The 55,052-nt window shown below is 35.6% G+C and overlaps 4 protein-coding genes across 4 annotated transcripts; 3 read left to right on the forward strand and 1 right to left on the reverse strand.

Moving 5' to 3' along the window:
- The first annotated feature begins 3,716 nt into the window (after window positions 1-3,716).
- Window positions 3,717-4,133, forward strand: LOC118739334 (nuclear transcription factor Y subunit beta-like). Its single transcript, XM_036470595.1, has one exon. The coding sequence runs from the start codon at window positions 3,795-3,797 to the stop codon at window positions 4,086-4,088; it is 294 nt and encodes a 97-aa protein (XP_036326488.1). The 5' UTR covers window positions 3,717-3,794; the 3' UTR covers window positions 4,089-4,133.
- A 5,353-nt stretch (window positions 4,134-9,486) lies between these two features.
- Window positions 9,487-10,413, forward strand: LOC118739333. Its single transcript, XM_036470594.1, has 2 exons — window positions 9,487-9,844; window positions 9,991-10,413. The coding sequence occupies exons 1-2, from the start codon at window positions 9,751-9,753 to the stop codon at window positions 10,389-10,391; spliced, it is 495 nt and encodes a 164-aa protein (XP_036326487.1). The 5' UTR covers window positions 9,487-9,750; the 3' UTR covers window positions 10,392-10,413.
- An 8,787-nt stretch (window positions 10,414-19,200) lies between these two features.
- On the reverse strand, window positions 19,201-27,035 carry LOC118740170 (L-threonine 3-dehydrogenase, mitochondrial). The gene is made up of 6 exons (XM_036471666.1): window positions 26,897-27,035; window positions 22,935-23,184; window positions 22,347-22,473; window positions 22,025-22,172; window positions 21,102-21,207; window positions 19,201-19,670 (listed from the first exon to the last, which is right to left on the reverse strand). The coding sequence occupies exons 1-6, from the start codon at window positions 27,033-27,035 to the stop codon at window positions 19,349-19,351; spliced, it is 1,092 nt and encodes a 363-aa protein (XP_036327559.1). The 3' UTR covers window positions 19,201-19,348.
- A 20,882-nt stretch (window positions 27,036-47,917) lies between these two features.
- LOC118739335 (protein artichoke-like) lies at window positions 47,918-53,087 on the forward strand. The gene is made up of 3 exons (XM_036470597.1): window positions 47,918-50,477; window positions 50,608-50,731; window positions 50,792-53,087. Exons 1-3 carry the CDS (start codon window positions 47,952-47,954, stop codon window positions 53,017-53,019), a joined length of 4,878 nt encoding a protein of 1,625 aa, XP_036326490.1. The 5' UTR covers window positions 47,918-47,951; the 3' UTR covers window positions 53,020-53,087.
- Window positions 53,088-55,052: the final 1,965 nt, after the last annotated feature.

Raw genomic sequence — 55,052 nt, forward strand, 5'->3', positions numbered from 1 at the left:
TGCACTTTGTTAAACTAAAATTAGTTGAGCTATAAAACTGCATACTTCGAATTTTTCTAAAAAATCTGAATAGAAAGTTGCAAATAAGTATGCAAATTTATTGAATTTTCCTGAGTTTTGCACAAAATTTAGAGATTTAGTTTTTATGTTTTTTGGTGTAGGACGAACTATATATTTATAAAAAATTATCGAAAATAAATTAGAATAAAAAACTTTTCAGATATTGCGAAAAATTCTCTGTGCCAATACTTTTGTCCGGCACTGTATATATAAAAATGTTGTGTTCGTTTGTACCAGACCAGAAAACTCGAGATCGGCTGAACAGATATTAAAATTTTTTTTGTAATTGTTCGGTATAATACCAAGATTTATGGTACAAAAATTTGGAGGATTGCCACCTGTTAGATTGATAAAATTCATGAAATATAGCAATATAGCAATGCGGGCATTTAATTAAAGAAGTTTATTAAAGATAACCATTGGGGAACGTTCTACTGTTGTCACCTATTGAACATTTTAACTCAGTTAAATTGATAAAATATTGCAGTGTGGATGTTGAAACTAGAGTTTTAAGAAGGCTTACAGTCGAAAATATTTTCGAAGAGGGTTGCCACCTTTTTGCAAATTTAACTAAGCCAGTGCATTTTTATAGATACGCATGAATTCGTCCAAGAGAACAGCAGTGCCCGAGGCAGCAACAGTCCGGACTGTTCTTCACCGAAAGGCGAGCATGAAAGTATTCGGGCGAGTTATGCGCATTCGCGATACGATACGGAAGATTTAACGGTTACCCTATAAACTGAACAGCTACAGTTTAAGTTATTCAGCTTCAGGTTCAATTAGTAAACTACTTAGGTATAAGTTATTTATTCAAAGCAGTTAGCAACGAAGAAATTTAGCATAGTTATTGCACATCAACAGTAAAAAAAAATTGTAGATACTTTTTTCGATTGTTTTTTAAATTACTTTGAGGAATGGAATTGGAAAACAATTTTTTTTTATTCCTTTGAATTGGCTTAAAAAAAAATTAATTACATTTTCAATTCCTTTCAAAGGAATTACATTAATAGCACGTAATTTATTCCAGTTACAATATGAAATTCCTTGTAATGGAATTCAAAACAAAAAAAAGAAACAATTACATTTGAAATTACTTCTAGGGAATTGAGAACGTCATCAATTCATTTGCTGTGAACTGAAGGAATTGATTCCTTATTACAATTACTGAGCGATGTAATTGTAATGTAATTGAATTTACCCAGCACTGCCAATACACCATAGCGGCCGTCGAGTATGAAACTGCATATAAAGATTTTTAATTGAAACTTAAAATATTTTATATATAATATGTGAACAATCACACACAGATGCACGATAACACGTTGTCACTCAAAAACAATGCTTTAACTGATAGGGGAGGCACGACACTACACGCTATTGAAACAGATAAGAATGTTCTGTGACACAGTACGAGGGTCACTAAAAAGTCTATAGAATTCGCACCACATTTTTTGAGCATTGATCTGAACGTTTTACAGTACGAGCACTCTTTGTGTTGTTTAAAGGTACTTAAAAGTGTCAGGTACACAAAAAATGAATATTAAAGAAAAGGGTTTCGTTGGATGATTGTCAACCACTTTTAACCAAATACAAGAGCAATGCAACTTATTTCGCCTTTCAATAAAGGGCCAGTGTGTAATATTGGTATGGTGGATTCAAGTGTGGTCGTACTTCGCCCGCCAAGGAACATCGAGAAGCTTTTCCAATACGTAGAACAGTTAATTCTGAGTAGTGAACATTTATTTGTTTGGAAACAGTCTTGAAGAAAGAAATAATGAAACACAACAAACGGTCTTTCATCAAGCCAATGCGAGCTTTCACCCATCTAGTCAAACAAATGATTTCGTAAGCATTCGAAACATCAAATTTATTGATCATCCGCCGTACAATCATCCTGATTTGGTACCAAATGGTTCTCTTTGTTTACGTACATCGAGAATAAAGCTGCATTTACATGAGGCGGTTTTCTAGGCGTAATGATGACATCAAGACAGCGAAATGTGGTGTTGATTCAAACTGAACATTTGAAAGCACATTTACATGCATGGCTGTAGCAGAGTGTGCAAAGATGCTTCGTACAAGCGGCTGCTGTCAAGACTGTCCGGGTTCAATTCTCATCAGACGGACCACAAAATTTAATTGTTTTAATTTTTTATTTTTTTTTTAAGAACTTTTTCAGTGACCCTCGTAATAGTTATAAAGAACACTTTTTTGCTTTATTATATTTAGATATTTCAACTTATCAAGAAATACTTTTTTGAGTGTTTGAAGTTCTCTTACTTATCTTCATAACTTAATTTAGTCTCAATACCTTCCAGGAGGAGAAGACGTTTTTTTTTTTGCTTCGGCGTAGTCATAAAGTTATAAAAACGCACTAGGAATGCCTAACAAGCGCACGAAACTTTCTGAAAAGCAAAAAAAGAAAAGTATGAAGGCAAAACATATTTTGCTTTGATTAACTGATAAAGTTACCGCCAAGCTGTTGATTTATTATTACTCTGCAAACACATAAAAGACAAGTTGTAGAAGAGCGTAAAATGTTTTACTTTATTTGAATAGCATTTTTCTGCTTAGTTGTTTTATAAAATTTAAATTTTAATAATGATTGCAGCGCCCTTGATCTCACAATCAATAGCATTTACTGTAGTATTGTCATAATTAGAACTTGTCATAGCCACTTTACTCGCCTCGCTGGCAATTTATCCATCGCCTATCACATTGCAAATTGACAAAGCACACGCCATTTGGATACCCCCTTCTGCTGGCACTGATGTTTGATAAATTTGAATTTTATATATTTTTTTTCAAAGTTTTACTGCACTTTTCTGTATTTTTGTGCTCATGTCTGTGTTTGCCTACCTCATTTGGTCAGTCGTTAATTAAACATGTGACGCACATTCTTAATACAATCGGTATTTGGTAAAGTAAATGTGCGCTGCATTGCCGCAGCTAAACATTGGCGTCGACGTCGAAGTTGACGTAAACAAAGCCTGATAATTTTTATTTGCAAAAAAGCTGTTAAGCAGCTTTGTTTTCGATTTCTTTTTTTTTTTTGCTTTTGCTTTTGCTTTTACAGCACAATTATTTTTACACATTTAGGTCATGCAGCTAGCGATGATGTCGTTCACAGTGAGTCAACGCTAGACGGCAGCAGCGCAGCGTAAAGTGCAGTGCGCTGAGCGGTCGTAGAGGTGTATGAGCGATTTTATGTATTTTGTATTTGAATTGCACTAAAAATACTAAACAAAGTAATATCTCCAAGTTGTAGAAACTGGGAATCTTTACATCAGGTTGCTTTACTTAATTATCAGACTGTGAAGAGGAGCTTTAGATTTTCTTTAAAAAATAATTATATTTTTATCTCAAAAATTTTTTTTTACAAAACTGTTATCGCTGAGAATTCCATTAGATATGTTATGTAATGTTTTGGTATGTCTTGCTATGCTTTGTTATGTTATGTTATGTTTGATATGTTATGTTATGGTATCTTAGTTTTGGCTATGCTGTTATGTTATGTTATGTTATGTTGTGTTATGTTATGTTGTATTATGTTATGTTATGTTAAGCTATGTTGCGTAGATAAAATTTTTTTACTTAACACAAATTCGTACTTAGTAAGTAAATCAATTGTTTATACTGTTACATTAACTGTGTGTTTCATCACCTTGTATTCTATTCCTTTTTCAGATTTCTTCTCACTCCCCTCTACACAGATTGGCACACAATCGTGTCTTATGGACACCGAGGACACACAACAACTACAACAGCAACAGCAGCAACCACAGGTAGATGTCAATATGGACGCTGCAAATCTCACCAATCAAACAATCAACAATGCGACAAGTAATATACACTTTATCACACAACAACAACAACAACAGCACGCTGAGCAACAGCAACAACAGCAAGTAATAAATACTGCACAATCACCTCCAGTAGTTGTATATCAGCAACAACATAATTATCAAGGTCACTTGCATCGCGCCAATCGGGATGTTAGTCGCTGCTTGTTGTCGCACATGATTTAACTTAAAACAGAAGCTAGAGAAAAAAGCAAAAACCAAAAAAAAAAACAAAACAAGTTTCGCTAAGCGAAAGCGAAATTTAAATGCATTAGGTCACGGCCAGAAAAAAGTTTCATAAATTTAAGTTTCTAGCGAATTACGTACTGACTATTTTTTCGAATTTCGATGTTTTTTTTACGTTTAGAATTTGGCAGTTTACTTAAACTCGAAAAATTCGAAAATTTCGAAATTATTTTTCATAGATGTTTTCACGCTTCGATCAAAGTTTCGAGACTTTTCGCGTATTTTCGCAGTTGAAGCGAACTTCGCCAATGAATTATTTTTATATTTACGCGGAATTATTACATTTTTACTTAATGCATTTTGTATGCAATATTAAAGCAATTAAAGCAACTTTGAGTACCTTCGCTTAGCATAAATGTATTAAATTTTTTATATTATTTTTTTTTAATTCTTAATTTATAAATATTAAAAAAAAATATTGATAAAATATAACCATGTCACCTCAAATGCAATATTAACACAGTTACTTACATACATGCATACTTGGTAACAGAAACGAAAACATATGGCTTTTAGTGTGAAATTTATATATGCCTACAAATGTACATACTTAAATATGTATATTCGTTTATTTAATTTAATTGCACATTTAAATTTCTTGGTCGTATATCGCTTATACATACATACATATACAGTATTTAAGGCAAATTGAGTGCAGTGACTTGTGAAATTAAAACGCAAAATATTTACATGCATACATACATACATACATATGTATGTACATTAGGGCGGGCAAATTTTTTTCGACTATAGGCGTATAGCATAGCTTTACGTGTAATTCTAACCAAGAATTCTGCAAATTTTATCTGCACACTTGTTATTAAGATTTTCTAACAAATTTTGTGTATGCAGTCTTATAGCCCATTCAATTTTTATACAATAATCGGCAAATTTTAATTGTCTTAAAATTCGCACTGATTTTTACGGCTTTATGCATTTTCTCCAAATAAAAAAGCAAATGCTGAGCACAGTCGGCAAAAACAAAAAAAATTAAAATTAAAAATCAACGCGAATTTGAAAGCAACTACTCATTATTGTACTAAAATTGAATGAGCTATAAAACTGCATACTCGATTTTTTTTTTTAGTTCTTACTAAAAAGTTCGCAATTTTTGATGAAGTTTTGCAGAATTTTAATTTTCGTACAAAGTTTGAAACCAGCCATATTTGAATAAAACATTAACAAAAAATTTTTAACATTAAAACTATATGAATATTTAACAAAATCACCAGATACTCAATTTTGTGACTGACTGTAATTAATTTAAAAAAATATTTGAATTTAAATGGAAATGTGTAAAAGAATTGTATTTTTTCTTACGGCACTATTTACATCAAAATGCTAAGTAAAAGAAACATATTTTCACAATTTGGCAAACTCCAAATCGATTTTAGGCCCATGGGTTCTTCGGCAAATATTCTTAGAATTAAACGCAGAATTCTCCTATGCTATGCCTATAGTCGAAAAAATCTCCCATACAAATTTATCCGTCCTAATTTACATATATAAATAAATACAAATTTACAAAATTATATGCAGCATATGTACATATGTATGTATGCTTATACATATGTATGTAATCCAAATTTTCATTTGCCGTAATTGTGCGTTTACAGCACATTTCGTAGCATATATGAATGTACATACATACATACATCTAGTACATATGCACATAAATATACAAACATGTACCTAAAATGTTGCACATTATCTACTTAACATGAAAAAATGTTATTTTATTTTTTTTTTTCGACAAAAGAAAAGCAACTGCGTGCGTAAATTGTATGTCTGTCTACCTTGGCATAATTGTTCGGTGCGTTTGTAAGCAGTGGATTCGAATGTATGTTTGTACGCAGAAGAAGCAATAAATATATTATCCTTAGGCGAGCAATATGTTGCAAAATATGGGGAAACTAAGCAAAAAACTCAAATATATACATAAGTATGTAGATACATATGTATAGATATTGGCGCAAAAGATGTATCAATACCTACAACCAATCACTTTTCTAATATTTTTATATAGTAATTCGAATCATTGTCTAATGATTTAAAAATGAAGAGCAATATTTTTAACCAACCTAAAACCAAAACTAAAAATAAACGAATATTAAAAATATTGTACGAAATTGCAAATAAAATATATTAGTGAAAATTATTTATATTTGTTGTATGTTGAAAATATACCAAATACAATTTTTTACAGCCAGTTATTATAAATTTGATTTGCGCTTTCTCTTATATATTTAAACGAATCAAATGTGTTTCCATACAAGAAACACATTGAGCTTTCAACTACCTGGCGGCTACAAGTGACTAACATATCGATTGAGCGACTATGCTGTGCAGCAATAATTGCTTAGAAAAAGTACTTTTAAACGCTTACGATTATAAATTATTAGTTGACTTGCATATGCACTGTAAATGTGCATACATATGTACATATGTATATACTTGTGTGCATAAGTATGTACATATGTATGTTTATCCACACAATAGCTGACACTTACACTGAGGTGTAAAACAATCATTGTCACAGAAAAGTTGCTATCGCTAGATTTTCTTTCCCCTCTCGCCTCCTCTTTTCCACGTCTATAGTATATGCATTTTATATTGAGGTTAGATAAGTTGAGTTCGTGCTGTATACAATGCTTTAGTGAAAAAGTTAATCAATAGTAAGCTGCAATTGTGAAAGTGGGCTACGAGGAAGGGCAAAGTTGCAGGGTGATAAGTCACGAGCCACCTTGCAATAGATGAATGTTATGCCCTGCAATAGATTCGATTAGTTAATTCAAAACTAGCTTAGAATAGGCAAACTACTGGAACGCGCTTAAAAAGTTACTGTTTTCATACAGAGGCTAAGCTGATCAAGAGCGCCGATTTAGTGTAAAAAAATGATTCGGTGTGTGATGAACTATTTTTGAAACTACGGTAAGTAAATCTAATAATCAGGTATCATTCGGTAGTGCGCGCAAAGGGCCATAATCAAAGAGTTACATGATTGCAAAATAGTGACATCAACGGCTTTATTCAAAACATAGTACCAGGTTGACCGAGCTATGCCCGGAGTGCATATACTTTTTAAACTTTTCATGATTAGGATAGCTTTAAAAAAATATTTTGGAAATAAACAAAAAGAAATAGGATTTCGATATCTATTAAACAAAAATTTATTTGGCAATCCAATTGCGAAATACTCTGGAATGGATAGTACATATCTTTTGATCGTAGGTGTACTGTGTATACATAAAAAAAGTGGATTGAAATTAAAAAAATAAAAATTTTTATTATATAGAAACGTGGCAACCCTGATGGAAAATATTTTCTGACCAAAGTTCTTAACAATACCTTTCATTGGATATTCATATTGCGATGTTTTAGATAAATTGTGTTGAATTATAATTACAAGATATCAATCAATTAATCAGCATTTTCTATTAATCTTGTTTTAAATAATGAACTAATTTTTTTTTCAAATCATTTTGCTGCTATTATTCGAGTATTTTAGCATTTTATCACAAAGTCTGCATTCCATAAAATTACTATCATAAATTTTTGTGTAAAATTTCAAAAATTCCCTTTCTACGTGAGCCATTTTTAACACGAACGTTTAATTTTCCGAATTTACAAAGACAGTGATGTGCCTCTTTGTTGAAATCAGTGATGTTACTTTGAGATATGGCAGGGTTATTTTACTCACAAGCAGAGTTGCCATTTCGCTAAAACTTTGAAGCGAGATGTAGTACGCATTTTTCTATGAAGAAAATGTTGTGAGTGGCAGCAATGTTTCAATATTATAATTCGATTAATCAAAACAGGAAATTCGATTCGGTTAAATCGCTTTCTAAAAAAAATTACTCGATTATTGCTATGCATTTAGGTATGAGTAGGCTATTGGGAGGATTAGGGCTGCCTTTGGCTCACAATTAATCACAAATGCAATGGGATGGCAACTTCATACGATATTCGATTTGATTAAGATCTTTCGCCATTTATAACCGTGAACGAAACATGGATTGGGAACAACGTGTGGTGATATTTTCCGATGATACCTGCCGAGACTGGCCTAACTCCACGGCGCTCAAAAGCACTGCGAATCAAATTAATGCAAAGATCAGCGCCCCGAAATGCAAGCAACTCGGTACCAATTGGCAGTGCGGAATCGAAACACTTACTACCTTGGTAAGGTTCGAGCCCCATCTAAACCTCTGCCGTGCTATAGGTCCGGCACCCGGCTGCTATGCAACTCCACATCGAGCCTACAAATGTCAACTCTACCCGCATTTGGGTATTAAACCACAACCACTACGATACTCCCCAAGGGACCGTACCCAAGAACCGGCTAGAGTAAACTTTACTTCACAGTGGGGGCTCCTGTTCGGCGCGGTAGCAGAATTAAGTCTCCGGTCAAACCTCGTAGCCGTAACTACTACCAGTTGAGTTTCCGTAATGAATTGGGAACTGCAGCAATGGCAATAATGGTTTTTTTCGCGTGAATAGGCGTCAAAGAAGGTCAAGGTGGATCTGTTCGTCATCAGGATTGTGACAAAACTTTTTTGGAATGCACCTAGCATAATCTACACTGATTACCTTGAAAACCAACCGTTTTAACAATGATTTGGAGAAAAAACTACAACTTTTGGCTTAAAGGAAATTATTCTGCTTCATACAAAATATCACCATCCTATTGACCTACTCTCATGTGAGCCAGAATTAGAAAATTTGTTAAGGGTGTGTGCATTGCACTTAACAGTTGCATGTATATGTTAAAACTGTACTATATGTAAGCCACACATGGTGAGTACACACAAACATATTTGGGCATCCATATGCAGCAGATGTTTGCACTTCAACTGTCCAAAACGCTGGGATAATTGCGTGAGAATACAACACATGGATATTATCGATTTTTCTGAAAAACATGTGTAAAAAATACAGTTCAGTTAATGAATTGTAAAATAATAATAATAACAAATAGTAAATTACTTAGTGATTTTTTTCTTTTCACTTCACCTCTGCATATGCCGAAAAGTGAATATCTGCATTTAAGTTCTTTTACATACATATATGCATTAGGGTGCCTCACCAAAAAAATTTGCGTTTTTTCCAGCGGTATTATAAAATTGATTATATTTTAAGACTTCCGCCAAAATATTACGGAAAAATAGTAAGATTTACGTGAGCTGGACCAATTTGAAAATACCACTAAAAATCTCATTATTTTTATTCCATTGATAAAATTTTTAAACATATTTATGCAGGCCATCTAAGCTTAAACTGTTCTATCATCTAAAGTGATTTTTTTTTTAAACTTATTTTATGTATGTATGTATTTATAAAAACTCGATTTTCGGTGGTATTTGCAAATCGGTCTAGCGCACGTAAATCTTAATATTGTTCTGAAAAACAGTACGGATTTTTTTATGGATGGTGATGCTCCCTAATGTATGTACCTATGTACATAGATATGTATATTCGTTTCTTATAGCAACAGTACGTGCAAGCAGTTCTCGACATCAAGTACCAGAGTGATAAAGTGTATATTATTTTTAAATCCTTCAGAAATATAACATGCTCTCATACACATACTTTATACATTCATATGTGCATGCCTTCAAATACCAATTGGCTGACGTTTTCGCTGCATTTTGCTATTGTTGCTGTTGTTTTGTTGTCATGCTGTACATGTATCAAAAGTAAACCAAAATTAAAATTCAACCTGCATATCCGTGAATCCATGAGAACATTCCATGCTTCTCTTTTCTTACGTTGAACTCAATATTAATTTAATTTTTTTTTCACTTCAACCCATTTCATTTCTTCCTTCCTTCTTTTATTATAGCAAAAAGACATCGGCAAGCCATAGATTACGATGCCAACTATGTAAACATTAATCTATCTAACAATATTAATGCTGCTAACCAAAACAACACACAAATCTCTTACAATAACCATAATATTGAGCGTTTGGCTAGTAAAGCAGCAACAGGGAGAAGAGAGAATCGTGGTGTTGGCATTAGTGACAATAATGATGTGATATCTGAAGGTGATGGACATGCTGGTGTTGGACATACATATCAGTTGAATTCAGCGGGGATTACTGCCCAAATTAAAGCGACGAGCCACGAGAATACTACTAGTACAGCCAACATCGCTGCATTGTATGCCAAAACACATGGCGGCGCTTTCTATCAATTCACAGCAGGCATGGCAGGTAATCAGCCATATGTGGAGGATATTTGAGAGAAACGTCAAAGGCAAGAGGCAATGCGATACGAAGAGCTAATTCAGCAAGCATCGAAATTAACGAAAATTGTCATAGTTATTTTCATGTTCGCATTAGCGAGCACTTATAAACCGAATTTACTAGGTTTTAGAAATGATTTCTGTAATATAAATTGCACTGAATTTAATAGATGTTAGGAATGAGGAAAACTGTGTACGCCGCTTACTCTAAAAGCGGCTTTGATTTGTAAATTGAATTCCATTTAGAGAGAAAGAAAAATATCCTTTTTTACAGTTATTTTAATTTTTTTTTTTATATTTACTATAAACATGAATTGACTAGTTGTGTTTGTCTACAAATTATACAGTAACTTGCCAGCAACTCTCTAGTAACTTAATTTCTGAGAATTAGAAAAAATATGCAAAAGTACGAAAACGCAAATCCAGTAATAATTTGCAAGTTTCATGAACATCTGATAGATTGCTTGTTTATTCGCAGCAAATTCTTAATAAAACAATACATTTTATATTTAAATAGATTTATTTTGACAATTTCAACAATAAAACAATATGCGATCAGCTGTTTTTTGTACTGACAAATTCTTACAAGTAAAAATTTATCCAGTAAAAACTTGCGCATTCAACTGTCATTTTCCACTCTCTCAATTTCCCCTACTTTGCAAGTTTTTGCGTACGTAAACGCCAAACATGAGAATTCGTAAAAACTTTTACTGGATTTTACTGAAAATAAGTAAACAAACACAACTAATGTAGTCATTGAGTTACAACACTTTAGCAACTAACAAAAATACCTATATATACATACATATGGGCGATTCCATCGTCACGGGTTGGACATTTGTACAGAAAAAATTTGTTTATTGTTTAAATTTCAGTATAAAGTACCCAACAATTCTACACTACTTAGGCTGGTGCCTCTTATATAAAAGAAAATGCTTAGCACCGTCAGCAAAAAAATTAAAATTTTTGGGCGTAATTGTTAGAGTTTGTCGAATTTTTATAATTTTTGTAAGAAGTTTGAAATGTAGATTTATGACTTTTATAAAGAGAAAATATAAACATTAGATTAACAAAATAAACAATCAAAACTGGTCAAAATGTAGGTTAACTTAATCAGCTGACCACAAGGGTATATAGATAATGGAGTCTAAACACTTGAATTATGATTCGAAAATTATTTGACAGTGCATTCAACACAACCTACTTTGAACTCAATCAAAAAATTTACTTAGAACTTAATATCAAAACGCAAAAAGGCATTAAAAATGCATTTAAAGCTTTAATTTGTTAATTTTTGGTTGATTCAAGATTTTTACAAAGTCTTATCCACACGTTTGTTAGTTTTATAAAGAAAATAATTTTTTCACTGAGATTCAATTTCCCATGGAACCTCCCATATGTATATACATACATACATACTTACAAATGTACAACCAAAAATTTGCATTTGAAAGTGAGTAGCTTGAGAATATTTCGGTAACACGTTGTGTGTGCTTCAACAAAAAAAAAAATTAATAAAAAAATGCAAATTAAATCACGCCTACATATGTACATGCATAAGTACATATGTATGTGTGTAAGTGCATATATAAGTTTATTAATAAAACGAGGGTGTTAAAGTTTATGCACCGTTAGCCGGAATTCGCCAAATATTAAATGGAAAATTGCCACGAAATGTAGTAGGGTGGCGTTTGGAAATAAATATATGTATGTACATATGTGTAAACTGCATGTACACATACCTACAGTGGTCAAAAAATTTATAGCCGCACCATATTTTGACAATTTTTGACATATGACATAGGCAGTCTGACGTTTGCCAGCAATATATAATTTAAAAAGTAAAAATTCAAACTCACACACCCATTCTCATTTTCCACCTCAAACAACAACAATTGTGAACAATTTCGTTTTTTTATTTTCAATTTTATATGATTTTAAAATGCTGTCGAACGTCAGAAAAAAAATCATGGCCGACGAATTGAGAGAATGAATTTACCTTGTAATATTTATATCATGCTTTATTATACTAAAATTCAATAGGCAACAGAATCTTTCTAGAAAATCTAATTAAGAAGCTGACATTTTTACGAAATTTTGATGATTTTTTTTTAATATTTCACAAAGTTGGAAACTTGGATTTATACGGGTTTTGTTAAAGAATTAACTATATTTTTATAAAAAAAAATAACCAAAACAATATGTTAAAACTGATTAAAATGGGTGCGGCTATAATTCTTTCGACCACTGTATGTGCAATTCAACTAAATTCGTCTAATAAAAATATATACATACATATGTATGTATTTTTGTATGCGTGCATAAACATCTCCCTCTATTCTTTACCCCACCAAATAATGTGTGCACAGATACACATTATAAATTATTAATTCGTAAGCAATCATATCACAAAAAAATACCAAATAATATAAAACAAAATATTAAAAAAAAATATATACTTTCACCGTAAATCGCTTGTAATTAACAAATATAAACATTTATGAACTCAGAGTGCGCAATCTGCAAGCCAAATAATAATTTTTCGTGTATTAACACAAATGCAAAAACGCGTATAATAACGATTGCAATTACAAAAATATTGTAATGAATTGCATTTTGTTTTTTTTTTTTTAATTTTCAAGAAAAATGTATTTAAATATTTACAAAATGAATTTTAAAAGCATATTTAATTGTAATTAAAAAAATAATAACTGTATTTAACATGATGTAAAGTAAATAAAACGCATGTAAGTTTATGTGAAATAGGTCAAAAAAATCTAATTTCATTTAACAGGACATAAGTAGGCAAAAAAATAGTAGAACCAAATAGGATAAAATTCAAACCTACTTTGTATGTATGGACATACCATCAAACAAAAAATATTCCCTTTACCAAATATAGCCCACAACGCTGTTACGTTTTGTTATAAAATTGAGCAGAAAATAAAAAAATTAAAAAACTGCGATATTTTTTGTGTATGTACATAAATTTGTTTAGCAACGTGTTTCTCTAAAGTTATTTTCTTTAAAAGTCGATTGTTTAAATTGAAATAATCTAACAAAAGAAATGAATTAATTGTTTAATAAATATGTATGCATATACATATCGTTGATGAAATGCCGAAAGGTCCCAACCAAGTTACATTGAACAGGTAGTATCAGTAGAGCAGCTGATTTGATTTATTTTCAAATTATTTGGTCTCGAAAATGTCAAATATTTTTAATTTTTTCTCACAAAAATTCTGAATTGTTAAAATCCATTTGCATGTGAAACCTTTTTCCATACAAAACAAGCGATTGAATAGCAGCTTTTGGAACGTTCGCCCAACTCAGCAGCACAACCGCTAATTACTGGGCCTTGCAAAGGATGGATCAATGCTTCGAGAAGCAAGCAAATTTACTAGGAAAGAAAGTTGCATCAATTTTTATTTTTTCCAATTTCAATTTTTTATATAATTTTTTGTATTTCACATGGCACGCTTTTATTTAGAAGAAAAAAATCAGAACAGTTTTTGACACTTTCGATACCAGAAGCAACAACAAAATACACGCAAATGTTGTTTTTGCTCTACTGATACTACCTGTTTAATGTGCCTTGGCCCCAACTAACACTATTTATTGTATTTTTTTTCAGGAGAGCCAAAAACGTTACATAATTGAAATAATAAAATGTTTATTATTCATCGATATGAATTTTAGTTAAATACCAATACCTAACATAATTTAAAACAATCTTTTTTTTCATCAATTAAGTCGACGAACATGATTCCCCTAACGATCTGGATGGCCTTTACAGAAAGCATTCCTGTCCTTTGTCTTAGATATGCCAGTATAGTCCTTACCGTTCACCCTAGTTTTTGTATTTGTGGCACGCCGCACAGTGGGCCACCACATACAAGTTAGCCGGGAAAAAATGTTTTATTGGTTCTGATTCTTGGATTTGTCGTAAGAAGTGGCCATTGAGAAATTCACCTTGATCGGGGATCGATTGGATGGCTCCAGGGGTCCTTTTAGCAAAACGGTATATTGAAGGTATCTATATATAAATAAGCCACAATAAAATTTTTAACCCCCTTATTTGAGGCCATCGTTTGCTCGATTTCAATGAAATATATACCGATTTAAAGGATGTAACTTCCTTTAATCCAATAATGTTAATCCCGATACATAGGAAGCATCTGACATACATACTAAAATGTGAAAACCGATATATCTCTAAACCCAATTATGCTGGGCAACTGTAACTTGGCACGGATACACAGATTCTAATTATTTAAGGGGGCGTGGCACTTCCCGTACAATTTGAAATTTTCATATCGCTTATCTCTGGAACCGCTTATGCCACCGTCCTGAAATTTTACACAGCAACATATGTGACACGTAGAGTTAAAAGAGACCTAAGGCCAGAAAAAATCGATTTTCACCTTCTCATCGACTCGTATAGTAAACGGGCCGCTCTTTCCAATGCAATAAACCGCAGGTATCTAACTGCATTAGTTTTTTCACAATATCACTTCAAAGTTAGGTACTTTTACAAGAAAAAAGTACAACAAAATCAAATCTGACAAACAACACTGAAATTAATCAAATTCGCTTGAAACTAGTTACTCGGGGGTTTTCGAACATCGGATTCGTAATAAGTGACCCCGTTTTCGGTGTCAACGACATTTTTGAGTTTCACAGAATCCGAACAAATTTTAAATTTTTTCCGCCATATTGGATGCGCCATTTTGAATTTTTAAAAACGAACATCGGATTCGTAATAAGCGACACCAAAAACCCCCTAGTAACGAGTTTCAAGCGATTCCGATCAATTTTTAAAAAGGCATCCGCCATATTGGATCCGCAATTTTGAATTTTGGAAAACTAACATCGGATTCGTAATCAGCGACCATTAAAACGTTCAGAAGCATCAAAATCAACTTGGTAAACTTCAAAGTCGTTTTTCTCGAAATCTTTTTTTCTGAGCGTAGGTGTCTTTTAACCTTACATGTCACATATATTAAAAATTGCTGACTGGTTTAAAAAGTAGACTACAAAAGACTAAAAAAGGCAATAGTCCCAGCGCGATTTAAAAACTAAACCGAAATTTTTGACCGAGTTCACATGCAATCATTACACAGCTCACTGATACTCTCGTAAAAACACATACAAAACAATCACAGGGTAAATATTTTAGACAATGGCGTGCGAAAACACTTTCAACAATTAACGTTTTAACAAAGCGCCACATTTCTAGCAATATTTTATACAGAATTCACATTTTTCACAAAATTTTCGCGAGCGGTGCGGAAACTTGACCGAAGCGGTTAAGCGACGGCGGAAATTTGACAATGCATAGAGTTGCATTTATGTACAATGCGGGGTAAAATGAGTAGCGGCGACATCTGTTCGTGGATTTTTAGCCAATATAAAGTAAAACATTTTATACATTTTTTTATACTAATCAATATTAAATAGCTAAATCCTATGGTTTTAATACACAGCTGAGCAGCGTCTGCCCGACGGGCTACTGTGCGGCGTATTCGCGTATACATACACTAGGGATGTTAATTTTTTCGATGTTTGCGATCCCAGGATTTTCGGGATGTCTTTGGTTCAATCCCGAGATCCCGTCATCAGTCCCGGGATTTAGATATTTATTATTTATCAATGACCTAACATGAAAAAATTGCATCAATATGGGTTGAGAAGCTCTTCTACCATATAATAAATAAAAAGTAAATGGGTTTGAAACGTACTTTTTCATTTAAAGTGGAAATTATTTCATAAGTAACAAAACGACAGACAGTAATCTAATTTATATGCATTTAATAATACTTTAGTGTGTACATATCTGATAAAGTACTTTAAAAATGCTCGAAAAAGCTCGATGTAAAAAAAAAATAATTAAAAAAATGTATTTTCTGGTTGAAAGAAGTTCATAATTCTAGTGGCAGAAATAAAAGAAGCGCCTTAATTCGACCAGTTTTGTCTACATTCTTTTTTTATCCAAAATTTATATATTTTATAAAAGTCTACTTCATAATACACATAATTAACTGCATATGTATAAATGGGCATTTCTCTCACGCCATTATTTTTTTAAAAAAGACTTTATCGAGCCCTAACCGCCAAAATAACGTAAGCGACATTTGTTTTCAAAATTTTCTTTTTGATGCAGAAATATTCCTAGAGCATCTTAGATGCATTTCTGCATCTAAACGAAAATTTTGAAAAAAATGTCGCTTACGTTATTTTGGCGGTTAGAGCTCGTTATAATTTCAAAGATATGGTTAATTTCATAATTTATTAAAAATATTAAGGGCAATGTAAAAAAAAATATGGGTACCAAATGAAATAACTTTTTTGGGTTCACAAGGACGAATAGGAATTGAAAATTCCCCTTTAATCTATTTTCTTTTTTAAGCTAATAAAGTTAGTCCTTAACATATAATTTTTTCAAAAATAAGAATTGAAAAATTTCAAGGGTATTCAAGGATAAAATTATAAATAAACTCTAGGTATTTTCAATTCCTACCCGTCCCTTACGGACCAAAGAATGTAATGTGTTTTAACTCTACAGAATCTTCTCTTTCATTTGATACCCATACTGATTTCTTAAGAATATTGCACTGAAATTTTTAAATCATTTTTTGAATTACTCATATCTTTCAAATTCTTTTCTTTTTAAAAATCCTGACGTCAGATAGAAAAATTAAGACCGCAATTTTACTATATTTGGCCCTTGGTTTGGCGAATATATAAATTTTTTTTGTGTGCAAAATTGCCTGCCGCTTATAATATATGTATTACATGTATATTGAGCTACACATTTACAAAAAAAATGCTAAATATTAAATAAACAAAAGAAATATATACAAAACTGGGCAACATAAAGCGTTTCTATTATTGCTACCAGTGTATATTACAAGTCCCGAAAATTCCGGGATTCTAGTCAAATAATCCCGGGATTTTCGAAACTTAAAAAAGACCGGGATCCCGGGATCCCGGGATTAACATTCCTAACATACACGCTCTGCTTGGAAAGACAGCGAAAGCTTCATTCAACCGCACGACTTGATCGTACGCACACAGTGACATCAATTGAACGCACACTACAAAAAATCTCTGCAGAAGCTGCCCACCTCTGTTTTAATATAACAAAATTCTTTCGTCAACTGAGCTAAGATTTTGTAAGTTATTTTGATATTTTTTTATAAGTACTTATGTAACTTTGCATCGCAATTGCAACTCTGAGTGTTGTCAAACTTTTGCCGCCTTTCCGGTCGTTTCAAATTAATTTCCTCCGCCCCTCTGCTTATTAGGAGGTAGCAACCAATTGTATCTCGCATCTTTGCACATTCACCAACAGCCATGAATGTAAATGTGCTTTCATATCGTCGCCTGGGTAAAAGATTGTCGTAAGCGGCATACGTACGTGCGTAACATACGATAATATTTTACCCAGGCGACGATATGTTGAGTTTGAAGCAACACCACATTTCGCTGTGTTGATGTCGTCAGTTCATAAGCCTAGATTTTAAGCCAAATTTTCTATATATGAAACCTAGAAACTAGAATTAAAATGTTTTGGTTTGATTTTTAAACCACGAACTTTTTGGTTTTAGTTTTAAACCACTCATAGCAGAACATCATTTTCTCGGCTACCTGGACTAAAATTTAAATAAAAATTGCTTAAAACTATTGACTGGTTTAAAAAGTAGACTATAATAATATATAGCGCAGTTTAAAAATTAAACCCAAATTTTTGACCGTGAAGCAATACATTTTTGTTACTACATTTCGTTTTAAAAAAGACTCACCTTTACTCAATAGACAGCGCCAAATTTAACTTTGTTATTATTTGCACATTGCAGCACTTATTTTACACACACACACACACATATTTCAGAGCCTTTGCATGCTACCATCCCACGCTTACCGCAGCTCTAGGGAAAACACATAAGAAACAATGCCCGGACAAATATTTCACTTATTTGCGAGAGAAAACACTTACAATAAACTTATTAGCAAAGCGCTACAGTTTTAGTAATACATATTTTACACAGAATTGACATTTTTCACAAAATTTTCACGAGCGGCGCGGAAACTTGAGCAAAGCGGTTAAATGGCGGCGGAACTTTGACTATGCACAGAGCTGCATTTTATGTATTTATGTACAATGCGGGGTAAACTGAGTAATGGCGACATCTGTTGGTGAAGCTTGCGCTTATATTAAGTAGAAGCATATTTTATCCATTTCATTTTATAATGTGCGATAATAGACAGTGCGATCCACGGATTTTCATCAAACAAAACGATACATAATTTGCGTCAAATCAAATACATTTTTTGTGAGTTGTTTTGGTATTTTGTTTTTTATTAATTAGAACTTAACTTTGCCGCACGAATGCAACTCTGGCCGCTGTCAAACTTTTTCCGCCGTTCCGGTCGTTTGTCATTAGTTTCCCCTTCCGTGTGTGAAAATTTTAGTTGCTTTTAGTTATACATACATATTGTAGAAAAAGTTAAATTGTTTCAGAGTTTTGTTCTAAAATTAATTGTTTTCTACATAACGTAACAGCTGTGCATGTTTTCTTTCGAATATAATGCAAATCTTACTTCAATATGTGCCTGCACTTTGTGTTTCATAGCAATTGTTTTAGTGGCTGAATGCAATCTAGAAAAATTGCCAGAAAATGATGTCTAAGAGTAAAAAGCAAATAAATTTGTAAAAGTTTCCGGCTCAATCTATATCAAAATCCTTCATCTACGATATTTTAATAGTCATTAATAACGCAAGTACAAAATTCAAAGCCTCATTATTTTATTTTACTTACTTGTAAATCTATAAATGCACCGTTTGAAGAAATTTATAAATGCACATTTTCAAGAAAGTTTTGAGATTTCCTCAATTAAAAAATACTTTATGAACATTAATAATTCATCTCGTTTTAAATATCAATCAGCTTTCAACCCGCAGAAGCACGCACTTTTGCATTTTCCACATTAATATAATTCTCTTGCACATCCTTAACCATAAAATCTACTAAATTATCCAAATCATAGTTATGCTGCCAACCCCAATCGCGACGTGCTTCTGAATCATCGAAAACTTGCGGCCACGAATCCGCAATCGCTTGCCGACCATCTGGCTTATAAGTGACTTGCAAATTTGGAACATGACGGCTCAGTTTAGCAACCAGCTCTTCAGGTGTGAAGGACATTGCTGTAACATTGTAGACGCGTCGCTTCAAACTCTCCGAAGGGGCACACATAATTGTATGCAGAGCGCTGCAAGGATATGTAGATTGGTAAAGTGCTTGATAATTATTAGTGGGTGAGAAATAATCGTTAACATACCCGTGTCGTTCAATTAATGTAGCGCCTAAATCGGCATAGGCCCTTTTCCCTTTACAGCAGCATTTTATTCGATTCCCAAACAATATTTTAACTTTTAGCTAAACACTTCAAGTTCAAGAAGCCCTTTTAATAGAAACTTAATAGAAATAAAAAATTCAAATGATCAAATTTAAATAGCAGTGGAATTGCTGCGCTTCATTGTAGTTGGCTTAACAAATGAAAACGTGTACAAAGCAACAACAGTTTACGTGGCGAACTTAGCTCAGTGGGTAGACTGCTGCCTATGGCGGCTGGGGTCGTTGGATCGAATCCCAGTTGAAGAAGTGTGATGAGGAGATGTGGTGATCTCCGAAATAGCTATAACTTCTACCAAAAATGTACATGAACTGTGTTTTTTTTTTTAAATTGTTGAAAATAAAAAAAAAATCAAGGGAAACTGATTATTTTTTAATTAAAATCAAACCTAAAGTCACTTGAGCTACTTAAATTGAACGGCGAAGATATGTAAATTAATTTTGAATTGTTTAATATTTTTTTCAATTAAAAATTATTCAGATATGCTGCTGTGAACAAACATGTCTTGGTTTAATATAATTTTTGTGAAAACACTCGTAACACGGTGGCACAAAAAAAAAGTCATGAAATACACTCGAAACAAAACCTGGTGTAGGTTGTAGCATGTTCGAGTTCAAGATGAAAATAGGTCCCGTATATTTACTGAACGCTCCATTTTTTATTTAAAAAAAAAAACGTAATTTTCGTACTTGATGCACTTATCTATTAATAGCTCAATTATTTTCCATCCGATTTTTGAAATCGAACAATAATTTTTAGTAAATATTGATGAACTCCTTAGCTACACTGCTCAAAAAATCTGCACATAAGGCCTTATTTTTGCTTAAATTGCTCTACTTCGACAGTGTCAGTTTATTTGAAAATAAATTTTCTTATAGATAAATACCACATATTTGGCACTTTTCATAGAAATTTTTGAAATTAGCGATGATCAAAGTTCAAAAAATTAAGAATAATAGGGGCACATTAAAATTTAACCGATGAAAACTCCCAACATGGCAAGTTTAATAATATACTTTTATACGTAGTTTTAAAGGAATAAATCCTATTTTCAAAACCTGATCGATTTTCAAAATGGGATGGAAAATAGTCAAGCTATTAATAGATAAGTGCATCAAGTACGAAAATAACGGTTTTTTTTTTCGTATAAAAAATGGAGGGTTCAGGAACTATACGGGACCTATTTTCATACCTACAACCTAAACTAGGTTTTGTTTCGCGTGTGTTTCATGATTTTTTTTGTAGGACCATGTAATTACTTGTCTACTCAAAATATTTTCGACTCACCGGAGACAATCCTCAATGTACATCATCGGTAAACGCGTATCAGGGCGTAAATAGCAAGTGTATTTGCTAGTGCGTAATGCTTCGTGAAATATGGCGACAGCGTAATCTTAAAGGAAGAGTAGGTAAGAGCAAAAGAAAAGAAAATTCATAAAATATATTGTTTTTTTTTTGTAAATCTTTTTTTTTGTCTCTATGATATACTAATTACAATATATTCGATTTTTATTTTTAAGGCGTATGTTTATTTACCCTTCATGAAAGTTTGTCAAATAGGAAATTTTATTATATTTTATGTGTATTATTTTATTATTTTTTAAGTATTTTGTTTTTTGGATTCTACATTTGCATAGCTTTGTTTTGTTCTTTTTCAACAAAGAGCGCCTGAAAATATATTTTTCCTTCTCTATTTCGCGCCTATTACTCGTATTCACTTAATTGAACTGGGTTAAACTCATTGTGCGGTAAATTGGTGAATGCGCCGTATCTTCAATATAATCGCCTTCGTAGCCATAAGCGTCAGTCTTTTTGCCCTTCCCGCTGCTATTCAATTATTGAAAATTGCGATACTTAAAGGGGAAATTGCACATTTAACAAAGTGAAAACAATCGCAAAAGATACACTTTCTTTATTATGATCAATGATGAATGGAGCTTTACTGCATACATATATATGTATATGTGCATTTGTTTTGTGCATAATTGAAATTTATTGTTTAACTGCATAAATACTTTTTGTGCGAAATTGTAACAAAATTTTGATTTTGTGCTCTTTTGTCTATTAGTTTTTACTCTATTATATTCTATTTTATTTTACTTTATATCGTTTTATTTTATTAAATTTTAATTTATTATATTTTATTCATTATCTTAAATTTTTGATCGTTTAGTGATCGACTTTTCCTTTCCATACTATTCAGTACTCACCAGTGGTGCCACCGCCAGGTGGATCGCTAGAAATTACACCCGGGAAACGCAAGCACCTAAAGTCCAAGCCAAACTTGTGGAAATAATACTCGCCCATTAGCTCGGCATGCACCTTCGACACGCCATACATAGTACGTGGACGTTGAATCTATGAAATGAAAGGTGAATTGAGTCAAGGAAACGGAAGTGAAAATTATAAGGTATGTACAATACATGTACATATGTACATGCTATATTTCATGAGCTTGAAAACCTTTGGCAAATGCATTTTTTTTAACAAAAGAAAACTAAATAGAAAGTGTTCCATTTAATAACGACTCACCGTCACATTTGGTGTAGGATTCCGTGGACTGTCTGGCCCAAATGCGCCAATGGTGCTCGGTACGAAAATGCGTAAATTGTACTGTTTGGCAAGTTCGATGACATTATGTACACCTTCGATGTTGACGCTGAATTTTGGTAGAAACAAAATTATGTATTTACGAGCATATGTATGTTTAACAGTTAAATGAATAGCGTGTGCGCCGGTGCAAACAATTTCTTTTTCGGGAACCAAAGAAAATTGCAAAAACAAAAAAAATCAAAGTATTAAATGCAAGTGGCATACGAGTACAGTAAATGCAAGCGACATATGTACGTTCGTAGGCATGTGAGCAGACGACATGAAATTAAATTGCCAACAACACGCGAGTAACTACTTCTACAAGTATTTGGTAATATATTTGCGTGACTAAGTGAAAGTCTTCCTAAATTATGACATATAATCAACGCGCAGACAAATAAAATAAAAGCTTACAAATCCAAGAAATGTAAACAGTGCATTGACAAAAAAAAAAAGAATTCTGAAATAGCCGTACTTGGCAGCCATATTATTGGCATGCTAATTTTACCAGTTATGAGGAGCACTTACCGCACCGCCAGCGGCACATTTTGCTCGCCTATCGCGCTCAATAACGCTGAGAAATGTATCAGCCAATCGACGCGATGATCAACTACGATCTTTTGTAATCCTTTGAAATCTAAAATATCAGCAAATATGTAGGGTCCACTCTCCACTACTTGCTTGCTGGGTTTAACAATGTCTGAAAGTATGACACTTTCATCGCCATACTGGGAGCGTAAGCGTTTGGCGCATTCGATGCCTAGTTGGCCGAGACCACCTGAGAAAGAAAAGCTTATTATTTAAGGATATTACATAGTGGTACATGGCTTAAACGTATGTACATAGTTAAAGCAGCAAAGCGTAAAATATAGAAATTTTTATACCCGAGCGCACTTGTGCACAAGGGTATATTAATTTTGTTCACATAACGGTTGTTTGTAACAGCCAAAACGAATCGAGATAGATATAGACAAATGTGTACATAAATGATCAGGATGAAAAAAGAAATTGATTAAGCCATGTCTGTCTGTCCGTCCGTCTGTCCGTCCGTCCGTGTACACGATAACTCGAGCAAAAATTGAGATATCTCAACGAAATTTGGTATGTAGGTTTCCCTTAATCCAAGGTAGGTTGGTATTGAAAATGGGCGAAATCGGACCTTAACCACGCCCACTTCCCATATAACGGTAATTTCCAGAAATACGAAAACTGCGATATTTTAGTAACTACTGAAGATAATTCACTCAAAATTGATATTTACAATAATTTTTAGACGAAAAATAAGAATATTATAAATTTTTTTTATAATATTTTTTCCAAACTTGGCACAGTTGTTGGCCTTCGCACAACATACCAAATGACGGAAAATTTTTAAAATCGCTCAATAACCACGCCTATTTCCCATATAACGGTAAATTTCAGAAATACGAAAACTGCGATATTTTAGTAACTACTGGAGATTATTCACTCAAAATTGATATTTATAAGTTTTAGACGAAAAATAAGAATATTATAAATTTTTGGAAAATGGGCGTAGCCACGCCCACTTATGGTTACATGTGTATATCTTGGTAACCGCTGCACCAATTTCTTCCAAACTTCGCACAGTTGTTGGCCTTGGTACAGCATACCAAATGGCCGAAAATTTTTAAAGTCGCTCAATAACCACGCCTACTTCCCATATAACGGTAATTTAGAGAAATACAAAATCTTCGATAAATCAGTAAATATTGAAGCTAATTTATTCAAAATTGATGCTTGCAACAATTCTTTACCAAGAAATACGATTATGGTAAAACTTTGGAAAATGGGCGTGGCACCGCCCACTTATGATCTCATATAAGTATATCGGTAACCGTTCTACCAATTTGTACCAAACTCGGTGTGGTTATTGTGCTTGCCACATATAAGCAAAACGTTGAAAATTATTGAAATCGGACTAAAATAACGGCCGCTTCTCATATAACGGTAAATTTCAGAAATGCTTTAAACTTCAATATTTCGAAATTGAAGGACGCTAATTTACTCAAAATTGATACACCCCGGCTTACCATCTAGCGGAAGGTTTCGGAAAGGTGAAAAAACATATATTTAATACTTGCGCCGGGTATTTAATGTTCGGCTTCGCCCGAACTTAGACTTTATTACTTGTTCTGTTTAGATTTTGTATAATTTGCTAATTTAAATCTTTGAAGTCGTGAGGGAAACCTTTTTTCCTTTGATCCTTTAAAAAATATGGAAATCTGTATTTTGTATGGGACACCCCTTTATTGAGTTCTATTTATTAAATGAGGACTTCAACGAAAATTTCAAAATTGTAAAACAACTTTTATGGGTCGCTACTAGAGCTGTTAATTTTTGCGCTTTTTACGATACCGGGATTTTCTTGATTTAGATATTCATTACTTTTCGACAACCTTAATTGATAAAATTGCATCTATATTGTTTGAGAAGCTCTCCTACCATAACATAAATAATAAATACATAGGTTTGAAACCTACTTTTTATTTAAAGAGGCGTTTTTTATTTTTTCTCTCTGACGTCAGAATTTATTTTAAAGGACGTTGTAATTTCAAAGATATGATTAATTCCAAAAATTATTTAAAAAATTCAAGGCAATATGGATACCAAATATGGGTACCAAATTAAAGAGGAAATTTCTTTAGAATTTAAGATAATTAAAATTTTTTTGATTCACAGGGACGAATAGGTAATTTTTTAAGTTGTTTAAAGTTATAAGGAGGAAATTCGAGGATGTTATCGAGTTTATATCAGTCCTCGTTGATTTTACGAGTGTATTTTAATTTTTCAACCATATTGCACTGAGCATCGTGCTAAACTTTGCAATAACTGTTAAATAAAAATCAAACTTTGAATTTTAAAAGAAATTGATTTAAAAAAATTACATACAAAAGTAATTATTCATTAAATGTAATTATTCGTAAATATTTTAAGTGGTTTGCCTTTCTAGGAAAAATCTAAATTTGGCACATTACTAAAACTATTCATATAAATTCACAGTCATCGCCAAATTGACTCATCATGCAATATTAAGCGCTTTCAGAATACTAAATTGCAGCATTTTTAACATTTTCGTGAAAACTAAATTACACAAAAAAAAATAACTTGAAAAAATACCAAGAAACTCAGGTATAGTAGAGAATAAATATGAACTTTCTAGGCTCAAAACGCATTTTTTAATTTTTTGATAACAAAATATGTCAAATTGTTCCAATTTTAATATTTTAATATTTTCAAATCCTGGTCGAGATCGCTAAAAATTATTTTCCAATTTTGAAATTGTTGTGAATGCCTTTACATTACATGTTGATATTTTTTAAGGGCCACCTTAATGTGCAAACATACATATTTATGTATTTGTACATATTCGAAATAATTTGATGAATTTTGGGAAGCTTTGATTTAAGATTTTAGTTGTAGATTAAGGTCTTTTAAGACCAAAATAAAAATATTTAACTTTTTTTCAAAAACTTTGGACCACGTTAACCGATTTCCATAATTCTTTATTTTTTATCTCCGGTATCTCCGATCCCATATTAATTTGGTTTAGATCCGATCATTTTATCATGCAGAATTTAACGGTAGTCTTAAATTTTTATATAAGAATCGAAGTCGGTTTTGTTTTTAACTTAAAAATTACTTGTTGTTTTTAAATCTTGTAAATTCTTTTTAAAAAATATTATATGTATTACTTTTATTTACAACTGAAATTGTAGTTTCCTACTTGGACGATTTAAAATTATTATCCCTTAATTTTTATAGTTTTTTTCAATTTCAAAAAGTTTGGTTTTTGATTCAAATTAAAGAGAAAATATTGGCAAAAAATATTATTAGCCGAAAAACTATAAATTAAAACAAATGCAAAGCACAAAAAGTTAAATTTGGCATATTCCAATATCAGCCATATCAGGCGTTTTTCTCGCATGTTTTTAAATGAATGCAACCTGCAGAATTCATTTTGAAAGATTTGTATTATTATCTTCGTTCGTTATACTAAATTAATATTCATCGAAAATTTGAAAAACTATTTTGCGAATATCACAATTTTGGATCCATAATACTATCAAAATATATGTACGTGTTTGATTTTTTTTTTGTTTAATCTACATGTATCAGAACACAAGTCTTCCGTCTAAGCATTCAAGGTTAAAACTAAAATTATTCAGAAATGTGAAACACGCTTTTTCCTTTACGGCAAACGAAAAAATTGGCAGCAAAATTTTTTTCCACACGTCATGTCACGCGTGTTTTACCGGTCTGAAAAAAGATTTAACAAATGTCCTTGTAGAGTTTTGTGAACTTAAGTTGTTTTAAACTTTACTTTTATTTATGTATTCTAACTTTTTATATTAAAAATCTTGTGTAGATAAAAAAAACAATTTATCAATTTTCAGCACCGCGCGATTTCTTTATACAGTAATAACCAATTTTATTGTTGTTGCTCCGAAAATATTATGTATTTGACTTACCGGTTATCAAAATCTTCGGTGGTCGACTTTTACTATGCTGAGCGCGTTTATTTAGCGCCTGACAGACGATTGGCGTTAGGCACGCTGTATTATTAGTGATCTTATTTTGCACGAAAGTCGTTAAACACTTTCTCAGCATTTTCTTGGAGGAGAAATTTCAACTTTAGCAATTTCAAATTTAATAAAGTATTTAAAGTTTCAGATTTTCGTTAAAAATTTTTATTTTTTATTTTATTTTATATTTTATTTTATTTTTGTTTTCTTATTTTCTTGTTTATAAATTTTTATTTCTATCCAATTATTGTGTGGAACACTTTTTATACTCTGTATATTTTAAATCTAAAGCCTTTTTAATACTCAATCCTAAGATTTTCTCTATACAATTTTCTATAAATTCTTTATTACTTCGATGTGTTGAGCAACAAATTTTTTCGTGATCCGGCTTTCTCTAAATTTCACCGGCCAACACATAGATGTGTGGCTATCCACTGACTTCTGTTTACTATTCTACCCGACAGCTGCCGTTCTTGATTTTGCTGTTCTGGCAAAATTTGTGACTTCAAGTAAAAAAATAAAAATAAAAAATGTAATACATACTAATAAATATCTAAGTTTTGTTTTGTTGCCGCCATTGTGTGGAAGATTCAACAATTTTGCTCATAACAACAAAAAGTATTTAGAGATGCATAAGTACATATCGTCGACTGGGTAAACGATTGTCGTAAGCGTCATACGAACGTGCGTAACATACGACAATCTTTTACCCAGACGACGATATGTGCATGAATATATTCAAACATTTAAATCAATGAGGAACAATTCGAGACATACATACATACATATGCACATACTTGTATGTATGTACGATATTCGTACACGCGCTTGTTTATGAGAAATTGGAGTGCTCGAACGCGCCGCATCATTATTTGCTCTATATTTATTTAAATTTTTTTATTTGTTAATTTTTTTAGAAAGGCTTCGGGGGATATGTCTATAATATTTCGCATAGATCTTCAATAAGCCAAACGGTGCTGTGACTATGACATATTTTATGTATTTCTATATCCACGTAATTTTCGCCGGAATTCTTGATACACGTGCCGCGTGATGCCTTAAATAAAATTGATGGTGTGCCGCGAAAATTCGGTTTTTTAATATACATATTTGTGTATGTACATTAGGGTGGTCAAAAATAAGTAGTTGGAATTTTAATCCTCTCACCCCCTAGAATTGTTCTATATCGAAATAAATATGCCTCTATTTTTTATTTTTTTAATGCGCTCAAATTTTTCCATGTATTTTATACGGGGAAAAACCTGTTTTAGGTGAAATGGTAGAGAATTCTTGAAAAGCAATATTTTTCGATCGGAAAACTCTGGTTCTCTTCAGAAGACTTCCATTAACCCAATTGCTTATTTACCCATTTTTTTAATACTAACGATTTTTTAATTACCCCGATTGCATTTTCTAGGGGTTTTGGCGGACCTATAAAATATACTAGTAACTAGGAAAAAATGGTTAAATAAAATAATACGAAAAGTTTTTTTTTTCATATAACATACTTTGAACGCTTTCAACGACCTCTAAAGATTTTTTGATTTCAAAATAAATATATATATTATATTTTTTCGGCCCTTTAAGATGAACATCCCGTCAAAAAGAGAGTGGGAAATACCAAGATCGTGGAGAATGGGGAAACTTAGTTTTTGGCTCGGAGTTTTTTTCTAAAGAATTGGAACTGGAATTATCCGTCCGAGTTCCGGACCACAGCAGCATTTATGAGGCAGAAGTTGTAGCTATAAAAGGAGGTGGCTGTGTACCTTAATACACATGCCGTAACGAAGACTACGATTAATACCATCTCATCAAATCAATGAACGCGGTAATACTAAGATCAAAGGTTGCACCGGAAGGCCTAGCAGCTGTAGATGATATTAGCACCGCTTTCAATATCAGCCTCATATGGGTTCCGGGACATAGAGATATTGAAAGAAATTGCAGAGCCGATGAAAAGTATAAAATTAAAACCGAAATAAATGCGGTGTAAAAGTGTTATTTTTATTATATCGCAATAACGCAGAACGAGAATTTACCCTCAGGAAAGATACCAATCTTCCACTGTGTGAAAACAGATATAAGATTGGGATACTCATGGCAACCTGCAAATTAAGGATTAGAAATGGCATCACTCAAGAGGCCATCTATAGTTTAGGTTTAACGTGGGAACCTACCGCAATTTCATGCAGTTCAAGCTCCAGGAAGCTCAAAAGCTCAACGGATTAATTTATGCCTTAATCATTGCCCTGAAATGCAAGAATTTCAGTACCAATGGCAGTGTGGGAGGACACACTTGCCACCTTGGTAAAACCGAAACTTACCTAAAATGTTTGCCCTTCTTTTGGTCCCGGCACCCGCTTGAAATGCAACTCCACATTAAACCCTTACGAGTTCTACCCGCATTTAGGTATTCAACCACAGCCCCCGCGATACTCTCCAAAGAGCCGTACCTCTTTGAACGGACCGGAGTAGTGCTCGACCAGCTCGACCAGCTCGACTCACGCGACTTACGAAAACTTACCAGAATATACATGCCTAACCCTACAACTATTTAGACTTGCCATTTTGTCATCCATTAAACCTAACATGGGCATCTGTTCCCCGCGGTACCAGGTTTAGGTCTCTGGTAAAAAATGCTCAACCTTAACAAAAATATGTATCTCTTCATTTTAGCTAATATTAGTACTATTTAGCTCTTTTTAGCAATTTTCCAGGTGAAATTAAGCTCTTCACCCCGTAGATGGAGGTGTACGAAACAGCTCCACACGCTCGTAATCTGCGAATGATACCTATGTGGGAAAGCTTTTCGTGGGTGAAAAAGAAGTTATTCTATTTTTTCAAGTGAGGAACTCCAACGTTATCGAGAGAGAAGTCAGGCATTTCCCCGACCGTTTTCGAACTTATCATCAAAAATCTAAGAACCCTGACTGCCGTATGGCTAACAGAGTTTAAGTTAGCCGCTTTAGAAGATACTTACTGGGTTTGTTAGCAGCCAGTGCGCTGCTTTCTTTGTTATGGCTACCCCCGCTTGGAAAACACTGCAGTGGTTCGGTAGCCAAAATTTTAGGTCCATTCGAAGTTTCCCAGTGATTGCAATAAAGACAGATTTTTGTCTCCTTCCAGCTGCTTAACGATGGCCGTATTGTTCAGTGCGATCCAGCACGCAAGAACATTAATCAATAAAATAGCTTTAGTTATGGAGTCATATCAATAGATCCCCATCGCTTGTCAATGGCCCCCTGCTTGCATAAAGAGCTAGCGTTGCCCCTTTATCCTTTCGTTGACGCTCGGCCTTCATAAAAGTTTGCTGTCGAAGATGAAGACCAGATACTTCGCCCTGCCCAGAAAGAGTTTGCGATAATATGGTGTTTACATGAGGCGATTTACAGGCAACTTTTAATTTAACGCAACAATCGCCTGGTGTGCCAAACTTCCAATATTCAACTAATCGCCTCTGAAATCGCTTCATGTAAACGCCGTGCAAGTCGTTATTGAGGAAGGTTCAAAAATGTATGTATAGCTCCTTGTGAACTAAGTATGTGACAAATCTGCGTAAAGAAGGAAGACATTTAAAATTCAGTGTTTGGGTTCAGTTTCACTTTTGCGTCACATTTAACATTCAAATGCACATACACTTATACACATGCACACATATGCACGAGCTAATGCATAGAAACTTAATGAAACTAACCTTCATATGCACACAATAAATTGACCTTGCAATTGAAAAATTTTTGCAAAAGTTTATACAGTGACCACCTTCGGTCCACAGTGCGGAAATTGACCCTTTTCCTAACAAATTCTAATATTTTGAGAATGAAGGGGATTTTAAATTTGTTTCCTATTTTTGACTTGAGAATAGTACGCAGTAAACTTTTTAAAAAGTTTTAACCACACATTTTTGCTGCTCTTGCGTCAAGGAATCCATTTCCGTGGTCGCAGAAACCGAAAACGCGTTAAATTTTTTTTTTATAAATTCATTACACATTGTTTTTAGGTAAAAAAATGACGAAAAATCAAAATTTCCAGTTCGGAAGGTCAAGCAAGGATCTCCAAAAGTCAAATTTTTGTTTTTTTATATTATTTATTGAAAACATTTATTGAAAACATATCGTGGTACGATTATGTTTTTTAGGAAAAATGGAAAAAGCAACAAAGTCCAAGCGGTAGAATTTATAGCTGCTATTTCGAAGATCAGCACATCTCCTCATCAGACTTCTTTTTCCAGACTTCAGCAGGAATCGAACCCCCATCATCGATGTGCAAAGTCAGGAGCGCCAACCACTGAGCTATGTACACTAAGCCGCATCACGAAAAAAGGTTTAGCGTGTGTCTGTTTTATTTGAATACATATGTCGAGAGGAAATTTTGGGTGCCAAACAAAAATTTTTAAACACCCGCTAAAAACCGCTAAATCGCTTTTTTGATATAACTTTCTTATTTGATATCCCATATTTTAAGTTTTTATGTCACCGAAAAGGCCTCGCTGGGTACAGTAATGGAATAAAGCCTAACCCTTTTTTCGTATAAAAATAAAAATCTTTGTTTTTGCCTAAAAAAAGATGTAATGAACTTAAAAAAAAAAATTAAAGCGTTTTTCGGTTCCTGTGACCATGAAAATAGATTCCTTGATACAAGAACAGCAAAAATATGTGTTTAAAACTTTTTTAAAAGTTCACTGCCTACTGTTTGCAGGTCAAAAAAGGAAAAAAAATTTCAAACTCCCTAATTTTAAAGAGCATTTGAAAGGTCAAGGTAATTTTTTTATCCAACGAAACTATTTTGAATTGAATTTTTAGCTAGTTAGCTGTTCTCGTTCTCGAGATGTTAGAATTTGTCACGAAAAAAGTTAATTTTCCACACTGTACGGCCGTTAGAGAAGATTGCCTCTTAATTGAGCCCGATATCACACTACAAAAAATATTCTTGTATTCCCGCTCTTATTCGAAATACTTTCAATGAACATTTATGCCAAATTGATTTTATGAAGGCATAGACTCACTGAGAAAGGAAAAATTATTTTTTTGCGCATTGAATTAGAATCCACCTACATATGTACATATTTAGTTACGTATATAGGTACATACATTAGTGGCAAAAGCTAGAAAACTATACAAATATTATTGCACAGTTTTTGCGACGTGCCTTTTAAAATTTTTATGCAATTGAGGCTGTTTACGATCTTTAATATTTATTACTTATCATACTTATGCTTCTAAAAATATCTTTTGTTGTTGATCAGTTTATTTTTGTGCCTTCACAAAAACACTTTTCCATAAAAAATTTCGAATTCTCTTGTTAATTAGCCTTAAATAAAATAAAACGAGTATTTTTTAGCGTCGCTAATTTTTATTATTTAACCAAGTTTGCAAAACCAAAAGCTTTGATAAGCGTTTTGCTTTTAAGCGGTTGCGTTTCTCGGTGGCTGTAGCACCAGCTCAGTGGGCACCCGAGGTACCAACTAAATGATAGTATTTTTTCGAAAGTCCTTAAAGTTTTGGGTAAACAGTTTTCAGTTCCTCCCAAGCGTCGTTGATGTTCCGCTTTAGTTCTAGGATTTGACAATTTAAATAAAAACTCATTTCACCTGTGTGTGACCCGAATTATCATCTTTTCAGCTTCGTTTATGTACAAGAGATTTATGAGGGGCGCAAAGATCAAACGCTTTTTCTACTGATTCTAATGACGACTCGCTAAGTTCGAAAGAACTTCGTCACTGAGGCCAATGCTAACGGATCTTTGAAATGCTTTTTTTTAGCCTCGGGTCGAGTAAAGTTGATGCAGCTTCCAAAAAAGAATGTTCGATGGATGGATTTTAGACACTACATAACTTGTATTTCTTGAAAATAATTTTAAGATTATTTTGCAATTAATCGATTAATGAAGCACAAAATTATGATACAATTAAATCGTACATTGGATAAAAATAGTCGATTAATTTAATCAAATGATTAATCGCTGCCATCCCTAGTTGTGGTACACACCCCCAAAATTCTCATTGGGATATGTACTTACAAATTTATATACATACATAAAAACTATGTACATATCGTCCTTTAAATTACAAAACCGCGTATAAACAAAATGCAAAACCGCGTATGTGATGTTGCATAAATTATTTTCTAGAGAGTAAAAACACCCATATTTCAAAATGGTTTTTTTTTTAAAAAGGAATCGCATTTCTGGCTAGTATATTTCCGGACGAATGGATAAGGCTTGAGCCAACAGCTTCGGTGAGCAAATACAATTTTTGGCAAAAAATGTCAGTTACATAGTTTTGCAGAACGACGATATGCAGTTTTGTACTTTAAACGACTATATACATATATATTCTCGTACATAAATTTTTTCTTAAGAGCATCATTTTACGATGGATGCTATCATTTCAAAATATTTACAAATATACCTTCCTATTATACTCCATAGAAATTCCATACAAATTCTAGTAAATACATACATATCAACTCTCACTTTTCGTAGCCGGAAGCAGGTAAACAAATCAAATTTTGCTACATTTTCTAAATAGACACAAATGTACATATCGCACACCGTCTTCAAAAGAGTCACAACTCAAAATGATACGTTTGTCAGAAAATGCGAAAAACTATTTCTTAGCACATGATAATCATATGGGCAAAGGCGACTTTACCTTGGTTTTTTTAACGAAGTATAAATAAAATCTGCTCCAGCTTTTGCTGAAATGTAAATAAAAGCTCTGCGTACATTTTTAGCGCATAATCTCAAAAATGCCAAATTTTGAGTTGTGACTCTTTTGAAGACGGTGTGCGGTATTTTGGATAACGCATAGTCACGCGTAGAAAACTTTACCTTTTAGGCTTTTTCTGCCGCGTTCCAAAACATTTGATTCAAACATTTCCCGGTTTTAATTGCTTTGTTTCATTTTTTTTTCGGTTTGTCAGCTTTGTGCATTTGAGTTGGATTCCATCAGTTGACGACTAATCTACGCTTTTATTCGGTCATTTACTATTTATTTAATTTCCAAGCGAATGAAAGTGGAATTTTTTGTCGCACAACTGCCGATCTAAACTAGCAAAAATAAACACAAAAACATAAGAGATTCCACTTAAAATCACAGTACTAAATATATAACTAAATACATACATATGTATGTGCATATGAATAGAAAGACTTAAAAAATGCATATATATGTATGTATGTATGTATGTTTGCATGTATACGCGTACTGTTGTACTAACATCAAATACTCGTAAAAGTGTTGAATGTATACACTTTTATTTTCATTTAAAAATGTCTTATTTCCATGGCTGAGAGCACAGGAGCTGGCTGGCGGCTGACTTTCAAAGTCATATGCATTTTTAAGCTAGTACGAAGGCATTTGCGTACTACCTTGGAGAAAACTGCTATTATTAGTGGGTGGGTGCGTAATTAAATGAATTTGGTAATTGCTATATGTAACCTTGTTTTTGGTAGTTGACAATTTTATTTTTATATTGTGCTACAATTAGGCACTTTATTTAACTTTTTTTCGTTATCGATGATAAATCGGTATTACTACTTTTATCTATCGATATGAGAGGTTCAGAAGTGCCCAAAACACGCGTATCGACTTTCTGGAAACAGACTTAAATATCCGAAGCAATGGAAGCATACATATTGTTGAATACTCATCAATAAATTCTGAATTTGGCTAAAAGCCAACTCGGCGGGGTTCTTTTCATATTTAGCCTTTCAAACTCGCGTTGAAATCCCCTACACCTTTTGTTTCACGAAATTGTTTCGCAAACACCCAATCAGGGCTAATGATTGTAGCTGGGGTGGGTGAAAAAAAAAAATTTTGAATTTACTGCCGCACTTGAATAGCTTACCAGTCGCAGTGAAATTTCCTAATACAATAGCAGCAGGAGTGAACTCACCGGGGTTCCCACCAGTGGTTATCATATTTATCATCCGACTCGGAGAGCTGGAGGCCTAAGGAGCATGCAATGTCGACGAGTGGGATGTGAATATAAATAGATGGTCGGCATTGAGACGGCTGCACCAGCTCAACGTCAAATCGCGTGCTTATCCTATACAGGGTTTTAATCTAGTAGTCAAAATTCAAAAGGGGCAGATTATAGTTCAAAAAAGGAATTTTACTGCCTTTTCTCCCATCAGACGTATATAAGACCGGCTGCACTGCACGCTGGCGGGTGGAGCCCTCAAATATTTTCAGGCCTGATTTGTCAATTTGACATATTTTAGTTTATTTTTCCATCAATCGAGAGGATTTTCACCGAGACGAGCTCGTTTTTCTTTAAGATAAGCCTTCAATTGAGCTTTAATTCCACATTTTTAATGTCTCCTTCGCTTTCGCTAGTGGAATCTAAAATTATTTCTAGGTTGCTTATAAGGCTTTTAGCAGTACTTGTTGAAGGCCCATAAAAGCAGCTTGATATACTACTTAACCGTTTAGTGCCTGAAGCTAAAAGCCGGTTATTGTCCGCCCCCTGGTTAGACAGAGGGTGAATTCCAAAACGTCAAAATACAAAGCATCAGTGTCTTTTATTTCTAAACAGCACTTGGAGAAAAGGTCTAATTTGCGCAACCTAGTTGAAAACTAGCATCTAACCTTGGTTGCGCGCATTTGGAATTACAATCTACTGAGGTTTAGAAATAAAAGATACTGATGCTTTGTATTTTGACGTTTTGGAATGCAGCCAGACTTAAAGCCTATTTCCAACAGAAGCTTAACGCAGTTAAGAGCTCAGACTAGTTCCAAGAATTTCAACATGGGGTGAGGTTTATTTCTTAGTGTTCTCTTCCTTTTGTTTTCTTGTACTTAGTGGGAGGAATTAGCCTCTTCGAGTTGTAATCTCCTTGTTCCAATAGGCAACATCTCTGGTGCCGAGGTTCGTACTATGTCGCGGTGTAAGTACGTTTATTTAGCCGAGAGTGTGACTTCTTACCAGGAAGGAGAACAAAAGGTATGATCGAAACTATATATAGTTCCCAAGATTGTTCCCAAGAATGCTTAAAAACCCTAACCGATATGAGGACAACGTTCTGGCAAAGAAAAACTGGGATCAAAAGTCGAAAGAACTTTCTCTCGAAGGGAACTAAAGTCTCTGGAACTTTCTGACATAGAACGAAACGGGAACAAATCTTCTCTAAACTATTCGCGAATAAATATTTGAATATTGAAATTAATCAAAAAATGACTGAAAGATAAATTATGCAATTTACTTAAGTCAACGAAATACTTAAGACGCGAACTTTTCTTGCACAGAAAATGAAAAATCATTACATAAAAGGAACAGTGCACCCTAATCATAAACGATCTGGAAGTTTAAATGATCCAGCTTTCCTCTGGCTTAGAAATAACAATCATAGTTTTCACTGAAATGATTTTCATCCCAACATGCAGACGCCTCTGTCATTATTTAAACAGTCCTCTTATGTAGATACATAATTATTTTGGCAACGACCGGGCTGCGCGACGGGCGTGGTTGTGGCCAGATTGGATCTATTTCTATTTTTCCGGCGACAGATAAGGTTCTTCCTCTTCTTTTATGTCAAACTAATACAAATTCATGATATCGCTTTCGCGTTCAAAATAATCATGTCGTCATCGACAAAGCATTTAGATAACAAATTGGAAGCTGTGGTCCGTAGCTCGCCGTTTTCAACGTGTTCAGAACTTAACTTCTGAAATTTTTTGGTCTCGTTTTTTTCTCTAGCAGAACGTTCCCGAGACTTTTGCCCTTATTTGATCCTCCTTATCGATACTTTCGTTCTCATTTTATTCTAACTGATCATGTTCTCGAAAGTTTCGTTCTCGTTCTATTAATTTTGGAAACGTTCCCTTGAGTTTTGTACGTATTTTTTTCTTTTCGGAAAAGTTCCCGAACCTTTTGTTCTCATGCTCAAACTACTCTCAATACTTTTGTTCTCGTTTGGTTCTTTTGTGGGAACACTTCTCACATTACATTTTGTTATCGTGCAGAACTAAACCAAAACCGTGTCGCGTTCTCGGTTCTTGCTTCTTAGAGCTCAACCAGCCACCGATGTAAAATCGTAGACCGTGTCAGCTGACACGACTTATCTTACGGGACTCTCGTGTTAACGAAAACTCACTACCGCATTACGACTAGGTTTTTCGCGAAAAAGATATCGATGGCTGATCGGAAGACCGACCTATTCGGGAGCCAGTTCAAAAACGCGCTATCTCAAAAAATCTTTTCAAGAAATTCTCAGAAATTTATTCAAAAACGCCCTATCTCACGTATTTTCAATATATTTCAATTGAGATAGGGCATTTAACCAAATTCTGAAAGAGGGCGTTCTTGAAAAGTTTTCTGAGATAGGGCGTTCTTCGAACCGGCTGCGAAGATATGTAGATCGATCTTCCACTGAGCCGGAGATATACTCCTATTTCCTCAATAAAATAGAAATATATGTATCATCAGTAGGTGCTTTGTTCTTCTGTACGTGTGTGTGCATATAGGACCTCCAGTTTTTCAACGCAGCTTACTGCTTACACAATTTCCGCAACAAGTAGACCAAATGATATCTGTGCTTGACATGTAAACGTTTGTACGAATATTAAAGATACACCTCGTCAGCCCACTGCAGTGTAAGTTGAAATCCATACACTCAAACCGCAAATCACACAATTTTGTAGTGTCAAATGCAAATTTTAGGTCGTCACACTTGAAGGCTTCTGCATGTGGCCCACAGCCGACGAGACAAACAGCCGCAACTGGCCACCGCACACGCATGCGCATGCACTGATCTAACACAACATTATAGGCACGAAGCAATTTCATATTATTTTTATATATATTGTATATTTCTTTGCCTCCAACTTATTTTGGAAGCGTATAAAAGATTATCCAAATAAATTTTCGAAAATCGCCGCAATTTTGGAAACGTTCGGGGTTACAGCCTCAAACGATGTGCGATGCAATGGTATTTTAAGTTTTCTACTCCTTTTTAACTCAAGACGCTAACATTTTGAGTGGAAATCGCTCAGGTGTAACCATATCGCACGCAGCACTCCCAGTGCTGCACTGGCTCATTTTGACTCATTTTAGTGTTTGCAGATTTCATAAAAGCGGGAAGTGAGATCCAAGAAAAAATGTATAAAAACAAAAATGAAACGAATTCTTGTAATAATAGAAAACAAAACGAACCGTAAAAAGTGGAAACTGACGATGAAGAAGTTACCAACGCTCATTTTCTTGGGTAATAACTGCGAAAAATTTCAAATCCATGGAACAGTCGGTGCGCGCACTTCGAACGTTACGGTTGGAATTTCGGAATTTCTCAAAGGGGGAGTGATTTTTTTTCGCAAAAAAGCATTAGTGTGCAAAATAAAGTCTGCAGTTTCACATAAAGGATAAATGGATTACAAAAAAGTGGGGAAAACAAAATAAATGTTAATAAAATTTTAAAATAATAACCATTAAGTGCTTTACCTGATTTTGATTTTTAAAAACAAGTGCAAAAGTGTCTGCAAAATGAGAGCTCAAACAAAACTGAAATGCTGAAAGTGAAAGAAAAAATTTATGAGCTGTAAAATTTATGCAACCATATAAGTGTTACGATTTTAACTGAGCTTGCCGCTTTGGCCCAAAAAGCTTGGACTGTGTTTATTGCTGCTATCAGCTACGTTTGTTCGCCAAGTAAAAATCTGCATGTAACGCTAAATATGTTAGTAGGCAAGTAATAATTCAAAAAAGTGTGTCAGAAATACTTTAAATGGAAGATGATATAACTGAGGATAGTAGAAAAATTTGCAATTACTTAAACAAGGCAATGTTTTTGAAAAATATTCAAAATTAAAAATATGATAGTGAAATTGTTAATAATGCATAAGACTATAATACAAAAAGTGCAAAAATACAGTGAATTCTTTTAAACAGTACTTAACCACACCAAACGCCAGTAGCAGCAAAAGGACACAACTGTTTTTCTGAACATATTAATTTACTAACAGTGATGATAGGAAGTGAGTAAATAGTGAATAGAAGAATGAGTTTAGCAACGAAGAAAAAATAAACAAATTTTCGAAAGGATTAAACCTTATAAAAATCGCCAATCATAATGTATGCTATTCCTCTTTTTTCTTAACTATGTAACTATTCGTGATTTTGCGCCAGAATCAATAAAGTTGCGCCTTTTACACTTACATAATTCTTCCCCTGCCTGGGCTGGTGCGCCCGTTTTTTCCATCAACCTCTTACCTTCTCACCTCTCTTAATATGGAACTCTTGACCGCAACTTTTTTAAACCTCTTGGACACAACAAACGAAGCGTTTATAAAAAATCCCTTACTTCTTGATATAGCACACCAAGTTCAACAAATCATCACAATGGAAAGCATCAATGTCACCCCACCTCATTGTAGATACAGTCTTCTGCTCTGGTTCTAGCAGTAAGGCATGCAAATTTTTTAACACTAAAATTTTGTAATCCCGCAGTATTCAGCTCAATCGATTTAATTTCAAAGCCATGGGCGCCGAAATTTCACGAGCAGGCGGTTCGGATGTTTTCATTCGTCCAACCTCGAAAGCGATCTGTGTAGCTACAAATCGACAGGAAGATGGACCTATCTCGGCAGTCAGTTCGAAAACTTTTCAAGAACGCCCTATCTCAGAATTTGGTTGAAGAGTACCCTATCCCAGAAATTTATTAAAGAACTCCCTATCTCACAGTTCGGTTCAAAATTGTGCTATCTCAGCTGCCAATTCAAAAATGCCCTATCTCAGCACATTTTCAATATATATTTCAACTGAGTTAGGGCGTTTTTTTTAATAAAATTCTGGAATAGGGCATTTTCAATCAAGTTGTGAAGTCGGGCTTTCTGGAAAATTTTACTGAGATAGGGCATTTTTAAACTGGCTGCCGCGATAGGTCGATTTTAGTCAGGTGTCGATATCTACCCAAATCAAAAGGAAGAAATCTTGGGGAAAACCACTCAATGTCAAATTGCAAACTAATAGTTGATTTCCACCAAGCCTTAACTGCTGTATATGGCTATTGGAAAAAGGAGATTACAACTCAAACGGTTACCCTCTATTCCTATTAAGTAGAAGCAAACGAGAGGAAAAACGCAAAAATTAAGGAATGAACATTGCCGATAATATAAATAGGCTATAACTCTGTAGAAATCATAGCTGCAAACTTGAAAAGTGTTGTTAAGAATACAAAAACGTCGAAGCGCAGGATGCCCTCGTACGCTTCTTGTTTTAACATTTCAGAGCTACGAAACAAATAGAGAGAGTACAGAATGCCTATTGTCGCCTTCTACTTATGTACGCTCATTTGGGAAAAAGTGTGCGTTCACCGTAGCCGAGTGGCTAAAGGTCCGCACTTCCACTTTACCGGTTGCCACACGACGAGCAATGGCAAGGCTCCAGCTGTACTGCTGCAATGAAAAAACTTCTCATAAAATACTATCTGCCTTTTTTGAGGCGGCGTAAAACTGTGGGTCTAAGACAACCATTGCTATTCGAAATAGAAACCAGGAAAATACTTAGACGCAGCATAACTCAGATCTGCAGCTTGCATTTATTTTATCTATGTCGATCTAGAAAAAATCTCTAAATGTCTCGCTGAGTCTAAAAAATAGTCTGAACAAACCCGCCTTCCACTCTAAGGTCATTCCAATAGACGTCGACAACTACCTTATTATCTATTATAGTTTATATCCTTCGAAGTAAGGTTCATAGTTTCTTGGATAGTTTTTGTCATGGTATGACTTTCGTATAGATCCTGTTGCTAAATTGCCTATCCCATACGTTCGCGAATAAAATGTTGCACTATTTTCTTCCTACAGTTCATTCAATACCTTCCGCTTACTTCTAATACTCCAGACGCATCTAATTATATATCTGCCTTGACCAGTTCGTCGGCAGTTCGTTTCTACCAGGGTGCGTGTGACCGGGAACTCAAACCCAAAGAGATGACCATTTATTATAGTCCAGCTCGAAGTTACATTTTACACCACTTTAATAGCTTGGATCTGACTCCAAACGATATTATTGCGAGTAGTCCACCTTTGTTATCAAGAAGAATCGAGGTTCTCATTTCAGTAGTCCTATTCCTCCAACTTTTACAACCTTCGCAGCTACCTACCTAGTACTTTCGCTAACTCTCTATAACCAAGCGTCCTCCGCACCACAGACCTGAACCTCTGTATATCACTTTGGAGAATGCTGCCGCTTCTGATTGGTGCAATTTGGGCTCAAACTTTTCCTTTATTCTTCCTTATGTTTCCAGAGACATGATTTACTAGCTACTGGGTTAAGAATTCGAAAAGATTTTGTGAAATCGTCTTACATTGGCCCCATTTTTGTTCATTATTGACATGTCAGTAAGCATTTCGACATATGCTAAGCGTAAGTACTTCATATGTACATTCATCCAATTGCGAACGTTTACCCATAAAAATACGCTGAATTCGCGTATAATATTTTCATCAGGTATTTACATGCATACATATATCTTACATTGCCAACAGAGGAAGCTTAACTGATTGTGAAAGAGCTGGAAAATAACACACACAAAAAACCATAAAAAAAGGTCTCAACATCAACAACTAGTACTAAAGCAAGGCAACATGGTACGCCTGCGCAATAATCAGACAAAACAAAAAAAAAAAACAAAAAAATAACATCAAGTCGTGCATTGAAACTGTTAACCGTTTTAGTTTTCCAAGATTTTGTAATAATTTTTGAGCGTTTCCACTTGCGCGCATACGCCCCCCTCCCCCTCCCCCGCTGCCAATCGAAGTGTGTTTGTTGTTGGTGGCGCTTGCGGGTGAAATATGTACATATTGTGCTAAGCAGCGCAAGCGGCTCAAGCCACACCACGCATCCGACAAACAAACACCTGTTTTTGCTGGCAAAGCGGTAAGCTTGCGCACGAGTCGAATGAGGAAAACAGCTACACTGAAACATGGAGAGATACATACATACATATGTATATATGTGTTTACAAACGTAGATTTTTTCATATTCGAGGACTTGTATGCGATTATATCTAACGAACCTTGAAATTATTGTCGTCATATTCGCGTAATTTCTTTTGCTTCGAAGTTTCTCCGCACAACGCTAAAGGGTTATTCATTTCGTATTTTGAATTGTAGAATTCCATAACGCCACCCATTCTTTGATCTCTTTCATTTTTATGAAGCATTCAAAATCGTTTGTACAAAGATGCCATTATTTATCTGCTGTTTAAATCTTACTCTGAATTTCTCATTCAGTATGGTTATTGTTTACAGATATGAAAGTTATGGATTTGAACAATTTTCCTTTCTCCTGATTCCATATATGTATACACATTTGCTGTTGCCTATTTTAAGATATTTGCCTTTCTACCTTTGGACAAATATTTTTTTATCGTTTTATTAACTCAAGCTTTCTAGAGACTTAATTCCTTTTAGAGCCTCGACTGCATGCTTGTGTGACATCGTACATCCGTCCCAAACTATTAATTTGCTTGTTGCAACATAATTAGTCTCAGAACTTCGTTGAGCTTCGTCGTCATGTGCCGTTTCTTGAAACCTGTGGGCTATGTCTTAAAAAAAAGACGGTTTTACACTTTTCACACAGTTGCAGGGGTTGGAAAGTAGCAAAGCTTACTGAACCTGTCCCGCTGGCACTTATTTTTAAATATTTCATTTAACTTCTCCATTAAAATTATTTTAAAATCCTAAACGAGCGGCAACTCTCTTTAAAAATATTTTCGAAAGAAAGCTTTAACCCTCTGTCGTTTGACACCCATATTAAAATGTTTCTTAACAGGTGGCAACACTCTTCAAAAATATTTAGAAATAAGTTTGTCTTTAACCTTTCTTATTTGGTACCCATACTAAAATATTTGATTTAAATAGTTAGTTATATTGATTTTTATGTTTATAAAAAGGTGACAACTCTCTTCTAAATTTATTTGGCAACTCTCTTCTAAAATATTTTTGAACACATTTTTGTAATATTTCATCTCACTTAACAAATTGTTGATTCTAACTTTTGAAAAAGTGGCAACCTCCTTCATAAAAATATTCTGTACGTTAGCCTATAAGTGTGCCAAATTTTATTGAGATATGTCCAGCTGTCTTGGCATTTACAGTAAATAAAAGATGGCTAGATCTAGTTCGTTCTGCATTCCTTTTTCTAAACTTTACAACCACTTCTAAATTCGTCGCCTAAAATATACTAGATTTCTAATCAAAAGTTCTTGTATGCTTTGGGCCTCATCACATTTTCTGTTACTAACTATTTTGGACTTATCAAATTTGCGTATCACTTCGATCTTTTAGAAGATTGTGCTTGCTTCTTGCATCAAAATATATTTTTTTTAGAAAAAGTGAACCTAGCAACTTTTTACTCTGAGCTAGCGATATGTACATACATAGTTTTAAGTAAATAAAATAGTAAATGTAAAAATATCACCTTTCCCTGCTTTTGGACTGGTGGATCTAACACTGAACTACAAATTTGATTCAATGGCTCGGGTTTTCCCTGCAGGGAGGTTATTGATATATTTTTGTGTGCGGCGACTGTTTGTTGTGGCAATAGAGCGCTTGTGCAATAGTGGCGTGTTTTTGTTGCGCGCCAAGAAACTCTTCAAGAAAACAGGAAAATATCAGATCTACGCGCATACATGAATACCACCCATGCACAGTGGCGAAAATAGTCCAACTACCGTGAAAAAAGTCAAACTTTGACTTGTTCAAATCGTACAAAATTGTGAAGGGAGTTTGTTTCCAAGTTGCTTTTGAATCTGTGACGCGTAAAAGTCGAGCAAACTATTTAAATCAGTTTGCGTTGTGTATAGCTTGTATTAAACTAAACGGGTTCACGTTTTAATCAATTACATCTGCAATAAATACTTAATTGCATTGTTTTCTAGCATTTAAAGATATTGACGGTGTGCTTAATTTTGTCTGCATCATTTCTATACTAAAAACCGAATTATGTGGCTAAGCTACAGCAACTTTGCTGTTTTCCAGCCACGTTATTGCTATTCGTACATCGTCAGGGTCAGGCGGAGGAACATCGATTCCGTCATCATCGACTGAGGGATCGGGTTCTTCTTCTCCACAACTTTCCGTGCTGCCATTCCATGCTCCATAATTTTAGTACGTACGAACGTAACTAGGTCGCTTGTTGTTCTTACAGGAGTACGCCCTGGTCTTGAAACCTTCCGTAAGTCGCCTAACTCTCTGATACAATTTTCGGGCATTCTTCCTGTCGGTCAACATTTCAAGCTCTTCGCACTCACGTATTTCGGCGTCTCTCTTCTTATTGCGGCAAATACGTCTCGCTCCCCTCTTCAGATCCCTATAGCGGTCCCTTTTAGCGCGCGTTGCGCGCGATCGCTGCGTGGCCCTGTAGGCGGAATCTTTTTTTCGGCAGGTTCCTGACACTCCTCATCGTACCAGTTGTTCCTTCGGGCTCGCTGAAATCCGACTACTGCTTCGGCGGCGGTACTTAATGAGCGGTTTGTTGAAGATTGCTTTCTGAGAGCAGGTGTGAGAGTCGAGTAGCGAACGCATTGGCTGTCTGTTTTGAACAGTGATCGGACTTCTACCACATTGTAGATCTGCCACTTTTTTGAGCAGCTGCCACATCTATCACTCAAGGTGTGAAATCTACCACATATGAGTAGTTTTATTTTTGCTTGACATAATTTTCTTAATTTTAAGAGCAAAAATTGTCCAACACTAAACACGATATGGTAACAAGAATGATATAATGCAAGATTCCGCATTCACGGCGACGATGAAATTTCTCAGATAAAAGTAAACAAAGCCGAATGGGTGGATAAATAAAACTGTAAAATAGTAAATTTTCTCAATAATAAATTTTTCAACAGGAAACGCGGTTTTATTGTGTTAAATTGCAAAATATATGATTTATAAAAAGAATTAATAGCGAAAATGTTAAAGAACGGCGAGTTTTGTGAAAGTATTAGCAAATTTAAGTGCATCTAAGGTTTCTGAGGCGTTGTTTACTTTTACTTGAGAATTGTCAAAATCGGCAAATCCCAATTAGCTGTTACTGGAACGTGCCACATTTGTTCGTTACTTCGTGAAGTGATAAAAAGAAAAGCTGGCAGCACTCCGCAAGGTTGCTGAAATCTCTTAAAATATGTTCGAAAAATATCTCAATATGGAAGGAACTGCTTTACACTGTCAAGGAAAAAAATTGCCAAAACTCAACGCAATTTTTAGCAACTTCAATCTTGCACTTTAATCTACTAAAATTAAATTTTGTTTGGAGTCTAATTAAAAAGTTTGCCATTGAGGAGAAACTTTGCAAATTTTTTTTAATTCTGTCCAAACCCAGAGATCTACCACATTATTTTGAAATCTACCACATTTTTCCCCAGATTCTACCACACAGAATTTTCTTAAACTCCGATCACTGATTGTGATCAATGTTGACGCGAATCATTTTTAGTAGTAGCCAAATTCCTCTAAAAAAATGGTACATTACATATACATATATAAGTATACACACAAACCTTTTCAATAAGCAATGGTATAGAAAAACAATGAACTCTGGAAAAAGACTAATATTATATCCAACTCTGGAAAAAGACTAATATTATATCCAACCAAACACCTTTGTGTATAAAAGGGTAAATATACGACATCAGCTTGCTGGCTCCATTAAGTGATTGTGCCATCAGGCTCGAAGCATATAACTTACCAGCATGCTGGTACAATATTTATTTATTTGCAAATGAGGTCCAGGAAAGATCGAAATGATTAGAGCCGAAATTTCATAATTTTTCTACCATTCACCACTCCCGAGACCAACATGCTGATGCTGGCACAATCATAAATTTTTCAACTAGCTTTTGAAATCGCACCACCAGCTGGTACAATCACACCACAACTTTTACAGTAAAGTTTAAAAATTCATCTCTTACATAAATGCAAAAAAAATAGATCAAATTAAGCATATACAACTTTTTCATGCCAAGTATGAATAAATTCTCCAAAGGGCTAAAAAAGGTCTAGGGGCAATTTTAAATTTATATGGCCAAAAAAAGTACCTGGTAGCTAAATATAGCCACCAAAGGACTAAAACGGCAACACTGGTTGTGATTGCAGCTTTTCGACGTTAAAGCTGCCTTTACAAGAGGCGATTTTCCATGCGATTCAACATTGCTCTGGAAAAATCGCTCGTGCAAATGGTGATTCAAAAATCGCTTGCCTCAAAGTAGACAGCAAGTCAAATTTTGCAGGCGATTATCGTCTGTCAAAAAATTGCCTCATGTAAAGGCGACTTAAGCTTTCCTTGCATATTCGTGCGCACATTTTTTGCTGCGCAAAGGCGGGTGCGTATCTTGGCTGCAACAAAACAGTGGTCCGAGTCGATGTTTGGCCCTCGGAGTGTACGTACGTCCAAAACACTGGAAGCATACCTTCCGTCTATCACAACATGGTCGATTTGGTTTAAGCTCTCTGTTTTTGGGGTTTTTCCTCTGCATTAATATGGCTATTTTCACTTCTAAAAAGACTGTCAGATATTATTTGCATCTGTTTGTTTGCCCCTAATTTTTCCTTTCATTACTAAATCTTTTGTCTCGAAATTGATGAACCGAACAATCGCCCATCCTAATCGATCTACTGAATACTTATTTGGTGACTTGTTCTTCAGCTCGACGATCCTATGTGTAATCGATTGAACTGAATCGATTCGAGATCAAACACTCATCAGATTTGCATCGTAATTTTTTATGGTATGGTGTTATCCAATTCCACAGTTTTGACTGTGCGTTGAAGCCCTAATATCATTATGGATACTAATATGAATGAAAAATAATGGAACTGAACGAAGAGCCACAACAGCTGTGACTTCGACGATATTTTTTATCCCAACGTAAGTCCACAGTCATTCAACTTCCGAATGAATGCTACGTAAACGAAATCCTTACACCTAAGCGCTTACTATTTCAAGCGAAGAATGATAAACACACATAGAATCTCTTCGGGCGTATCATCATCCTGCAGACGAAACAGAAAATTGTATCACCCGTTAGATAACCAGTCAAAAGCATAACGGATAACTCTAAAACATGGCTTATCTGAGGACTTTAGACGTACCCCATTACTAACTCTCGTTTGATTTTACATACATTTCAAGCAATTTAGGCGACGTTATTCTCCTTCGTCTTATTTGGCACAAAACTCGTTAGTCGGTTTGAACCGAGTGAACAGAAAACTTTGCCAATTGCCTCTCTCCCTTGCGGATTTGCGCCAGTTGTTCATCTTGAGTGCAGGCACATCCTTCTGCACTTGGTATTTACGTCCATTGCGAGCGCCCTTGCTTCCGTGATCCATCCATTGGTGCAGAGTTGAAGCAACTTCTCACTGGAGCGTCGTCTTCCATGCGTACAACATACCCAGTCGGCATAGTTTTGTGAATATTTTTCAATCCATGTCGTTAAATAGCTCTTCTCGGTACACGTCGTTCACGCGAACAGGGCCATAGTTTTATAGAAAGCCTCCAAGACCTTATAAAATCATAGAACTATCTAGACCCTATCAAACCTCAAAGACTCCAAAAGCTAGAGTGATCTAGGCAACGCAATTCTTTACCATGAAACTCTTCACACCCTTCACTGCTTACAAAATTATGAAACCCATCATTTTCCTTGTCCTTTAGCCAACAGCATGTGACCAACCGAGTTGAGTTATTAGAACGACATCATAACGCCATGAAGCGTCGACGCAGCATAAAAATTCCGTGGGCTGTTGGCACGGCACCGTCGCAGTTGGAAAATGTCCCTTATAAATACGAATATCACACCAAATGCGATAGTCTAGTCCCGTTGATGCGCTGTATGCTGCTTTTATGGCTGATCATGGCCGCAATTTTGCTGCTAGGCGTTGAAGCGGAAGGCTGTCCACCCTCAGAGGCGATATTACCATGTCGTTGCTCGCTGCGCGGCAAGGAGATACAAATATGGTAAAGCTTAGAGACATTAGCTTTCCCACCACTTTCCTACTAAAATGTTATTGGCCTCTTTTCCCACTAGGTGCTCTCACAGCAATTTACCACAAATAATGGACGGCATCAAAGCGGTTGAACGCAACATTAAAAGTCCTATCGATGAATTGGTGTTGGAAAATAATCAGCTGCCGGCATTGCCTGGGCGCTTCTTTGGCACGCTACAGATTGTGCGTCTTATGTTGCGCTATAATAGCATCGAGCGCGTCTCCAATGGTTGGCTGAATGAGTTGGAGAACCACTTGGTGGAAGTTTATATTGTTGAGCCACAATTGCGGAGCATACCGGTGGAGAGTTTGAATGGCATGATCAACATGATCGCAATCACCATACAATCCGACGAATTGAAGCATTTGCCAGACTTCTCGGGTTTACTGAGTCTGACTTATCTGAGCGTGCAAAGCAAATCGTTGGCAGAGTTGCAACCACACTGGTTTCGTCATTTGCCAAAGGTACAAAATATTCACATCAATGGCGGTCCGCATTTAATACGCCTGGAGGCGGGCACTTTCGATAGTTTAATTTCGCTGAAGAATGTCGATCTCAGTCGCAATGCACTCAACTGGATACATCTGCGCGCACTCAGCCGTCTGCCGAATTTAGTAAACCTGAAGATGTCCTACAATGAGATTAGTGATGCGGGCATGGTGGGGCGAATTGTCAAGGACCTTGAAAACTTGAAGAAGCTGCGCTTGGATCACAATATTATCAACATTGTGGAGGATGGCTCTTTTGTAGATTTGCCACACATGTCAGAGTTGCACTTGAATGACAATCGCATTACCGAGATACAATATGGCGCCTTCTTGCGCACGCCCATGTTGAAGACCATCTATCTGCATAACAACCACATACGACGCATACACCCCGAGTCATTTTTGCAGGCCTCTGGTAGCGGCGTGGAGACCATTTACGCGTACAACAACGAAATTGAGCATGTCGGCGTGCTGCGTTCATTGCTTGAAGCTCTGCCGTCGCTCAAATTTCTGGACTTGAGCAACAATTATCTAACTGATGTGCCATTTGGCGCGTTGCGTGGTCACGGCACACTGGAACAGCTGCACTTGAACAACAATCTTCTGCGTACAATCGAACGTGATGCACTGATGGCAATGCCAGCTTTACGCGAGCTACGCATGCGCAATAACAGTTTGTCCAGCGAGCTGCCAATGCCTCTTTGGAATCTGCCTGGGCTCAAGGGTTTGGATTTGGCAGCAAACAACTTCCGTACCGTGGACTCATACCTATTGAGCGGACTACCTTCGCTGCGACGACTAGACTTAAGTGAGAACGGTTTAGTAAAGTTCGACCCTACAACCTTCATACACAATCCCATGTTGGAGACATTGAACATATCATATAATGAGTTGGCTACGATACACCCAGCTACGTTTCGGAATTTGAATAGGCTCTTCGAGGTGGATGCAAGCTATAATCTGCTGACGGACATCATACCTGGTCTACCGAAGATTGTGGAACGTATTTCGATGCGCGGCAACACCATTTCCACACTACCCTTCTCCATTGGCAAATCTCTAAGTCTGCCTAATTTGCGCATGCTCGACCTGAGCGTAAATCGTTTGGAACAACTACCAAAGTACGGCTTCCAAGGCATGCCCCAATTGCGCGTGCTTAGCCTGGCTAATAATAGACTACGATCGCTGGATGACACCGCATTTATTGGTGCCGCACGTCTTGAACTCTTGCACCTCCAGGACAATGGGTTGACATACATTGATGACCGCGCCTTGTTGCCGCTCTCTGAGCTGCGTAATCTCAACCTGCAGGGCAATAAGTTGGACTCCATCACCGACAACATGTTCTCGAATAACTCGCGTTTGGAACAGCTGGATCTGTCACGAAATCTTATACGAACCATAGCACCAGCGGCATTTGAGGCGCAGCGTTCACTGGAGTATCTGGATTTATCGAGTAATGCGCTATCTGACATGTCGGTGAGCCTTTCAAATCTGGTCAATCTGCACGACATCGACCTGAGCTACAATCATATTACTCGCGTGCATGCAGATGTCGTCTCCTCCTGGCGCAGTGTAGTGGAAATACGTCTCTCCAACAACCTCATTGTTGAATTGAAACACGGCACTTTTCGGAATTTGCCCAAGCTGCAGTATTTGGACTTGTCGAGTAATGAAATAAACTCGGTAGAGCCAGGCGCCCTAAAACATTTGCCAGATTTGCAAGAATTTGTATTGGCGGACAATAAACTGGTGGAACTGAAAGACCATGTTTTTGAAGATTTACCCAACTTGCTGGCCTCGCACTTCCAATACAACACATTACGTTACATTTCGCCTGATAGCTTCTTCAACTCACCGTCGATGGTATTCTTGAATTTGTCAAACAATAATTTTCATAATATGGAAAATATAGGACTGCGTACAATGCGGAATCTCGAGGTCTTAGATCTGTCGACGAATGGTGTACGCATGGTTAATACGATGCCATTGAAGTCATTAAATTGGTTGGTCGAGTTGAAGATGGACAACAATGAGATATGCAAGATTCAAGTAAGTACGAATTAGCTGAAGAGTTAGATAGATACCAGTAAGGAAATTTGCGTCCCAAGGACTACAGAAAACCATCTTTCACCTGAAATTTGTATGCCGAAAAAATTCTAAATACTTCTTCTTTCATTAGGGCGGTCCCTTCGAAACGATGCCGCGGCTTCGAGTGCTCTCAATGCGCAACAACCGGCTCCGCACAATCAAGGAACGCACTTTCCGTAACTTACGTGGCAACATAGCCATACTGGATGTGGATGGTAAGTACCGTTTCCGCACCCAATTTTAATAAATTATTTTTTAATTCTCCAACCCTTCAGGCAATCCCATCAACTGCTCCTGCGAAATGCAATGGCTCTCTGTCTGGCTGCAAGAGACCAATTTCCCCTACCCTGGTCCAAAATGTCAAGATGGACGCCTGTTACGTGCTTCGCGTATCGACCGAAGTCTCTGCTCCCAATTCGAGGACACCAACCAGCGTACTGGTACTGCGAGTGGCAGCAGTTTTAGCAGCGACAACTCTAATCACCTGCCGCTGTTGAACGAACATGGCGACATTTTCCATCGCGATTTTCAGGAGGATTTCAACGATGAATGTGAAAGAAATAACATTTCACCTGGCGAACGTCCGCTTGCTGGTGAGAGCGAATACTTCTACGATCAGTATGTCGACTATACACCGTCTAACGAGACGAGCTCGGCTACAGACGCGCCAAGTACGCATACGAACGCCGCAAGTAACTCAGTGCTGAGTACACAAAAGAAGCCGCCCATTACTTCAAATGCTGATTTGAATAATACAATTTTGAATACCAACTATTTCAAGAGACCGCCACCACAACCTGGTGGCACGCAGGACAGCTCGCCTTTCACATTTTTTGGTTATCCCATACCGGCGCTTAGCTTGGGCCGCTTTTTTGGCACAGGACAGCGTGGACGCAAGGACCGTGGTGAAAAAACTAGTACTACTCCAATTCGACAAACAACTGCCAGTTCCACTGAAAGCGTGTTAGCGACGCTGCCAGCCACACATCGAATGCACACACCGCACAGCAAAGTGCGCATGTACCAACCGAATAGCGCTGAGTTCGAGAAGTATTTGAATCAGCCAGATTCTCAATATCACGATGTGTCCGCGCGAAATCGACAAACTACCACAATAGCAGCCAGCGCTGACTCCAGCTCAGATGAGGCGACCAGTAGCGAAGCGCCGAGTAGCGTCTTCAAAACCGCCTTTCGTGTGCCCACAAGCGTTGAGCGTGGCGGCTTTCGGCCGATAGTGCCAGAGCACGTGGGGGGCTTCATGCCTGTGCATGATCCCTCCAAGCGTCGAGGCGTAGTGGAACCCATACCCACGCCAACAAAATACACAATGAAGCAAACGGAACGCAACTATGTGCCAATGGTGCCGGTACATGCGTCGGAGGGTGAACGCAGGCAACCAAGCGGACTGTCAAACTTAAGGGCGACAGTTGCACCTGTGCCGACTACTGCGCTGACAGCAGAAAAGTCTGCCAGCGAGGAGTTCGAGACGCAAACTTATTACGTAACCGAAAACTCAATGGAATTGACCACACCGGCGCGCCGAATAACGCCACCATATGCGGTGACAACTGCGCCAACAGCCACAACCGTTCGACAACAGACACTGAGGACTACGACACCTAGTGGTGGCAGCGATTTGTCTGAACCAACTACCACACCAAGCACTTTTTACACTACAACAACACCCATGAGTTCTATGGCAGCTACTGCATCAACTCACGAAAGCACAGTAACGCAAGCGCCTACTTACGGTGGTTTCGGTGGCAGTGATGCATTCAACACCGCTGAATTCTACGATGACCTGGAAGCACAATCCGTGAGCATGTTGAAACCACCACCACTCATCCAAACGACCACAGCGGAGACTATACTGTTGATACCACCGCCGGAGGAGCATGTCGAGCAGATCAAACGTCAATCTTGGGTAGCCAAGGCAGCGACAACAACTACAACAACGGCCGATAGCCTTACAAACGACGATCAGCCAACTACACCCGCTACTAATCGTCTGGTAAATGTATCGCCACGCCAACCGCGCCCATCTGCTGGCCGTTCAATAATCACCAAAGTGCACACGCCACAAACATTAAATCAATATCTTCCAACTGCCGAGGAATATCATCGCACAACGCCCCACAACGATCAGGCGTATGTGGGTGCCAGCGCAGCAGGGGATGAATTAGCGCTACAACAACAACTGCTAGCGAATGCACAGAAACGTGACTACAATGCGCTCGAGGCATTGGATGCCGAGTCGGTCGATACAGCGGCGACAGAATATCAGCAAGTGGAGCATGCAGATCGCAAAGAAGGCATGGATTGGTATTATGAGAGTTTTAAGAAGCCACATCCGGTGGCAGCCGCCGGCAGCAGTTTGCGTAGCAGCGCCGACTTTGTGCGCAATGCAGGAGCGGCGCGGGTGAGAGCGCGACGTCACGCGAGATATGGTGAAGTGGCAGGCAGTTTAATGGTAGTTTTATGTTTACTTGCAATATTTTTTTAGAGTTAAGCGTATTTTAAATGGCGTTTTAAGTTTATTTTCATGAAAGTACACTCCGTTTCACTTGAATAAGAATATATTTTTTTCAGCTGTTTTTGTATATTTTTACTTGTAGTCATCGGAAGAACTTAGCGGTCGCACCATGATCAAGCTTTGATTTTGTGCGGCTTTTTTTATTCAACAATGCAAAAAATTGCTTTCAAAATTGTGTCTCCTCAATAGGGTCAGCAATAATATATAAAGCGAATAATATTGTTAGAGTGCGATCACACAGAAAGCCGAGCGAAGAAAGGCGGAGCGAAGCGGAACCCCAGGCTGCAAAGATATCACAAAACTACCGTCAAAAACAAGCAGCAAAAATATTTACTCAATTTTATTCAAAAGATTTATTGAAGAATTCGTTTTTATGTTAATGTTTTGATATTTTGTTTGAAGCGGCTTCATCAAGGCGAATTAATATAAGGTGATAGCAGGAGTACAAAAACAAAAATTTACATGTATTTTGTTTTTGCTTTGGCGGCATAAACTGTCAAAATCTGTAAGAGTGTGTGTAGAAATTCAAACAAAATTTTTCAATTTGATATCAGAAGCCATGCGGCGAAACACATACACAAAATCAGCTGAGCTAGTAACACCACCTTATATAAATTCGCCTCGGGCGTCATGAAACTGAAAAATTAATTAATGAATTCAAAATCAAAAACTGCTTTGCTTTCAGCTTCACTCCGCTCGGAACGGGCCGTTCGGCTCGGCTCCGCTTACTTTGTGAATGTACCCTTACCCAGTAGATAGTTTCAGGAGTTAAAAGCCCTTCCGAAAGGCCTTCTTGAGAGTCAAGAGGCCTTCCACTTCACATTCATTTCTCCTTTCTTTTTTTTATGGAGTGGCACAAATTGAAGGGCTTCTTCTTTCGCTACCCATGCTTAAGGTTCATATCAAGTCTGTGTTATTGCAACTCAAAATGTTTATTGAAATTAATTTTCAATGCTAAACAATATAAATTTATTCTTCGCGTAAATTGTAAATGGATAAGCTCTTATTTCCGCCCTTCTTGGGTAGGCCTCTTAGAATGGCTTAAATTAAGAAGGCCTACCTAAATTATCTTCTGGGTACTCAATTTTATTAAAAATGTATTATACTCTTTGCGTTAACCCAGATATGCCGACGAGCTCGTTAGTTTTTTTTTTAAGTGATAATTACTATTCGAGTTATCAGGATAATAAGTATTTTCTCGTGTTGCATACAAACGAAATTTTAAAATTATTTGTTTATTTTTGAATACTTTCTTTCACAATCGACTATTTTTAAAATGAGAAGAAACGAGTATCCCCCTGTGACTACTAGTAAAGATATATGTGAATATGCACGATTCTTAAAGAAAAATAGCGTTCCTATTCAAGTGAAGTGGGGCGTATAGACGTGCATACATACATACAAACATATGTACAACATGTATATACACATATATATGTATATTGTCGTTTAAAGTACAAAACCGCGTATTGTCATTTTGCAAAACCGCGTAACTGACATTGGCTGCCAAAAATTGGATCTGAAATATACTAGCCAGAAATGCGATTGCTTTATTAAAAATAAGAGAGTTTTTACTCTCTACAAAATAATTTATGCAACCTCACATACGCGGTTTTGTACTTTAAACGACGATATACGTATATACATACATATATGTATTGTTAAAAATTATTCCTTCATTTATTAAATTAATTAAGTACATAATATATACTATATTACAGTACTTATCATAACTTTACGGCACTCACATATACACAAAATGGTGCCATATATCGTAATATTTATTAATTTAATTATTTCTTTATAAAAACAAAGTATATTCTTTAACAAGAACCATATAAACCAAGTTTTAAACTTTGCGCAACATTTAAAAAAAGTCAACAAGTTTTCGTAAAAATTTCGAGCTGTTTAATTCGATTTTTATAAATATTTTGAGTATTCAGCTTTGTAGCCCATACAATTTTAGTATAATAAAGTGTAAGTTTAAAGCAGCTCCGGCTTAC

Source organism: Rhagoletis pomonella, unplaced genomic scaffold (genome assembly GCF_013731165.1).
Source record: "Rhagoletis pomonella isolate Grant_MI unplaced genomic scaffold, Rhpom_1.0 Rhpom_scaffold_00005, whole genome shotgun sequence".
Taxonomy (NCBI): Eukaryota; Metazoa; Arthropoda; class Insecta; order Diptera; family Tephritidae; genus Rhagoletis; species Rhagoletis pomonella.

What these genes read in the sequence shown, in the direction of transcription:
- LOC118739334 (XM_036470595.1), top strand. Translation starts at nt 3,795, where the DNA reads ATGGACACCGAGGACACACAACAACTACAACAGCAACAGCAGCAACCA.
- LOC118739333 (XM_036470594.1), top strand. Translation starts at nt 9,751, where the DNA reads ATGTGCATGCCTTCAAATACCAATTGGCTGACGTTTTCGCTGCATTTT. An exon ending in ATGCTGTACATGTATCAAAA is followed by an intron (nt 9,845 to 9,990) that starts GTAAACCAAAAT and finishes CTTTTATTATAG; the next exon opens with CAAAAAGACATCGGCAAGCC.
- LOC118740170 (XM_036471666.1), bottom strand. Translation starts at nt 27,035, where the DNA reads ATGCTGAGAAAGTGTTTAACGACTTTCGTGCAAAATAAGATCACTAAT. An exon ending in ACCGAAGATTTTGATAACCG is followed by an intron (nt 23,185 to 26,896) that starts GTAAGTCAAATA and finishes TTTCTTTCTCAG; the next exon opens with GTGGTCTCGGCCAACTAGGC. An exon ending in AATGTGCCGCTGGCGGTGCG is followed by an intron (nt 22,474 to 22,934) that starts GTAAGTGCTCCT and finishes ACCAAAATTCAG; the next exon opens with CGTCAACATCGAAGGTGTAC.
- LOC118739335 (XM_036470597.1), top strand. Translation starts at nt 47,952, where the DNA reads ATGTTATTGGCCTCTTTTCCCACTAGGTGCTCTCACAGCAATTTACCA. An exon ending in ATGAGATATGCAAGATTCAA is followed by an intron (nt 50,478 to 50,607) that starts GTAAGTACGAAT and finishes TTCTTTCATTAG; the next exon opens with GGCGGTCCCTTCGAAACGAT. An exon ending in AGCCATACTGGATGTGGATG is followed by an intron (nt 50,732 to 50,791) that starts GTAAGTACCGTT and finishes CCAACCCTTCAG; the next exon opens with GCAATCCCATCAACTGCTCC.